We start from the raw sequence: 72,089 nt of genomic DNA, 5'->3' as shown, positions 1-72,089 counted from the left end.
CGCTCGCGGTTTCGGTCGGGGTGCATGTTACGGGGGAGCGGTCGAACACAGAATGTTTCGCGAATTTCCTTGGGTAGGGAGTTCATGTTATACGGGTGTGTGCCACAGGTGATACAAAGTCTCAACCAACACAGTAACCGCGAACACACACACATTGATACGCAAGGGAAGTGATAATATTATTAATTCTTGCGGTTTTTCGTCCCAAAACCACAAAATTATTATGAGAGATGCTGTAGCGAAGGGCTGCGGAAATTTTGACCATCTGGTATTCCTTAAAGTGCACCGAGATCGCACAGTACACGGGCATCTAGCATTCTGCCTCTAACGAAGTGCAACCGCCGCGGCCGGGATCGAACCCAAGACCTTCGGGTCAGCAGTCGAGCACCGTAACCGCTACACCACCGCAGCGGACGCAAGCAAAGTGAGGAAGCTGAAGACCTAACACATCTGGAAGACGCTCAACTACCATGCACTTGTTCAGGTGGTTTGCAACGTGGACCACGTTGATTACGCAAAAACCGGGGTCAGTGCTTCCTACAATAGATCTGCCGAGAAAACCAGGCCTCTATCATTACCAGTGATTTATCAAGACCCAACAACGCCTGGTCTTTATACTGCGTGAAAGACGGCTTCAATGTGGACAGGGCATCAAGAAACCTTGCTGCCACGTCCAGGACAGGAGGCATCATAGATCATTTCATCGTAAGAGTCACCCAGGAATTCCGCCAGCGGTGCTATACCTCGCACTTCACTACACTTAGACCCATAGTAGCCACGATCACAAACGGATCCGATTACAAGTGCGTTCCAGCTGCTGATGCTCACTGATCACGCTGATGACCTCGTTCAAGAACTGCCAACAACACCATGTACACATACACACGAGTTCGTGAAACGTGTGTGTGTGCCCGTCATAACAGACAAGTATAAGCATAACAACTGTAACTGCGACTGTAAGGTACGTGCAGTGCGCCTGCGCGTGCCACTTGGCTGTGAGTATATCTAGGGAAACTTTCCTGAATGAAGCTTAGTTGCGAGTAACGGCTGTGCTGTGCATCCCTCTTCTTTCTTTGTCCTGTTCGGATTCGCGCTATCCAGTATTGAAGAATATAAGCACTACATATCAGCTTACCGCTTCCGGTGTTGGTAACACCCATGTTGGCATCGTTATGCAACAGTAAACAACTGGTTATCTAATACATATACTTTTCAACATATGAGTGTACGTACACCACTTCCACATTTGTCTAGCCTCATTCCGTAACGTTTCGCTCAATGTGAAAAATTGCGCCATTCACCATCACGCGCATGCTTCGCATAACATCGATTCCCACGGTACGTGGGATCTGCCGATTTTTATAATAAACCATCCTTTGCAGACGCTAGTTCATGCTTTCCGGTATCACAAGGATTCACAAATCGCCAACACTTCACGAGATAGTGTCGCTAAAATTCTGCATTCACACCTCGACATTTAGCACTTTTTTGTTTCATTTAGGACGACGCCAAATGCACTATGTGATGTGCTTGAACGACAAAGTAGTGGCCACATTGAAATGGTTTTGGCGAATGGACGGTACGATGGTTAGACTTAGCGCCATACCGACACGTGCATGCACTGACTTATTGGAGTGCATACAAATTTCGTAAGTCGAAATCCTTATGTATATCGTGTGGGCACACTTACAAACATTTGACACTGTGCTACCACAAAGTCAAATGTTTGTAATTGGAGGGCGTGCATGACGTACGCACACATGCGAACACGGTGTGGCTCGCAGACGACGCAAGGAGCCATTCACACCACAGGGTTTCGTCCGCTCGCCGCGAGGAGGCGACTCTGCTTGATGTCGCGGCCAATAGCTTCACTGTTTCATCGTCACTTGGTGGCACCTTCGATTCTAATGTCTGCTGTTGCTGCTGCTGCTGCGTTGCCCCGGTGCGAGTGTCCACAGTTAGTGCTGAGCTGTTTCGCACAATGTGGCTACGATGTCGCACCCACTCGTAAACACCACGCGGAGTCACGACAGCACGTTTGTACGGCACTGGTGCCGTGCGGGCTAGCACTGTTGCTTGCAGCCACTTTAAAGTGGTTCGGCACGAAAATTACGCACACCTACTTTATCATCTTCGCTGAACGCTGCCTCGGTGCCGGGACTGCTGGCACTGCCGACGTGCGACGTTCTCCTCAATGGATGGTCTGACCAGGTCCAACCTGGTCCGGAGCCTCCTCCCCACGAGCAGCATGGCAGGCGTTTCTCCTGCTGTAGCGTGTGGCATGTGGTGATAGGCTAGCAGAAAATTCGCTAGCTCGGACGGTGATGTGCCTTGGCTTGCTTTTCGAAGCGCCCAGTTCAGTGTCTGGACGAACCGTTCGGCCGATCCGGCGCTGCTTGGATAGTACGGCGTGGTTCGCTCGTGTCTCGTGCCGATTCTCAGCAGATAAGACTGAAATTCAGCAGACGTGGATTACCGTTGTCAGACACTAGGGTCTTGGTAAACCCGAATCTTAAGAAAACATATTGCGCACATCAAATTGTAGCTTCTGTTGAAATTGACGTCATTGCGAACACTTCCGGCCACTTCAAATGTGCGTCGACAATCCCGATATACCAAAATCCCTTGTCTGGGCCCGGGCAAACTGGACTTGCACTCGCTGCCAAGGTCGTCTAGGTCAGGCCCACTGGTGAAGTGGCGCGTTGACCGGCAAGTTTCGCGCTTCCCTGCACAACTTGCATGTCGAGATGCAGTGTTCTACATTTTTATATATGGCTCACAACCAACCACACATAGCTTCGAGCTAGTTGCTTTGTTCTCACAACTCCGGGATGTCCTTGATGCATTTCTTCTAATACGAACCATTGGTACTTCTGCGGAACAACATAATCCTAGCATGATGCACCCTTATTATAGAGACAGTTGACAGTTCAAGCTTTCAAGAAAGAAATGGTTTCATCTCTTCCGATACTCGCCTCGGCCACCCGTGCAGAATGCACTTCACTACTTCACGCACAACTGGATCTCGTGTCGTTTCTGTCCTAATTACTTTGCTGCTTCCTGGCATGGTGTCGAAATGCAAAACTGAAAAATTTTCTTTCGACCCGTCGACTCCAGAATGCTGAAGTGGAAAGCGTGACAAGCAGTGATCGTCGACATTGTCAACTGACGGCCTGAACAACAAGGTGAACGTATACGCCGATAATGCAACAGCCCAACGCTTAATCCTACCTGCTGTAATAGTCGGAATGCCTGTCGTAGGATCAAATATGGTATCCAATGGTTTGTGGTCGGTGAGCAAAGAGAGCGCTCTTGTATAGACGTAATAATGAAATTTCTTCACACTAAACACAGTGCCAAGGCCTCTTTTTTCAATTGGCTGTAGCCTTGCTCAGCCTTGGTGAAGGTACGCGATGCATACGCGACCAGATGAGTCTGCCGGTCCTCGAAAACATGAGACAAGACCGCGCCCACACCATACGCAGAGGCATCACACGCAATCTGCAAGGGGCGGTGGTAGTCATATTGTGCCGAAATGGGCTGAGTTGATAACATTTGCTTAACTTGTTGAAAAGTTTTTCACAAGACGCATCCGACACCCAGACTGCATCTTTTCGAAGAAGTTTGTGTAAAGGAAACAAGAAGGAGAAAAAATTTTGAACGAACTTCCTGCAGCATAGATAGAGAGAGAGAGAGGGAGAGTGAAGGAGCGAGCAGCTGTTCTTCCTTTTGCCATGACGACGTAAGCAGCTTAAGCGCCCCATTGTGCTGACTATGGCCAGAAGGGTTGTAGCTGAATGGGGTCCTTGGCGCTCTTGGTGCTGGCGTCGGCTGAGCGTTTGAATTTAACGAACCAATGGGAGGCATACGAAGTAACACCCCCCTGACTTCACCTTCTAGCCACCATGGCCCTAGACGTTGGAGCTGGGGCGAGGGCACCGAGCTGTCGCCTGATCAACGCGGCATCGTATTTTCAATGCACCGCCACTCGCGCGTTGTTTTTACCATTTCTTCGCTATGTATCTTCTTTAATTTAATGTTGTTGGTACGAAAAACCAATAAAACGAAATAAAGCTAACACCTTCGTTATTGGCTACGAGCAGGGTACTTAGTGAAATAAACGCGTTGCCTTCCTTTACTTGAATTTCTTCTGAAACGCGGTGCAATGCCATCTGTGGGCTTGCACGAACGCTGCAGCAAAGCTGCGTTTCACACGCGACTGCCAGGCTCCCGCCCGCGGCCGTTACCGTGATCACCATTGCGGCAATTACGGTAACCTTCAGGTGAAGGAGATGGTGGCGTCGTCTGTATTTTCCTTAAAAACGCGTCATCGAGGAACCCTCTGCGGTCTCAATCCCCTTATCGAGCGCACTCTACCTAAATTATCTATGCTGCTCCTGCTTAAAGTATTTCGTTTCTTCTTTTTTCTTCTACAATACGTTGCTTTTATAACGACGGTAAGGAAGTAAGAAACAATATTTTCTTCTCAATGGCTCATGCCCACTATGCACGTGGCAATATGCCAAAAGAAGAAGTTCGCCGAAGACCGATGGGTGAGTCTTCTATCTTGCTGCTACTTTCTTTGCGCATTCAGCAAGACTCCTTGTGTCTTTGTCCCAGTTCTTCAACGATCACATATCCTTGGTGTGTTTCACAATCATGACGTGCTGTAGAATAGGCGGGCACTACTAATATAAGCGGCAGCAGCCAGCATAGCTATAAGCTTCGTTGTTCACATCGTTCCTAGCACTCTGATTGAGCTACCTATTATTTATATAATCTCTGATGTTCTTACGTGCAAGAACCGCAATATTATTATAGGACACGTTGTAGTAGGGAACTCCGTATTTCTCTAGACGACTAGGTTTCTGTACGTCCCCTGTGCAGTTAGACGTCCATCTAACTGCACAGGGGTTTGTTGTGTGAAACAACGACGGCGACCCCATAGAACGCCTCGCGTCCGGAGACGCGCTGTGCAGGCAGCGCCCAACGCCGATACGAGTGAGACGAGGGAGGAGTCCCTTCAATGCACAACGCACCGGGACTGAGCTAGGCTTCGGAAAGCATCTCGTGTGACTTGTAGAGCTAACTTTTCCGCCACGAGCGATTGGCCTGGGAACCAAAATCTGCTGCTCTTCTCCCACCAGCCATCTCTCCGGAGGGCTTTGCACGCCCACCGCCTTGCTGGCGCCGCCGGCTTTCAAATCTCTTACAAAAATTTCGTGGTCTGCCTTCCTGGATACTTGTGGATAGGTGAGCGTTGGCCGGCGTCTACTGCTTCGTGGTGCTCGCTCGCTGTGCGCACGTGCGCCGCGATGTTTTACCACTTGCGGCGTTAGTGCATCGTGCTCGAAAACCTCCGGAACAAGTCCCGCAATATTGGTCCGGCTCACAAAGAACGACGGGCCGTCTGCGTCGCAATTTTCGTTGTGCCTATTCGTGTTCACGTCTATGCATAGCTCTTTTCCTGGAAGGCAACAGTTGATGTTTTCAAAACTGGCCGATTTGAAAAGATTATTCTGTTGCACGTGTATTGCTATACGGGCAAGCAGCAGACGTAAAACGCATGTAATGTAACGAGAGTTCCACTTTTATGAATCTTATAGAACAGCGTGTATTAATGTGTGCTTTGCATTTGTCTCCATCTACTCACTCGGCATCGCTTAAAAACGCGTTTTTGACGCTATACGACGCTGTATGAAAACTTTTACTGCACTGAGAAGGAAAAACGCCTTCACTTGTGTATTAGTCGAATGCGAATCTTATCTGTTCAGCTCAATGGAGCTTACGGGCTGTCCTTTTAATCAGGATGAATGCGTTTTGCAAGCATTCCAGATGGCCAGAGCTGATGGGTTTGCTCAGGAAAACGCTCAACTATGAAATCGGCGCAATTCAAGGACACATGGAGTGAATGCTTTCATCAGTTCTGTTCATCTTCTGATCGCGGATTATCCCAAACTATATGAAAATTAACGCTCCGGAAACGAAGTACATTAAGTGCGCCGTTATTATTTGTGGTGTATGTGGAATTCATTTTGCCACGCGAGCGCACTTGTGGAGAAGACTGCACAAGCAAATAACGAAACCATACGCAGCTCCACTACTGTGAAACCCGAGGAAGCGCGGTCAAGCAGCTATTCCAGTTAGTAAAATCCCAGTGCTCCGTTTGCCAAATCGTCGATGACGTTAAAGTTTGCGGTAATCATGTTGGGTAAGATCTTCTATGGGAGGTTCGAAAACTTGATGTGCCACATGCGCACTTCTTTTTGATGCGCTTTATCGACTTCCTGCTTGTTACGGGGGCTTCGCCTGCTGCGAGTTCTGTCAGGTTGTTTCCCCCTTCAGACGTAGTGACCGAGCGCCGGAGAAGTGTAGGTGGGAGGAGCAATCGTGCGCTCTGCGAGGCGGTGGCGTCCTGCCTTGCGCGTCACTGGGGTCAACCGCCGGTGTCCGAAGCACTTTAGCGATTCTAAGTAAAATATTGCGTTTACTTCTTAGTTACTGCTGTTTATTATACTATTTTAGGCTCTGTTCGTTTATCTTAACCAGGTTTTGAGCGTTGCTAGCCGTGTTTTACGCCTGTATTGAGCGCTCCATTGTGAGCGTGACCAGTACACATGAGGTTCATGGATGGACGATAAGCAAGGCCGCTAAACTGCTACACTCTTCAACAAATAAAGCGGTCCGCGCTGCACGAGGACAGAAAAGGAGTGTGGAAAAGCGCCGCGCGGCTGCTGCCAAGACGATGTACACTATGTGCGCCGCCATCTTGAATCCCACCAATCCACACCGGCCGTAGCGGCATGGGCAATCGGCGCTGGAGTCTGATCGAATCAAGGCATCCAGTGGCAGTTGTACGAAGGCTCATTCCACTGCGTGGGCGCGTTCAGGCAGTTTGCTGGCAGGGCTGGAAAAACACGAATTGTCATGCAATTCCAGCGCCTAAGCGTAATGGGAAAAACAACATGCCGACACGCAGAGAACTTATTGCGCCATTTCCTACATATTTTCTAACGCGACAGCGTTCAAGAGCTTGTTTCGCAGAAATTCTGACGTTGGTAGTTGTGAGCCAGGGGCGTAGCCAGGGGGGGGGGTTGGGGGCTTTAAACCCCCCCCCCGAAATTTTCCAGTTTTGCTTGCGTATATATACGCGCGCACATACAAACGCACGCACGAACATACATAAAGTATGGTTGAACCCCCGCCGAAAAACATTTCTGGCTACGCCCCTGTTGTGAGCGAAAAATCGGCGATGTCTGTGAGATAAAATTCTAGGTAGATACAACTAAAGAAATAATAAAAAACTTCTGTTTCAGTGTAACCAGGGATGCGAACCCGCAACCCCTCGCTCTGCGACGCAATGCGTTTAGCCGCTCGGCCAACACGCATACATCTTCTAGCATACTAAGTGCGAGCTATACATATCCACCATTTACCGTTGGTGGCGCGCACATCTCGGTGGTGCTAAAGCCCCTGGATGTTGAAAGTAGTGACATCCTCCTCCGCGCGCGCGTTTTCCTCCTCAATTCTCCTCGGGTTTCTCCCCTCCCCTGGCCGGCGCGGTGCGCACGGCACGCTGAACCCTCCACTGGCTCGCCGCAGCCGCATTAGAATTATAAGAGTACGTTGTGTTGGGCTAGTTGGTGCATCGTTACTTGAAATACGCGGCGCAAGGTTGTAAGCGCGAAGAAACCTTGCGTTCTTTCTGTCTCTCCTCGTTTCTTCGCAGTTACAACCTTGCGCCACGTATTTCAAGTAGCATTATAATCACTAAGCGCGCTTGGTTATTCGGCCCTTTGAAGCATTCAATGAGAATCTGTCGCTTAAAAACGTCGTGACAAAAGTGGCCTTCCGATAAAACATAATGACAAATTTATTTTTTAAGGCGCTGCGATAAATATAAGCGGATGCGCGTCGAAAGAAAATGAGTATACCAACTGGCGACTGAGCGGTTTACCTGTCCGTTGCCGCCTCGGCTGTCCGTAACGCGGAGGTGTATTAAGCACATATAATGTAAGCAGCATAAAGTATAGTCCAGAATTTCGTTCCTTATTGTTGTCATGATGAGCTCAAAGAAGGTATCCAAGAAGAAATGTGGTGGTTTACTTAAATTGAATTGGTCGAAATGAGTGGGCGCGAAGCCTTTTTGTGCCAACGCCGCTCTTAGACACGTACGCACGCACATATATACACAAGCGATAGAGGCACGCACGCACGCACATACACACACATACACACTCAAACGCACATACAGACGCGATACAGACACACACGCACATATGGACACGCGCGCACACGCGAAACAAACAGGCACGTACATACCGCACGCACAAACATACACACGCGCAATGAAGAAACGAACGAACGCACACACACACGCGCGCGCATACATACACACGCTATACGGACACGCACGCACATACATACACACGCGCAATATAGACACGAACGAACGCACATACAAGCACACGTGCATACATACACATGCGATACTGACACGCACGTACACACATACACACGCGCAATACAGACACGGACGAACGCACATACAAGCACACGTGCATACATACACACGCGATACAGGCACGCACGCACACACATACACACGCGCAATACAGACATGGACGAACGCACATACACATGCGCACACATACACACGCGATACAGACACCCACACACATACATACAGACGCGCATATGCAGGCGATACAGACACGCACGCATATACATGCACACGCGATACAGACACACGCACATACATACATACGCATGCTATAGAGGCACACACGCACACCCGTACATACATACACGCGTACATACATACGCACGCTATACACGCACCCACATACATGCACACGCGGAACAGTCGCGATAGACAAGCACGCACATACATACACACGCGGGTACAGTACACAGTACACACATACGTGAGCGCACGCGCACACTGGCACGAAGACGCATACACAAACGCGTGGACACGATGGCGCACACACACAAAAACCTACGCACACGCATGCGCACACATGCACTCACACACACACGCAAATACGCGCGCACACGCACCTACACACGCAAGCGCACACATGCACACATACAAACACACAGGCACCCTTACACACACGCCTGGAGGGTTCATGGCGTACGCGAGCAACTAAAAGGGCGCGAAGTTTGCTTGCGCGCGCTTTTTGCGACGTCAGGGTCACCTGACTTGGAGGTATCGCGCGTCGCAGCCACTCAGTGTTGCGGATGCGCCGGCTCCACGAAAGAGAGGGTGAAAAAAGAGGAGGTTGACGGCGCGGCGAGGCTGCGGCGGCGTGGATAAAACAGCGCCGCTACTTTTCAACATCAAGGGGCTTTAGGTGGTGCTTCAGCGTGACAGAGGTTTAACTCTCACCCGCGAGATGGCGCAAAAAGTCCACGGGCGCCAGAGCCATATATACCCTTCGGGAGAGTTTGCCGATTCTTTCATCTCGCCGCTCTAAGCGCCCCGCCCCACGCCGCCCTCTTCTCGTGACTTAAACCCTCTCTCCTCGTCGGCGGGGGCGGGCGGCAGCGCGCATTCCTTGACCGGGACGGACGCTCCTTCTTTAGCTCTTCCACGAGGCTTTTTTTTCGGTCCATTATCCAGTATGGCATCATCTACCTTTAATTTATTTTCATCCCTTCTGTACGCACTTTCGAGTGCAGCCCCCCTCGGGGCTTCGGAGGGGGTGAACTTATTTAATCCCATCATCCCCTCACTTATTTCTTTTTTTTTTATTCCTCTCTCCTTCGACCAGCCCCGGTCTCTTCTCATCGCTTGGAGCAGCAGCGGAACCTTTAAGCCCCGAACACACGTACGCGTTGCAGCGCGTCAACGCGTGACTTTTTGACGCGGCGTCGCGCCCTCTCCCTATGGAGAGGGAGGGCGCGCAGCTTCGCGTAGCCGCGCGCCCTCTCTCCCCATAGGGAGAGGGCGCGACGCCGCGTCAAAAAGTCACGCGTTGACGCGCTGCAACGCGTACGTGTGTTCGGGCCTTTAGAAAATTCAGCCACGGCCATCTTGCGTCTGCCTGACTCACAAGGCTGCCATCTTTTTTCCGAGCAATGGACCTTTTCCGGTGTGCGCAAGCGCGCCGGCGTCTACGAGGCACCAGCCATGGTTTTTGGTGGCTAAAACGCGACGACAGGTGCGGACCAAGCGACATCTGGTGTCACTAACTTGCAAAGTTTTCTCGCAAAGAAAGGCGTGGATGCTGTCCTCCGAGATTGTCTACCGGCACTCGTTGGACAATGGCGGAGGCCAAGGGCCACCAGTTTCGATTTCAGCGATCTCAACTGCAGGTGCTGTTCGGACCCGAAAAGGCCCATTCTCTCAAAGTGATCCTGCACCTGCAGATCCAGCGCTCCTTCTGAGTACTGGCAGCATTCCTGAGACAAGCATCGAAGGGTCATCGCCCTCGTCCACCGCAACTTCGGAGGGAAACACGTCCCCCACCTCGGGCCTTGACACACCACGTTCCTCCTCTCCCGCCGTCTCCACAGCGGCGAGCAGCGCAACAGGTTCCCCGCCTGTCCCTTCCCCTGCGGCCTCTGACGTCACTGGGTTACCAGGAACAGCCGAAGCGCCCACTCCCGGCACAGCCAAGAGAGCAACCCCTCCTCCTCCCCCTCCGACCACGACTGTCGTCGATGGAGGGACAAAGGAGCAGCGCAGCAATCATGCCACTGTTGCCCTCCCCACACAGCAGGCATCTCTCCTGGCGCCTGTGAAAAAGGGTGCTTCCGCAAGCGCGCTCCCCAAGCGTCCCTCTCGGCCAAGTTGTGTATTGGGCCAGCCACCAGCCGAGGACCGCTTCCCTTCCATCCCATCTGCAGGAGCCCCAAGCGGAACACTACTATGGCCACCGCTCGTCTCAATCCCGCGGCCCAAACCCAAGCGTGTTCACAAACCCGCCCCAACCACTGCACAAGCACAGACTCCTACTGTCACACATTTGGACACAGTCCTCTTTCGCCCTACTGAGAGGAAGGCATCCTTGCGGACTGCCACGCAGGAAGCCATCTCTGCCTCTCTTGCTCCCATTGATGGAGTTCTGCGTGTGCGAGTTGACTTTCGGCGCAATGTGGTCGCGGCCGACGTTGCTCTGGGCACACCTCTCGCCACCCTCCTAGCCATTGCCGACATCTGCGGCATCCCAGTGCGAGCAAAGAAGGCGACCACCAATACCTAGAGTGGTGTTCTATACAACGTGGACCCCTCCATAGGCAATGAAGACTTCATTGCGAATGTTACGTCGCAGTTCGCGATCATAGAGTGCTCCCGTACTGGCCGGAACATTCTTGTGACGTTCAGCAGGTCGAAACCCCCCGCTGAACTCTACAAACAGCGCCGCACCGTGCGCCCCTCACGGCCGCGCCCAACTCAGTGCGCCCGCTGTGCTCAGTACGGCGACTTAGACGTCACGTGCACGTCTACCAGGCGCTGTGTGCGATGTGGAGGACCCCGCCCCCTCGCTGAGTGCGCGGCTGAGCAGTCAAAGTGTTTGTTCTGTGGCGCAAAAGACCTTGCCACGGAACCACGCAGCCCACGTTGGCAGGAGGAGCGTTGCGTCTTTGAGCTGCGCAAGGAATCTACGACGCCCATTTCGCGTAGTGAGGCCCTCGCCCTCGCGCGGGCATCAGACACCAACGCTTCCGGTAACCTCGCAAAGCAACGAAACTAACACCCAGTCACTAAGGAACTATCCTACGCAGCCGCCACCGGTGTCACTGCTCCCGCAGCCACGACCAGCGGCAAGCGGGGTTCTGCCATCTCAGTCTTGGTGGCAGTACTCACAGCGGCACTGGAGTTTCTACCCTCCGATTGCCCCATTCGCCCGCTATGCACTGCACCGCTGGCCACCCAAACGGTGCTAACCCAGGATGGCGAGTAACCGTCTCCACGAAACGAGGCCGCGCATACTGCAGTGGAACTGTAACTCACTGCGCCGCCGACAAGCCGTGCTTGCGGCGATCCTTCCCCTGCGCGACTACCACGTCCTGGCCTTCCAGGAAACGAACGTTCGCGCGGAGGAGGTATCGTTGCCCGGCTACATCGGCTACAGCAGCCCCACGCAGTGTGCGCGGTCTGATTGCACCAGTGCCCCGTGCGATGACGCCCACCACCCACCTGGAAAGCCGCACACAGCCCGCTACATCCGAACGATTCCTCGCGCTCTCATCCCCACGGAACACTACACCAGCGGAACATGTGAATGTGTGGCCGCTACAGTTCGTATAGACGGTGTGACACCTCCGTCGTGAGTGTTTATGTGCGCCCAGTCGCTGCGGCCACCTACGCGTTCGTCCCACCACTTGTCGCTGCACTCTCGCGCGACCACGTCCTGTGCGGGGACTTCACCGCGCACCATGTGAGCTGGGGTGACCCTAGCACCGATGAGCGCGGTTGGGACCTCTCCGAAGCGATACACAGGGCTGGTCTCCTCGTTCTAAACACTCGGGAGCCAACTTTCATACATCGCAACAGCGCTGCTACTGTGATCGACCTGGCCCTGGTGTCGGAACGCTGCTTCTACGAGTGGAAGCGACACTCTGACACGGCCGGGTTCGATCGCTTGGCGATCGCGCTCCTAGCGTGCCAACCCAGCCGTGGTGTCGTGTGCGAGTACAAGGACGTGTGGTGGCCGCTCTTCCGCGAGTGTTCAGTCCAGCGAGTACTTCCTTGCGTGTATCGCGGACTGCGCCGAGCGTGCAACCGCTCGCTGTGTGGTGCCCGCTGGAACGCCCTGCCCTGACATTAAACTCCTAAACCTCCGCGCAGTGCCCCAGCTTGCACAGAGGCGGGCACTGCGCTCCTCAGGCCCCGGTGCCTGGACAGAGTACAACCGACTGGACACCGTGTACCGACGCCACGCGCAACTGCGCGACCGCAGCTGGACGAGCGTCTGCTCCTCCTTCCGTGACCCGCGCGGGCGTCGCCGCGGCTGGCACATCATGAGCGTTATGCTCAACCCCAAGGTGTCTCGCTTCCCCGTTCTCGCCATCGCGGTGGCGCGTGGAATCACGGAGTAGGAGCTCGCAGAGCTCATTGCCTAATCCTTCGAGCTCCCTCCTGTTGCTGCCCAGACCCCTGAGCACGCCCTGAACCACACGGCCCCACCTCTCCCGCCACCCGAACCTGCTCTTGCGGCTGCCATCCACTCCCTTCGCGAGAGGAATTTCACCCTGTCCGAGCTGCAGCGGGTAACTGTCCGAGCTCACGCAGCGCTCCTGTTGCGGATGGCATCACACACCAGCTCCTGAGGAACTTGAACTTATCCCCGCGCCCTCTCTTGTTAGAGGCATACAACCAAGTTTTCGCTGGTGGAGGCCTGCCGGATCAGTGGCGCTCTGCTGTGGTTGTGCCAGTCCTAAAGCGAGGCAAGCCGTCCCGTGAACTCAGATCGTATCGGCCCATGTCCCTCACATCCGTGGCTGGAAAAACGATGGAGGGAATGGCCCTGCACCGGCTTTAATGGCTCGCGGCAGCTCGCGGCGTCTTTGCGCCCGAACAGTGCGGCTTCCGACCTGGTCGCGCGACAGCTGACTGGCTCGCTGCCATCGTCAGAACCCTTGAGCAGGCCCTGCACGATGGGGAGATGGCAATCCTGCTCCTACTTGACGTTCATTCGGCTTTCGACTCGCTCCTCCACGCGTCCATCATCAGTGCTGTGCGCGCACTCGGTGTCAGGGCAGACTCTTTAACTATGTGCAAGCCTTCCTCACTGACCGGACATTTTCTGTGCGCGTGGGGAGAGCGACAAGCTTACCGCACTCCGTCCACTCTAGTGTACCACAGGGCAGTGTCCTAAGTTCGTTTCTGTTCAACTTGGTGCTCGCGCCGCTCGTGAAGTGCCTCCCAGAAACGGCCGGCCTCCCTGTGCGCGCGGTGATCTATGCCGACGACGTCGCACTGTACGTGCGCGGCCCTACTCGCAAGTACAGTGCTCTGCGCGAACGCATTCAGACAGCACTCGAGCGTGTTGCTGCCTTTTTGGAGGGCATCGGCCAGGCGCTCTCTCCAACGAAGACTGAGGCGCTCGTGGTTCACACCAGGGCTGCTCCGCGCCGTCATCTCCCGTCCCTACAGCTTCACGTTGCGCCGATCGGCTGGCAAAGCTGCGTGCGATACCTCGGGCTCACGATCGACAACCGGCTTGGCTGCCCACTGCCAGCGCATTCGCCAGGCCGCCCGTCGTGTCGAGACCGGTGTGCGCCGACTCCTCGCCCGTGGTGACCGCTGCCGCCCTGCCTTTGCATGCAACGTCTACGAGGCAATCGCACTTTCGGCAGTGCATTACGCCCTTCCGCTGTGCAGTGTGCGGGAGGGGCAGCGGCGCGCGTTGGAGCGGGATCACCTGCGTGTGATCCGCATGTGCCACGGTCTTCCCCGCAGCTCTCGTGTGCCAGAAACACTTGCGGAAGCTCGCGCGTGACCTGTGTCATTAACATCTGACATGCGCGCCCTCTGCCACATGGAGCGCCTTCACCGAGCCCCGGACGCCGGCCCTCTACTCACCAGACTGCGTGCAGTGCCCAACTCGCGCGTCGGTCGAATCCTCGATTTCTACGACAGTGTGGTGGTTGAGGAACCGACGCCCCCTGCTCACTGGCCCGCCCCACACTGCCGCGAGCCCCTGCGAGTCTCCCTCGAGCTCCCCGCTGTCCGCTCCAAGCACGTCACCCCTCGCTGTGCCATCACTCAAGAAGCCGCAGCGCGGATGCACGAGGACCTCGCCGGCGGGACTCACGTCTTCACTGACGGCTCTGTACTGCAGGACCACTCCGCTGCAGCAGCCTGTGTCGCCCCCGAGCTCGCCACTGACGTCCAGAAACGCCTGTGCTACTCCGCCTCCTCTACCACTGCCGAGCTGGTGGGTCTACAGCACTGTGTAAGAATATACTCAGGTGATGACACTCTTCCCCCAACGCATGGGAAACCGCAATCCACGCGCGTCCAGATAATGTTCGGGTTCTTATCAGATGACTTGCAGAGGGCGCTACGAAAAGCGGGGCAGTCGTCTCCATAGCAACGCGCATGCTGCTGATAACGTGCATTTTTCTGTGCCATTTTGCTGGATAATGTGCATCCGTCAAGCGGCGTCGAGGGGCGAAATCGAGAGAGCAACAGGAGAGGGCACGGCGAGAGCGTCGGCGATGACGCAGCACCACCGTGATTCGGCTACTCGCGGGCGCTCTCCGCCTCAAGCCATTAGATGGCGCACCGCTCAACGGACCGACGACCGAACATTTTCTGGCCGCTTAGGCGCGCGCAGTGTCAACACCTGAATATTCTTACACCGTGGTCTTCAGCTAGCTGCCGATCGCCTTCGCGAGTCGCCGGCGGTCACTAGCGCGGTCACTGCGGTCACTAGGCGGTCACTGCGATTCCACGGCAGCCATGCGCCAACTCTCGAGGGAGGACCGCGGCCCTCCGCTCGCCCAGCGCGTCGGCCAGAGCCTCCTGGCACTTCGTCGGAGTGGTTGCGACGTGGTCCTGCTGTGGCTCCCATCCCACGTCGGCATCGCGGGCAACGAGGCGGCGGACGAACCCGCGAAGCCAGCACACTCCACGCTCACGGACTACGCAACATCGTTCGACTCGGCGCGCATCAACTTTCGCTGTGAGTCGATGCGAGAGCATCCCGACGCGCGGATCGCCGCTGGACACGCCCCACCTCCCCTTCCTGCAACTGGCTTCTCCCGCCGCGATCGCGCGCTCCTCCTCACCCTGAGGACCGGTTCGGCGTGGCCCGCGGAACGTAAACATCGTCTCCGCGGCGCGCCTGCACCGAACTGCGTCGATTGCGGCGCGGTAGAAACAGTTGCACATCTCCTCTGCGTCACACGATAGCGCGCACTTACAACGGGGACAAAGGGAGAAGAACACGACAACACAAGCGCTAACATTAAAATAAAGTTTATTGAAGGAAAAACGGAAGAGAAGAAAATAACACAAAATACCGCGCATGCGTCACTGCGCAGAAAACATAACTAAATTATAAGCCACACATAATATCAAAGCCTAACAACATGGCAGTTGATAACCAAACTGTTGAGCGTTGCAAGGCGCTAATCAGTGTAGCCAAGAAAAGACAGTTATTTATTTGTTAGTGCCAATGACGTCTGGCTTACACATCTATGTCCTTTTTTTATATGGAAGGCCTCACAGACCTCCCTTGTAGTCTTGCCCTTGTGACGGAATAAAACTGTGGTGCCTGTGAAATCCGTTTGGTTATCAACTGCCATGTTGTTAGGCTTTGATATTATGTGTGGCTTATAATTTAGTTATGTTTTCTGCGCAGTGACGCATGCGCGGTATTTTGTGTTATTTTCTTCTCTTCCGTTTTTCCTTCAATAAACTTTAGTTTAACGTTAGCGCTTGTGTTGTCGTGTTCTTCTCCCTTTTTCCCCGTTGTAAGTGCGCGCCATCCTGTGACGATGAATACCTACCAACTCGCCCAGTTTTCTGCTTTGCTATCTCCTCTGCGAGTGCCCCGCCCTTTTCGACGCTCGGAAGCGGCTCAAAACTGAGTACCACCGCCACGGCCTGCCCTGAGTAACCCTACAGGACTTCCTGCTCCCCACCGGCTACAAGGATCGCCGCCGTGGCGCTCTTGTGGCCCTGATCTCCTTCCTTCAACGGGCGAACCTGATCGAGCGGCTTTTCTAAGCCGCTCGATCAGGTTCGCGTGTTTCAGTTTGATCGTGTTCCGGAGGCGCTGGGGAGGCATCTGGTTTGCCGTGTCGAGCGGCTTTTCTAAGCCGCTCGACACGGTAGACCGGGCGCCTCTCTCCTGCCTCCGCTCCAATCACTACCTCACCCTCTTGTCTCTTTCTACCGCCTTCATCCTCCCCCCATGACTGTTTTGGTTGAGGTGTCCTACACAGAGACAGTTATCGAGCACTCTTACCCCATTTTCCCTCCTTTTCCTCTCTCATACCCCTATACCAAGAATCACATCAGTGGAACCTGGCGGAGCCGCGACGGCGCATTTACACGATTGCTGAGGAGCGCGCGTAGGTTGCGAAGCGCTTGTGCGAAGCCGCGTATGGTCTCGCGCGCGTATTCATGGCGACTGCTCCTCGCATTCATGAGTGAATTTGTTGCGTGCGATGGGCTGTTGTTGCGCGGTTGGCTGCTCAAACAGCAGCGCGCAGGGTTTGCGCCTTTTTAGGCTTCCCAAGGAAAAGAAGCGACGACGCCTTTGGATTAGAAACATCAGACGCAGCAAATGGACGCCAACCGACTGCTCCGTGTTATGCGAGAACGTACTTGAGTATTTGGCTTGAATATTGCTGGCATTGAGAACAGCGCACCAATCACACAAACTTATTATTCGTTGTGCAATGGGGCCCTATCAGGCACACAAACTTCAAAAATAATTTTTTTTCACGGTAAAGAAAGGACTTTTATGGTTTGCGTTTCGAACGCTTGGGCAGATTGACATTTTGCAGCGATCACGCTATAAGTGTCAAGCCTGATGTATTGCGTTTACGTGATTTATCGCGAGTTCTGAGCATGAGCTTGGGATTTTACCGTGATGTGATGAGGGGAAGGTTTATTTCGATATCGCAGGCTAGTGCCGCCGCGCGTCAGCTGCGGCGGTTATCTGGCATGTGTTGTACGTTATGTGGTCTGCGTTTCTGTGACTGTCAGCCTATGGTGTCATTTACCAATCTGTGGCCGCTTGTGCACATGCTACCAGTTTCAGGCTTAAATTTCGCATGTAAATTAATCCGCGCCTCTGTGCTAAGCGAATGTACCTTGCGCTTTTTAGTCCTGCACATATAGTGCACGATGTCTGTGCTCGTGCAGGAAGCTCTTCTATTATAGCAAGGGGCCCTGATGTGCTCAATGAAATTTCGTGATTAGGAAGTATAGAGCGTGAACAAGTTGAGCAGAAAAATGATTTTCTAAAGTAAACCAACAGGATGTCCGCTATCACAGACTAGCAGAACGAAGTATCGTTTTCATTCTTCTAGGGGCCCTGCATCTGCTCTGGCGAAAACCTTAGATGCCTCAGTAAACAAGAAAATTAACCTCTGGCATCCGCGGCGTCGGCGGCGTCAACACGAGGGATCTGAAAAGTCATTACGTAATGACGTCACCATACGACCAGCGCTTGTGACGTCATGATGCCGGCGAATAACGTGACTTCACACGATGACGTCATCACATGACTTGGCCGATTTGCACTGCCTTCGTGATCGACCCAACGACCACGGAAGCAGTGCAAAACTAGATGAGGTGTAGAAAGCTTGCAGTGCCTCCGATCTTGGAGGCAGTGCAAAACCATGTTAGGTCCACAAAGCTTTCGGAGGGGTGGGGAACATTACATCGGCCGAAGGAAAGGAAGACGGCTATCGCGTTCGAGTGGCCTTAGGCGAGTGCACAAGGGAGCCTGTGAGTATTTTCTTTTTTCTCTCTTATTAGAGAGTTTTAGTGCCGGGGACTCCAAGCCGCTTCCTTATTCACCCTCTTACGTTCCAAGATCGGATAATTGCAAGCTTTCTGCACGTCCTCGGGTCTCGCATTGCTTGCGCCATTGGTGGGCCGATCACAGAGACTGTGCAAAGCGCCGTTGTCATGTGATGAAGTTATCAGATGACGTGACGTAATCTGACGTCAACATGACGTCATTGTCACGTCACAAATTTTAGCTATCTATGACGTCCTGGAGGCGTCATAGCATAATTTTTACAGCGAATGCTGTTATGAGATCAAAACAAGGGCCGTTTTGGCGCCGTAGTTGTCCGCCGCCGCCGGTGTCCGTAACCACTATAGCTCGAAATAAGGAAAAACTAAATAAGAAAAAATTCCAGGATAGAACGACGTTCGAACCGGGGTCTCTGCGTGGGAGCCCAGTATCCTACCTCAAAGCCATGCCGGTGCTTGAAACTGCTAAGCAAAAAGACCCTGTACAGGCTTCATGTCGGGAAGGAACCACATTAGCATATGTAATGTAGTGTGGTAGAAGAGTAAAATAGCAACCAGGCGTCACACAAAGCGAATTCTGTAACCTGGCACTACACAATGCGATTTGCGTAACGAGGGGGTTGTTGAATGCTTCAAACCCATTACAAAGGCCCCTGCCATATTTATTATTCATCAGCCACAGCATCAAGAAAGTGCACATAATGCCTTACAGGTGTTTAGCGGGTACCACGGTTCCCTGCAGAATGACGAAAAACTGCATAGTGGCTGCTTCCCTACTTCACAAAAATTATGATGATTTAGAGCGTAGGGGGTTACTCGCCAATGCACTTCTATTGGTTGCCAAGGAAGCCCATGAGGTCTCCATAATCAATTTCCTCAGGGTCTCAATAAAGTTAATTCCCTCTCTCTCTCTCTCTTTCTCACGTTAACATATGTTATGAAGCGTGGTGGGAGAGTTAAATAACGACCGGGCGTCACACAATGCGAATTAAGTAACTAGTGGGTCGTTTAAAGCTTCCAACCCATTACAAAGGGCTCAGCCATAATTCTTCATCGTCGTCATCCGTCGCATCAACAAAGTGCACATAATACCTTACAGATAGTACCTCGCTTCTCCACAGAATGACGAATAATGTCGTGGTGGGTGCTTCCCAACTTGGCACTGTTAACAGAATTACGCAGGCGTTCAGAGATTAGGGGTGAAATGTTGATGCAGCAAAAAATAGTGGCCGCCAGGCTACCGAAGAGAACGATGCGGCCTTGGTTGGCGTTGCCCGTGCGAATATTTTGACAACTTGTCAGGTCCGAGATACCGTGAGCCTCAACATCAGCAGAGAATTGGTTCGACGACAGCGTCCTGAAGCAGGTTTCACGAACCGAAGTGCTACCAACAAGCCGCTCCTTTCCAATGAGGCGAATCGGAAAAGGATCGTTTTCGCTGAATCCCATTCTAAATGGACTGGAAATGCCTGGAAAAGCATTGTGTTCACTGACAAATCTACGTTGTGCACCCAGTCGCGCCAGAAGCAAAAGTCCTACTGACCAGGCCTCATGATTTTAGATCCACGTTTTTATCACACATAATTCCCCACGCTTTTTCATACTTCTTCTGTGTGTTTACAAGGTGTGAAACAAAAAGCGAGAGTGGTCCAATAAATCATTGTACTTACACAATGAATTCTCCTTGACATTATTCAAAAATATTCCCCTCCAGCATTCACGCATGTCAGCATTTGGTGCTGCCAGTGCTTGAAGTAACCGTTCTGAAATAAGGCTTTTGGAAGGCCCGTCAGGATATTCTTCGTTATTGCCTGAACCTCTTCAAATGAGGTAGAATGGGTTCCCTTTAAGCAAGTTCTAACTCTAAGAAATAAAAAAAAGTCGCATGGAGCGAAATCAGGTGAATAAGGAAGATGCCCCATCGCAGTAATGTTTTTGTTGGTCAGGAGCTACATGACACATTTGGCCGTAGGAGCGGCCGCATTGTCTTGGTGCAGCAGCCATTCATCACTCCACAACTGCGGCCTTTTTCTCATGCGTAATTTCTTTTTCCTCATGTGTAATTCCTCAGTTAAAATGCGTCGAACAGCTTCCCTATCCAAGTGAAGCAACTCCGCCACTGCGCAAACACTCAATCTTCGGTCGCCACGGATCACATTGCGAACTTTGGCAATGTTTTGGTCTGTACACTGTAAGCCTAAAATGACTAAAATAGAATACGGCATTGGTCCTTCAGGGGACTAAATCGGCTGCCATACATTTTAAACCAACTGCGGGAGTAACTACTGGGGTGTAACTTTTACCCCCTTGCACTTACTCCAAGCGGTTTAAATGTTGGTCCTCGTAGAGTGCTCCAGAGGAACTAACAGTTGAACCATCTGGACTAATTGAAAAAAAGAAAGGATAGGGACCATTCGCTATGCCAGCATAGCTCCAAGTGAACCAGCATTGAAGTCGAGTAAAGTTGCAAGGCGCGCTTGTCGGTACGGCATTATTGAATAACTGTGCTGGCACAGGGTAACGGGACACAAGAAGAACACGGAGACACACACACATCGCTACATTTTTTTAACACGAAAGTGTTTATGCCGGGGTCCACCAAGACTTCAGTGACGTATTTCCGTCACGGAAATGACGTTGAAAATATGTACACGCTGAGATGGCAAAGAAAAAAAGTTCCATCAACGGGCATCGAACCCACGACATCTCGGTCCGCAAGAACAAATGCCGGGCACGCTATCCACTGCGCCACAGTCACAGACTCTACACGCTTTACAAACGCGCCTTTTATATCTCTCACTCTCCTCTCACAGTGCTCTCGGTCAGCGGGGTGGTGTTGCCCTCTAGGAGCAGTAAGGTAAAGTAATTCATCATTACTGTGGCCTCCGCGATTAGCATCTGTAACGCTTGTTGCTACACGGCCGTCCCATTCGGCGCGTTTTCAATAGAATTGCAATTTTGTCAATGCCTTAACACACCGCGAGGTGGCGATCTTTGCCCAAGCGTCGTAAAAGCGTCGGTCTCGCTCATAGCATCACGCTATTCCAAACCAAAAATACCTCTGCGACGCGTGCCTGCCTCACCTGGCTGTGGCACCGCGTTGCCCGCTTACGCTCGCCCCGAGAAAAATCGCGGCCGGGCTTGAGGGGCGGCGCGACGCGCTTTGCGTTTGCCTCTAGTCCGGCCCACGGTCCGGCCGTGGTGTTCAATCCCATTTTAACATGCCGCAGGATGGCAACAAAGTTGTGCGTCCAATATGGGGCGCTCTTCTGGCTATCACACCTCGTCCTCTGATTACGCTTTCACCGTTAACTGCTACAGCTACCACAAGGATTTTGTTATTGATTGAACGTGCACGTTAGTCGTCGGGATGGAGATGAAACACTAAGCATCAAAGTGGGTGCATCGACGTTAAACGGTGGTACAGCTGCTAGACATCTATATACATCGTGCAAACTCTCGTATATAAAATGTATAACAAACATTCTGCCACTTCTGTAAGGACAGGTTTTACTTTCGTGTTACACCGATTACTATGACGGAGGGATCAACCATGTTTTTTATTACTCCTCCTTCCTTATTGGCAGTTGGTTCTTTTTACCGTCCCGAAAGCACGATAAGTTTATGAGAGACGCTGTAGTGGAGGGCTCCGGAAATTTTGACCACTTGGCGTTCTTTAACGTGCACTAAATCTAAGTACGCGGGCCTCTAGCATTTCCGCCTCCATCGAAAATGCGGCCGCCGCGGCCGGGATTCGATCCCGCGACCTGCGGGTCAGCAGTCGTGCACCTTAAGCACTAAACCAACGTGGCGGTTTTTTCTTATCGGCAGGTACAACACACAAGGACTGTTCTTCTAAATAAGACTCTAGATATTTCAAAGGTAATTTGTGACGCATCCGCTTACGTCGTGTTAAGGCTCCACACCTTCGCAGTTCAATCGCGTGGCCTCGTCTTCGGGAGCTCTCCGACTTACTTGGCGCACGATGAAAAGAAGCTCTGGCTTGGTCCTCGTGGTTGGCGTGGCGAATTTCGGTCCCAGCTCCAGGAGTCACGCACACCGTCCGCAAGATCGATTTCTTCAGGAAAGCGGAGCGCTCCAGTCCCTGTTTGGCGATGCTGACTTGCATGAGCTCGTACCCGACGCAGCTGAGGCTGCCACAGGTGCTCAGTGGTTTGACCGCAAGACGCAAAAACTTCCGGCCCTGAGCCATGGCCACCGATGGCTCGAAGGTCCTTTGCAACAGCGCATCCAGGTGTGTTCTGTAGAAACGAGCCTGTCTCAGCCATTCCGAACGCGGAATTTTGAGAACCATTCGTCCATGTCCACTTGAAGGAAGGCAAGCCACAGACGGCATCCTGACGCCTTAGGGTAAAATTTTGTGGCGCACAGAAAAGCCAATACGACGTGCCTTGCAACCAGCAGTGGCAATAAGGGCAACAGTCCCGGAGTACGTGCACGAAAGGGCCCGTTGAACAAGAAATAAACTCGAGTAAAGCTGCCAGGCGCGCTTGTTGGTGCGGCATTTTTGAATGACTATGCCAGCGAAAGCGCTGTGTGCGTCTCCGTGCTCTTCTTGTGTGCCGTTACCCTTTGCTACCATACTTATTCAGCATTGAAGGACGCAGTATTTGCGGGACATGCACACGCGTACCAACCTACATACAACTGCTAAGCAGTACACCGCGTACACCGACCGACCGTGCTCCACAGCCGTAAACCAGCCACCGGACCTATACAGGCACAGCACCTCGACCTCCCATGTAGTGCAGATTGGAGGCTTCTGTTCGGCGTAACAAAACAAACATTCACAGCGCACGTGTAAACTTACGTGGGCCCATTCGTAGCGCCGAAGCACACCGATCTTTTAATGTGAATGCGCCTGATCTTTAACGCCCTTTCAGTGAGCGAATTCGCATTATCAGCTGACACTCCATCGTATCGGCGGAACCAGCATTAGCGGTGCTGGTGCAAAAGTCCGTGAAATGCACTTATGCACACACAAACATAGAAGCGGCAGTTATGCCGGAACGCCGGCGAAGCATTGCGGCGCCTTGCCCATGCAGGCTTCTTGCCAACAAAGTTGCTAGGCCTTTACGAGGTGTACGACTGTACGTTAAACGACCGCTGGCGATCGCAACATCCGTCCTCTGTGCATTTCTGGACGTCGTTATTTTACATACAAATGAAAAATAGTGTCCCCTATCCGCGGTGCCTGACGAAAGGATGTATATATATGCCTACTTACAACGACGAGACGGCTGGCAGGCACGGTTCTGTTACCGTGCTCCTAAGTCGGTCGCTGTGCGCTGTCGGCCGCACGTTGATTTATATCGGCGCTCGCCTTCACGCTAGATGTTTGACAACGGTTGTCGCAAGAACAGAAAGACACAGTTTGAACTGTACTTTATTCCAGAATACATTCATTTTCGGTGAAGCAAATTCTACGCAACGCTTCTTTCATCTGCGCCGGCAACGCGCTCACACCGGCCGCCGGCAGGCTGGTGCCGACGACGTAGCGATGGCTACTTCGTATCGCTTTGAAGTTGTAGCCGGTGACTCTGCGGGAATACGACCGAGGCGAACGCTGACCAACAGCTTACTTTTGTTAGCCTTGGCAGTGTTCTTCGTAGTTCCTAATTCGGCACATCGACGCGAGGTATCCGTGGTGTCCGCGCTAGGAGGCTTGCACTTGTTTGGGCCCGGCAGCTCGATCCGGAAGAAAAGCGGGTGAGCTCGTGAGCTCGCTGTGTGGGCCGGTGTGAGTTGAACTTGCCTCTCATAACAGTCTCTATTCGTTGTAATAGTGTTTCGCTCTCGCTCTGGTGTACATCCGATATAACTCGTTTTCGTGCGAGCCGTTCTATGAAGCTAAAAGAACGGTTAAAAAACAGATAAGCGATCCTAGAACCAGAGGCCACCAGAAATGGTTAGTACCACGATGGCGCACAACTTATGGCAAACAGTCACTGGATTTCAATGTACCGCATATTTAACAAATATCAGAAGCAGGGCGTTATTTTAACAATGTTTGTAAAAAAACATTTGCGTGAATCAGTCTGAACTGCACTAAACAGTGGTACACTGCAAAAAATCTGGCCCCTAAACACGGACAAAGCTGAAGGTATAGCGCTGCCGAGCACTTTTCCGTGTTCCTAATTAAACGATTTCTCTAAAAAGGAGCCTTCTAACGAAGTGCCTTCGTTAGCACAGCTAGCACAAAGCACTCCGTCACGTCGTTTGAATGAGAACACTGTTCCGTGACCCGGAATACAACAATTTCCTTCAAAGAAGGTCTTCTTACGTACCTCCTACGTTAAGATACTAAAGAATGGTCTGCCCGTACTGTCCAATATAATACGGCACATTTGCCTTAATGCAAAATAATGGTTTTGTACCACAACTGCACCATAAAATCCCATAGAAGCTTTGCCACCTATGCAGGTGGCAGTCTCGGTATACGCTGGCAACAAGTGAGCGGAGGTCGACCAGTCCACTAGCCACATACGTCCACGTACACGTTCGGTATGAGTCTGTGGTTGTTGTTTCAAGCAGATGCTTCCTGACGCATGAACCATAATTGCAATAGTTTTCCTCCACCTTCGTTCCTGAGCCAGCATCGTCGCATTGTTAAGGTCGCTTTCTTAAAATGCGCTCCATGGGTGGCTTTAGCAACATTCCCACTTTGTGTTCTTTGAACGTCTTTGGCATTTTCCTGCCCGATTCGCCGATGTAAGTGGTGTCGTGAACCCCACAACGTACTCTGTAGAGTACCCTGCTCTAATCATCCGCAAGTGTGCGGTCTTTGGGCTTTGTGAACACATGTCCTAAGGACAAGGTATACACAAACACCGCCGAAGATTAGAGTGGGATCATCTACGAAGTACAATGTGGGGATTGCGACACAACTTCCATAGGCGAAATGGGTTGAAGAAGGTGATCGAAGGGTAAAGAACACAAAGAGGATGTTGCGAAAACCACCCATGCAACGTGTTCTAAGACGGAGCTTGTTGAACGCTGCTGAATGACAAGGCATAACTTTGACCTAATCAATTCGACGATGCTACCTCGTGCACAAAAGTCGGAGGAAAAGAAAAATCTTGGAATCATGGTTCATTCATCACGGCGCATTGGCTTGCAACAACAACAGCGGCCCTCTACGAGATGTTTACAAGGAAATGTGCAACTAATGGACTGGTCAAACTCCGCTTATATTTGCCAGTGTATACTGAGAATGTCGCCTGCATAGGTGGCAAAACTTTCATGTCATTTTGTTAATTGTTGTGTTAAGTCAAAGTAAACATTTTACAATCACGCTACACATCCCGAGCTGGTAGATGTGGGGGTAGCATGCCATGTGTAGATGCACTGTACTGTGTGAACTTGCTGATGACGGAAGCATACCTGCTGCTTCATGCCAAATAAACAGTGAAGTACACTACTACATGCTTCTTTAAATGCCACTTTGGCAGATGTATTCAGGAACATATTTGTCAAAAGTGTTGCAAGCCTGCTTATGAAACTGTGTGCACGGCCCATGGACAGCTCCACTTCGCTCCTTTCTGTACGTCTGAAAAGGAAGTGAAAGAAAACACCTAGAGCAACAGCAATGTTCAGAATTTATACCCATTTAAACATTGCCATGGTGCATGTGCACATGGCCTCCCTTAGCATCACTGTTTCAGAAATCAAAAAAGCAGAAACGATATTTTGCAGATATTTCTGGACTCGTTCTGATCATATGAAGGACAAGCAGCATGATTTTACGAAGACTTATTGCTATAGTACACAAGAATTCAGGGTTAAACACACTACGTTTTAACTGCAAGAGTATTTATGTACGTGCATTACCAATTCTATTCAATTATTGTCATGATGTTGAAGCAAAAGTCTTAACAGTTACAATTTTTGTACTTAATGCTGCCGAGAAGGCCGAGAGTTATGTGGGTGAAGAAATGAAGAATTGCGCATGTATAAAATGGAATCGGCTCGCACAAGACGAGGCGAATTGTAGACCACTGCGAAGGGCTACTGCTGCAGTGCACATATAATAAGGCTGAAGATGACAAAGATTAAGGCGTAAACGTAAAGGATGAGAATTAAATTGAGAAGCAAGGCTTGCTGTCAATAGCTCTTGAATTCTATCAGAACACAACATAACAGTTGTATATCCTGTACATCTTGACGCGACAAAAGTTGAGCTGAAGATGGCGGCTTGAATGAATGTCAAACCATTGAACAAAGAGTGTTCGAGCCAATGTTTCAACAAATTGATGTGTCTAAGTTGTTGCAGCAACTTTGATGCAATTCGTTGCCCCTCTAAAGACGAGTCCTCATGTTGAGTCACTAGCTCCAACAACATTCGTTGTTCAACAATTATTTCATGAGCTGTACATCTCGTTACATTCATTACAAACCTCTACTGTACCAAATGCTACTATGGCAATGATAGTGGGTGGAATACTTTAAGCTGCAGTGTCATAAGCAGGTGACCGGCTATTCAACTCTTTAAATATACCAGATCCATAAAGACTGAAAACCATGAGGCAAGCACAACACAAAGGACAAGCGTAAGGAAATTGAAAGAGGTTAACTTTAATAAACGAGGTATGGAATTCCCCATTTTAAGTATACAAGGTGGTTTTTTAATGAACTCCTTTGCTGTTGAAAAAGATCATACCTGTAGTCAAGTGATAATTTCCAGGACGAAATTTCGTGATGCTGAGAGCATGCATTAAACTTTATGCACGATAAGCGTTAGGTGCAATGTCAGAGAGGTGGAGATGATTTAATAGATAGCAAATACTAAAAATGAAAAGCTCTGAGTAACTATCGCAAGAATAAGGACGAAGTAAGGAGGGAAGCATATGATAAGCTAGTGCAATGTCTGAAGCGAGGTAATCTTGCCTTAGAATATGCAGTCATAAAGTGAGGTCCAGTAAGTAGGCGTCACATGCACTGGTTGTGAGAGAGATATGGAAATGACGGACCACCTTTTAAATAAATGTAAAAATGTCCACCCATGTGCGTGTTGGGAACTAGCTCTCATGAAGCCCTAGGCTTAGAGAAAGCTTGATAAAGATGAACACATCCACAAGAGAAATCAGTAAAAGACAGATGGAGGATTGGTAGTGGAAAAGCAGCGAGAACAGCCAAAAACAAACTTGCAGGGTCTTTATGTACAATGCCGAAAAATAAGCTACTTATTATGAGTTTTTTTTAAGGAAAGAAATTTAATTCAGGTAGGAAAGGCATTAAGCCAATTCAAAAATTGAGCTTGGCCACTTGCATGTCAATGCTTCGCTTTAAAGGGAACACACATAGCATCCAACCATCTACAGATGTGAAACTGCGTCATGCAAGATAACTTATACAAAGTTATTGCTTTGAGCAATTAGCGCAAAATATTTCAGGAGAGCACCTAACTGTGCTGGTTAGTACATGATTACGATGGGAACAAACAACGCTGGGCACGGGACGGAAAAAAAAAGGTAGACGAGGGCGACAGCACCCTCGTCTATTGTTCTTTCTTCGTCCCATGTCCAGCGCTGTTTGTTCCCGTTTTGATGCAGAATATTTCTTTCTTTAATCTGAAGGTGGCAGTGTTTCATGGCTAAAATAGTTTACTAATTTGCATTTCAAGTTACATTTTTTCAGCCATAAGGAAACACTGCAAAATGCTGAAGTTCTAATGTTAACATTTATCAGGAGAAAGACCAATTCTTTCGTATGGAATACCGAAGGTTGATTTCTAAAGTTCATTGCCTTTGTATTTTGTGCTGTTCCCTTATCATTTTCCTTAAAGGGGCCCTGCAACACTTTTCGAGCATGCTCAAAAAGCGCTGCCGATCGGTAGTCGAGGCTCCCGAGAACACGCGAGCCAAATATTATAGCGATGCGCACGGCCTGGAATTTACAATAAATTCTCAAAGTCAGCTGAAAATCGCTCCCTCTTCTCTCGACAAATGATGTATTAGTCCGCAAAATATGACGCGATTGTCGGCAGTTCCACCATTGGCTGATGTTATAATCACGATAACACCCTCATTATTACTTTCGTTGTTAATTTTGAGTTCAATAAGTAGATAATATGTATGTTTATATTATGCTATCGCGTTAAAAACACCGAACAAACATTAATATTAGCACTTCCGGTCTCACCGACAGCTCGTCTGCTCGTAGTTGCGTGGTTCCGTTTTCTTCGCCATGCGCAGTGCCGAAAACGTGAATATTTCTGTGCTTTTGACCATCGCCGGTTGCCGTTGAGAGTGGCAGCCGTTCGAGTGTTGCCTCGTCAGCTGAGAACTGCATCGTCGGCGCGTTCTCACGACCGACCGAGGCACGGGCGCAGCATGTCTCCGATAACAATGCTGGCGTCCGGTAATGGCGGCGCTTTGGGGTCGTCTGCCAGTGCCGTCTTACGAGGCGGTGTATCGGAGTATGGGCCGAAACCGATCTCAGCTGTCATTCGTTCCAAACGAGCGCGCACGTTTGCTTCCATGGTTGGCAGAGCGATGAAAACACTACGGCGTTCGAGGTGCACACCCAACATTACCAAACCGACGCGCAGTTTTCAAGCACGCGCGATACACAGCGCGATCGACTCCGCTCGACGAGAACGACGCAAGCCGACCGGAAGTGGCGGCACAGACCACGTGGTTGCGCCGAGACGCCAGAGAGGAAAAAATGAAAAAAATGCCGCCGGCGCTGACGTCGCCTCCTCGCACCTCCGCCCTCCTTCCCTCCCCTCACGCCGCGCGCAGCTTTCCGCGCGCTCGCTGCGTTGAGTTGAGAGAGAAAGCTGCGGAACGTGATCTCTATAATTTGGTAACACCACTTAGACTTGACGGATTCGAAAAATTTTTGTGGCATATGGCTCGTGAAGAGTCATACGTCAATAATGGGACTATTCCAATATAACAAAGAAAGGTGTTGCAGGGCCCCGTTAAGACGGTTGTATAGATGTTCTTTGGTTTATCTTGTGTTTTGTATATGTTATGCTCCTGTTTTTGCTTAGCAAGATCATTTTATGTGTAACTTATCACTGTAGCCCACTTTGCAATACTGCTTACTGGTGTCAGCCGTATTGTCAAGTAATAAATAAATAAGTAAATAGATATCCACTTTGTTATAAAACTACTATGAAAACAAAATAAACAGAAACGTTGCACCCAACCTGTAACAGAGTTGGAAAAAATAGCTTTTGACCCATATTGCAGCTTAGCTTTTGCTATGTAGCATTCCAAACAGAAATGCCGCCAAGACATTATTGTGTGGTATACTTTGCTGGCAATTTATATTCCATTTTAAAAGAAATATCTACTGGTTGGTTGTAAGCAAGGAAAAATTTACTGAAGTGCATAATCCCTAGCCTGCACAGGGTCTCGTTCCTTGACCTTCGCTGCACAGCACATTGGCACAGGATTCACGCGGGTGCCCCTGTGCTCATATAGTGCAAGTCTAAATGTTGCAGATTTAAGCAATACTTCTGTCTGAAGTACCATGCAAGAACAATGACGTGCTGTGCAGTGAAGGCAAAGCTCCAAGAAACTTCCCACAGCCTTGTTATTTTTCATTTGAAAAAATTATTTTTCGCTTGAAGATAATATTACACCTTAAAAACTTTGTCTAAATTATCGCACGAGGAAAGCACACTATGATGTGCAGGCAACATTTTTGCTGGGATTGCTACGCAGTGAAAGAGAGCCCGCAATATCGGTTCAAACACTACTTCTTCCAAGTGTCAATTTTGAAGACATTTTTGCTTCTTTTTGCCAGCAGCATTTTCAACCCTTGGTATATGCACTGAACTCATACTGTGAATATACTTCACATGAAACATTCAGTCTTTTTTACAATATACTTAAAAATGCTGCATTTTGCAATGTTTCCTCACGACTGCAAATAGCATAAATCGAAATGAAAATAAATTCGACTATCATAGTCATGAAAGATTGGTGACTATGTTAAAGAAACGAATGCTTTGTAGTAATAGCTCGACGCAATAATCATGTGTCAATTAATTTGCCTGACACAGCTTCATTTCTGCGTGCGAAGTTTGAAAGGTCTTTGCTGCATCATGCATTTCCCCGAAAATAACGCTTGAATGACTACTTCCCACACTGAAACATAACAGCACCAGTTTTACAAAATATTGGAAATGGTCAAAAAAACGACTTGGCACACTGGCGTGAAATGACCCAAATAAGTACTAAAATAAAACAGTGTGCACTGTCAGACACTAAAATGAAGCACTAATCTGCTTGTATTGCTAAATTACTTCAAAACCCTGCTATGATAACTGCCCACAAGAAGTTGATTGCAAAAAATTTACTTTAACCTCTGACCTATTTTTATCTATCTCTAGTATAATGACTGGTAACCTTCGGCACACAAAGGCACAAAGCATTTCATATGGTTCAATGCCTTCGAACAGTACGGAAGGTCATATGTTAAGAAATAGCGTAAAATCTGGACTAATTTTAATCAGCTATGTTTTATAACATGCAAACATTGAGAAATACACAATAATTTAGTAACTCGCCCCCTCTAAAAGTGTTGCTGTCACAGCTCCAAATTCTATTCACGAGCTATAATGGCTAAAATATTAAAACACAGCTGCATTTCAATCTCAATGGTGGATGCACACAAGTATACAATAATTTAGTAACTCGCCCCCTATAAAAGTGTTGCTGCCACAGCTCCAAATTCCATTCACGACCTATACTGGCTAAAATATTAAAACACAGCTGCATTTCCATATCAATGGTGGATGCACACAAGTCTACACGAACAGGCATGCACTTTAGATTGACTTCACAAGCCATATATCCGGTAATCCTGCCGTTGGAGAACGTTACCAAGTGTATGAGCTGGACTACTACATCAGCTAAAATGGATGCTTGTGTGTTGGTATGACAGAGCGTAAACAAAGCAGTGCAGAAGACTGAGCACACGAGCACAGCACTGTTTGTGTCTTCCTTTTTCTTGTGCTCCGTCTATTGCGTTTTTTTACACTAATGCATTAATTGTGAAAACAACTGGCTGCCGCAATTTGGTCATCTAGGTCGAACTTTTTGGGCCTTGTACCAGACTAAAGAGCTCTGTTGTGAAAGCAACAGGGTGTAACAATATTGCACTACCAATCAGGGAATACAAAGCATCGATAAGAATGTTCAGCCAAAATAAAAGGCTTCAGCAAATTGTTTAAGACACATACTCACAGGTTAATGCTCATTCACAGCTTCTACGGCAGCCCCATGATTTCTGTGCGTCCATCTGTGCGTGCCTTCCTTCCGCCTTTGGGCAAGTTTGAGTAGAATGTCTGCCAGGAAAACAAAAACATCAGAAACAAGTCGACTTTTTTTAGCATGCCTCACATAACCCAAATTAACTTTTCTCTCCCCATGAGGTAGCTGTTTAGAAAGCGTCCAAACAGCCGCTGCTTTGTCTGTGTATAGCTCATAACCAATTAGTAGCATCCAACACGACACCTGGTCATTGTCAAAGCATACAAGACAAGAAACTGAGACAAGTATAAGCAAAGAGCAAGCGGCTATATTTCGCCATTATATCGTTTCCTAATCCAGCCCGATGCATTCATCGCTTAAATTTAATTTACACTGCTATTTTGGTGTTCGCCCTAAACTTACTTTCCAAATAACTCACTAACCTATTTCTCTTACGCACTATATGAATACATGTTAAAAAGTTGGGGCATGCAAACATGGACACAAAAGAGTCAAGACGCCTAAAACGCTGAGATCACTAACTGGAGGCTCATCACCTAATATACCTTTACATTGTCGAGAGCCTAAATGCATGCCAAAATTCGATGAATGCAGTTTTGTACAAGCACATGAATGAAGAAATGCGTCCAATAGTCGAGGCCTGGCATATCGATAATGGCAGTGCACAAGAGAGCCAATCGTCGATTAACTAGCAGTTATCTCTCACGTAGACTATCGCGCGTGCCAGATTGATAGATATCGCCTCTTGCCTGGGCATGCACAGGTAAGTTTCTGTGTCTACTTTATTTTGTGCCACTGTCCACCTTTCCAGTTGGCGTTAGTGGTGTCTTGGTTTCTCTCTTGTGTCCATGTTTGCATGCCCTGCCTTTTTAACATGAATACCTACCAACCAGCTCAGCTGTCTGTTATACTAAATTATGTATACAATCTAGAATTACCGCTCTGTCCACTTGCTGATGTAATAATAACAATGGGGTTCTGCAATGTAAACGTCAAATTAAAAGCACGGGAACCTCTAGGATTTGCACCTCCACCGAAAGTGCAACCACTCCATCAAGGATCGAACCCGCACAGTTCAGATCAGCAGCTGACCGTTATAACCACTGTATTGCAGCGGGGGATGTTCACTTGGTAATGTAGGTTAATGTTAAGGATTATGGAAAGAGCTGTAAGTTGAAGAAAGACGTGCAATTAAGCAAGGAGCTGCAGACATTATGCAGTTTAGATATTTCTGTAATCCAAAGGGCTGGTGCTCAGGGCATGCACCTAAGGAACTCCTGTTCAGCGTCTCTTTTCGAACCAAAGCTTAGCAGAATTGATGTTCCTGTCTAGATATGCCCCTGAAAACCACAGTTAAATAGCTGCAAAGTAAACACTAGAAGACAGAATAAAATCCATCATTTGTATGATATTAAACACATCAAGATGCAAATACACCAAACACCCTGGACTGTGAAACGCATTGATTGAAAAGATATCAGTTAAACAAAGCAGCATAGCAATGAACTTCCATGTAGCTGCCACAGGGCAAAAAGCAGGTGGCTCTGGCGCCATGAAAAATCTATAACAACACTTGTTGAATATAGCAGGATGTTTTGTATGATAAATGTATAAGTTACCACTCACAGAAGCTGATATGCTATTTTAAAAATGAGCATTGCAAAAAATAAAGCAAGAAAACCACGTGACGTGTGAATTTACCATTCATAATTTAAGGCTAAAGGGCCCCTAAACAACTCCGGAGTCTAAAACTTGTGACAACTGCACGCTTGTACAACGTGAACATGTTGTCACATGAATTTTTTGATTAAGTGGTGTAATAATGAAGCCACAGGAGATAGAACAAACATTCCAGCTGGTTTCAGTCTCTAGCTCAGCCTGACCATCCTGAAGAGGGGCTTCCTCGGTGTGCCACTGTGCCAGAGTGGTGCGGTGAGGAAGCACAGTCAAAGCACTGGCGAGATAAACCAATTCGCAACACTTGTGACAACCACAGATACTGCATCATCACAAAGCCAAAATGCCCTTTCGTATTGCAGAGGACTATTCAACAGTCAGCGTTACTTAATGTTGCTCATAGGCAACATTACACCACTTCGCTAGCAAAGAGGACTGGTCAAGCGCTGAAGAGGAGGCGCGGTTATTGTTTTTAGAAGTGGAGTGTCTGACATTCGCACAATGTGATTCCTGCGGCCCTCTGTACGAATTAGCGAGCTTGTTTGGGAGGTGTAAAAGAAAGAAGTAGGAGCCTGCTGACTGGCCCTTTAAGAGAATATAAACATACACTGGAAGGAAGTACACTTGTAGACATATTACTATAAGCTATAAAAAACAGGCAATTAACATGCGCAATCCATGCAGCATAGGGATGTCTCACACCTTTGCAAGAACTTTACTATGGTGGCTGCATATTTGTGTAGGCCAGAAGCAGCAGGCACGTGGCTTCCATGAATTTGACCCGTTCGTTGAAGGGAAACTGCTGCTCACATCCTTGTAGCACTGCTTTTTGAAGATGCTTCCTGCGATAACAAAATGACCACAACACAATTATGGTCTTCAAATATCAACAGGTGACCTACATTGCTGCCCTTTCTCATTAAATTCAGCTCTAGACTAAAGACTGCAATAGCAGCATCCTCCTACATTACAGGGCATCATACTGCTTTCCTTGGCCTGGTTTTTAGTTCAATAATTGTTTTCACCCATAACAGAATGTAGCACTAGTAAAGATTCGGTTGGGGAGGGTGCAGTCGTAAAGTGTGTATGCAAAGTAAGAATATGAAAAAAAACAATGGCATAATTTCACATGAGATATAACAATTATCATAATTCCTGTAATGTCAGACACCAAGAACTGTTTAATTGAGCAAGTTTTGACTTTAAGCTATCACAAAACAATGTCCTTTATAGAAAGTGGGATTTGCAGAGTGAACTCTGATGATGAAATTGGCTGTCTTTACTGGCTCTGTAGCTGATAGTGCATAGCTAAAGCCGCTTGAATGCACTTAACAAGCCTGTGTAATGGTATTGACAAATGGACAGAGAAGACAAACTCATTCGTTCTCACTTAGCTGCCATCACAGCAATACGTTGCTTCGTGTCAGGTTTCCTGGTATGCAGAATGCACGAACTTGGTGGCCGTGCCATACCGCAGTAAACATGATCGACATCTGCTCCAACTGCGTAAGTAGCTGGAAAGTGCTAAATTACACAATCAGCTGAACCATGCACACATAATGTAAATTCTAGCAGTGGCAACATTTCGCACCTCATACTAGCCTATGGGCATTGTACTCGTTGATGCTGCCAGCTGCATTCACTGTTTTCATTCCTAGCATGCATAGCACATGCACACAAAGCACCCAATAACTGTGGGATAATATAAGAATAATATCTGGGGTTTAACGTCCCACCCAATAACTGTGGGAAGCAGAATAGATTGTCCGAGGTAATCAATAAAATTGATTGACAAGAATTCCACACATCACTCAAGCCTGTTGTTTGGCATAAGTGATGAGAATGTGCAGCCAAATGTACACAGCAAATTCAGTATTGGCCTTGAAGAATTGCAAGATAGGTTGAAGCTTTCCAGAAACAAACCGTATACAGTAAAGTCTGTCCCAGATACTGAAATCATGAAGTTATAAATTTTAAAGTGGGCCGCTATATTCTTCAGGCACCATGCATTGCATTTATGAAAATGCTAACATCCCTGTACAACAATGCGTGCTGCAAGAAGTCATAAACATTGATATTTTTGGCACAATGCCATTTCCCAGTACCAAGTTTTACAGAAAGGCAACATTTTCCTTTGCAAAACTAAGCCATGTTCCCAGGCAAAATGCACTGTCCATGGTGAAAAACACATGGAGTACGCTCTTCTATACAGCTTAGCTGGTTTACTGGAACTAAAAGCTACGGTAACGCTGCCTTAATTGAAATGGCTAGCAAAAGCCTTCTCGCTGCTGTTTATGTGAAGTAATTTCACCTTGGTGGAACGTCACAAGAGTAAGTGGCACATAATAATGAGTGCGAGAACACAGTAACAGGATGTGCAACGGCTACCAGGTATGCCCATTCGTGGAAACTGTGGGCTCTTGCCCCAAATGAACCAGTTGGAAATAACCCTTTTGCATGAATAAACTTAAGTTGGTTGCTGGCATACATAACATTGTTACTCTGCATTTCCATCTCATTTATCTAGCGCTCATTGTTTCCCTTCGACAATAGCTCAAAACAAGATTCTTCTTCATTAAATGGAACTTTGTACATTACCTTTACGTTGGCTGCAGATGCTTATTTCTTCTGCCTGAATAAGCACCTCCTATAGCATAGTTGACTCAGCCACCTTCTGGACTGCATGGTCAGCACTCCACTGTTTGTCGTGGCACTGCTGTTTGCTACCTGCAGTACGTTGCAAAAAACTTCAGCATTAAAAAAAAAAGATAAAGAAAAGCCGAAGCAGGTGTGCCAGCAACACCTTGCCCTATGAGGGGGGAGGAAGAGCTCTGACAAACGGCTAATTAAAGACAAGCGTTGTTCTTCACAAGCTATTATTATGCGATGAGAGGTGGGACTTCAATACACGGACGCACATATAGTGCCATAAGCAATTGAAAATTCAGCTGAAAGTACGGCTTGTCAAATTAGGTCAACGTGCATAAAGGATAAAATGGGGCAAACCAACTGAACAAAATACAGTGTCATGCTGCAGAAATTGCATTTTTAACAAATCTATGTTATCTATTGCTTGAAAGATGATAAGCAATGTCCAAGAATGCTAACCTAAACGCTTTTGAGGGTCACGTTACTTAATGACGAATAAAATGCACGCCTAAGGAAAACATCCCTAAATACACTTTATTTCTCCCACTGTACCGATTCACGATTCACACGGTGGCTGATGATTATTCCTTCAGAGCTCATGCGAACGAAATGAATGTTGAAGCTTCGGTTTCATGGCGTTACTCCAAGTAATTTGTCAAGAGACATGCATAAATTTGACATGCATAAAACGCATGACAATGGTGAGCCTGACAAAAATGGTGTCTCCTTTCAGCAAATATTAGCGTACAGCAGTGCGTGCACGCGAGCTAATTACCAAAACTTTATAACACTACCGACTACGTTCTTGACAAATGTCATGCACGAGCACAATCCGCACACCTACAACCGCATACACTACCAACACGTTATGCGATTTTATTCGGCGACAACGCGTACTACAATAAGAACAACTCACAATGTACGAAGCGTAACGTTCACTTACCTCTGGCAATGAAAATACGCTGGCAGCGTACACTGCTGGATGACCGCCGGTTTTCAATGGTGCGCCAAGCGAGGAATCGCCGAGCTACCGGCCGTCCCCGATCGTCAAGGCATTTTCCAGGGCCACAGAACGCGTCGTCGAGAAAGGATTGCAGCGCTGCTACTCACTGCCGTGTAGTGTGCCTCGATGTGAGCGGACAAAACGCGCATCAAGGCACCCTACTGACGGGCGGAAACATTTGAAGAACGTGTTCTTCAAAACTATGAATCGCCTCCGTCGGTCACACTGAACAAAGCAGTCGCAGATTGGAGTCGCACGGCCGGCATCTGGTGACTATTTACCTGCTACCGCGTATAACACTGCGTGACGAACTTGCGCTTACGTCAGTAACCACAACATACAACACACAATGCGAGGCAGCGCGGTAAAAGTCGACCGTATGAACAAAACTCGCACGACGACACACACACGCCACGAACGCAGAACTATCGTGGCTAGAAAGGCTTGCCTAGTGTCGTGAGCGAGGCAGCGAGCCTGCCAGGCGGGAATAGCTTACGATGAAGCGTGCAGAGGGCGCGGCGCTCGCTGGCGCGCCCAGCACTTGTGCGCCCTGAGGAGTTTCTCGTTTAAACCAAGCTTTGTAGTTGCGGTAAAAGCTCGTTGTGTAGGCCACACATGGCGCTGATAAATTGTAAAACGAAGAAAAGACAACTCTGGAGACCATGCGGGCCGGTTAGCTTCTTCTGAACGGCACATGCTGGCGTAGAGAACAAACATGTAGGAGATTCGGGGTTTCCGTTCTAGTTTATTAACATTCTTTTTCAAGCAGTTATGGTTGAGTACAATGATTGAAATATTCATTGACAATTATAGCGGTTACATCAAGAACAAAAATACAATGAACAGTGAATGAGACGCAAAGACAGATATTTTCGCGCAGAATGTGAGTAAACAGTGAAAGGAAAAGATAGGTGCATACAAAAAAGAAAAAATAAATAATTAAAAGTAAGAATCAGCGAACAGTCAAATGAAATTTATGTACACCTGAGGGACCTCCCTTGATGTTTCACGCCCACTCTTGCAGGCGTACTGGATCCGTAGAAGCTCTGAATGAGAATAGATGCCTTTTCATTGCACGAGTTCTTTTGCATAACGTCATGGAACAGGTTGTCTTTTCTTTTTAGGCATGGTGTGTTGGAGAGGCTAGAAAGATTTGCAGTCGCACGCGAGCATGTACGAACCTCTCAAGACGCAGCTCGGAATGAAATTGCAACAACCACGAAAATTCCAGGGTCGGATCTAAGAGGAACATGGTACCGGTGCCCTTACCCCCTCCCCCCTTTAATTTTCGACGACCGTAGCGGCGGCCGCTACGAGTGCCTGCACCCTAACTAAAGCTTTACTGCACCCTAGAGTTACTGCAAATGTTATTTTTAGGTGGCGGAGTTGCGCATCTGTTTTCGAAACGCCGCTAGCAATCGTGCACTGCGGAGAAGCTGATGCGCAGGCCGCCGCCGCTGCAGCGAACCGGTTTGTACTCCCGTGCCACAGTCCCGATTTTGTAAAGGGACGCTTTTCACCAATACGAAGCAGCGCCGTATGTTCCTTGTGTCCTTGTCTATTAGGCACCGTGGAACGCCGCACAGAAGCCTTCGCGGTAGGGATGTCCGAATAGCAAATTTTAGGTTCGAAGCGAACAGTGATTACGTCGAATAATTTTGAATCGAATAGTTCGAATAGTATGTATCACACATTATATAAAAAAATTAGCATAAATATTGTCGAGGCCCAACTAACCTCCACAGCGTTTTTTTTTTTAATTGGAACGAGGCATGTGCGACTGTCATTCTTTTTGCTGCAAGTAAACGCTACTAAACTAAGCGCTACGCTACTAAACGCTACGTTTAGTAGCGTTTAGTAGCATCAAATAGTAGCAGAATTTCAATTTCAGTAAGATATGCAAGCGATAACCGATAAAATACGTCACACTTTAAAAATTACTATACATATACCATATTATAACATATAAGCACGTATAACAAGCTTTTAAACTTAAAAAATGATCAGAGGCGTAGCCAAGGGGAGGGTTGGGGGTTTCAACCCCCCCCCCCCCCCCGAAATTTTTCAATTTTACTTGCGCATATATACACGCACACATACAAACACACGCACGGACATACATAACGTATAATTGAACCCCCCCCCCCCCCCCGAAAAAGATTTCTGGCTACGCCCCTGAAAATGATTAATCTATGTCGGAGTAATATGTTAATTTAACCTTGATGTGGGGCTTCGCGGCATTGCGCAATTTTGTTGGTTAGGTGTTTTCACGGCATAGCACTTGCAGGCTGCAGTGAAACCACCTTCACAGGTGGGTTACATGCCGTCCAATTACGCCTATTCGTTCATAATGAATACTTTGAAATTTCGGAACCTTAAATTCGTGTCGAAGCGAATTCGAATACTGTAATATTCCTTCGAACATTCCTAGTGCTTGAATATTCACACATGCCTACTTCGCGGCAAACAGACGCAGACAGTCTGCCAGTATGTGAGGACGGCAGCAAAATATTGTTTACCCTCGTTGCTCGCGACGGTAACATGCACAAAACAACAAATTTAACCACTCTCGGTTGACCTCAAAAAAAAAAAGTTAAAGATAAACCGCTCACATAGAGAACAGTGGTAGTTGCACGCTCCCCAGGCCTTCTGTAAACGCATCGTGTCTGAAGAAAAAAGATCACAGTTTCACCGCAAGCACGAAGCAATGAATGCGAAGGCAACAAATTGTAATGTTATACGAAGGAAGGCTGGCAGCTAACTCTTTTGGATCCGACCTCGCGTAACTATACAAAACGTTGGTGTAAGATAATACGGCCGCTCCAGGGAGAGGTGCGCTTTTCGCAGTCTCTTGGCGTTGAGAGCGCGCGTAAAAGAGTATACGAGCCGTTTGCTGATGCCTGCGAGATAGCGAGCGCGCAAGCGATCGTGAAAGCGCTTTTAGGATCAAAGATCGCAGTTGCTGCTCAAGCACCCTCCCCTCCCCCGCATCCCTCCATGCTCGTTCAAGACGGGCGGGGCGTTTCGTTTCTGCTTGGGCAGCATTTGACGGCTGGTCTAACACGCGGGGGGATGTTATCGCATGCGCCCTCCGAGCGACGCAGATAGGCCGGCTCGTTTGATCTCTGCTTCAGTCGCGATCGTCGCCCCTGCTCGCGAGCTTTTACCCGCGGGTAGAACCTACGATGCGCGGCGGGATGTTATCAATTTGGACTTTATACGGAACATGACGGCGACGGTGACACCGACGGCAAAAACCCGTCGAGAGTGCCCATATAATTGCTATCGCAATACAAGTAGCCCTGTGACGGTCTTTGGTTGGAAAATACCTTAACAGCGCAGGCAACTTTAGGACTTTTCAACTTTAGGACCTTTAGAACTTTCTTTTTTGTTTGGACTTTAGAACACTCTCTCCCTAACTAAAAAGAAAGCAATATGTCCGTTGAAGTTACGAACATGTACTCCCTATTTCCATATAATGAGAGCCATCTGTAAGTTCTACGTAGGTCTTGTTCGTGGATCTGAAGGCATCTGAAGGGCAGTTTTTGCAGTGTATCTGTTTTTACTACTGCACGCTTGTTTCATTGTACAATATAATACATTTTTTAAATAGTTGTGCGGAAAAAATGTTTCGATATAAATCTGTTTACAGCAAGCATGTTTTAATTGTACGTATCATGATCCGACATCATTTTTTAGTATGCTGACCTTTCCGTTGATATATGCACTTGCATACAAAGTAGATATGTATGTCTTAGTTTTACCAGTATTCTATGTCATTGCTTAGTTTGTTTTACTACTCTAAATATCCTTTGCTCATTAAATAGCCTATGTTGCCTTGAAATGTACGTGTACAGTGCCTTGTGTATGCGCCGCCCCCCGCCCCCCCCACCCCCCAGGCACCTTCAAGCTGCATTTCGCCGCTTTTCGCCTGGGGTGTCCCCCAACGTTATGTTGGAAATATATTTTCTTGATTCTTCATTCTTGAAGCTGACAGAACTTATCATGACACTGGATTGGCCACCATTAGGAGCAGATACGAGTATTATTTGGAACATTTGGGGCATCATAAACATCAACCTGTCAAAGAAGGAGCCCCACAGCACAAATTATGACGAATTGAGGACTGCCATTGAAGAACAATCGAATAACCTAAAAAAAGACACAGTTTCGCCGCAGCGGCGAAGCAGTGAATGCCATAGCAACAAATTGCAATGTAACGCGAAGGAATGGAAAGCAACTTGAAATTTGCAGCGCGCTGCTCAAGCTCAAATGACGCACGAAAAGAACACACACTGGACGAGGGCGGACTATGAAGTGTCACAGTTGTTACTCATTTCTGTTTGAACAGCGTGCTCGTTTCGCAAACGCGGCCGCTGCAGCGAGCGAAGTGACCTTCGTATGCTCTGTAACTTCAGCATGGACATCGCGGTAAAAGCACAAGACATACAACCCCCCTACGCCCTCCGGAAGGTAAGCGCGCACGCAGGCGACCACGCCCTGTAGGGCGAAGTGCATGGAGTTGCCCACGCAACGCTTGGAGCGGGGCGATGAAATTTAAAGCGTGCCCCACGCGCACTTCGCGCCATCTCGCTGGTGAGCAAGAGACCACGCTGAAGTAAATGGGGTATTAAATAGCTCGCCGTTAGCATGCTGAAAGACGGTACTCTTCGTGCCCTAGCCGTCTAACGCCGCGTGCTGCGGAGCGAGAGGTCGCCCCTTATATACTTATATATATAACTTCACAACCAATCCTTCGGGACTTCGGCACTTCGACCCTTCGTCTCCGACAGAGATTCACACAGACGCAAGTGGCGTCGGCATCGGCGCCGTTCTCATGCAGCGCTCTGGCAACAAAGAACATGTCGTAGCGTATGCAAGTCGTTCTTTAAGCAAGACTGAACGCAACTACACTGTAACCGAGCAGGAATGCCTTGCAGTAGTATTTGCCGTGCAGCGGTTTCGCTCGTACATTTACGGTCGCCCGTTTACCACCGTAACAGATCACCATTCTCCATGCTGGCTGGTCAACCTTCGCGACCCATCCGTACGCCTCACTCGATGGGCCATTCGTCTACAAGAACATGAATCCACTATTTCGTACAAAAGTGGCCGTGGACACGCTGATGCGGATTGCCTTTCTGGGATGCCACTACCGATGACAGATTGTGAAGCCGTCAACTTTGACCATCTTATCGCTTCTCTGTCAGCTGCTGACTTTCCCGATGTTTCGACTTTTGCCGCTGAGCAGCGCAAAGACATCAGCTTGAAAGCTCTTTTTCCTCCAACGCAAGGCTCCATAAGCGATGGCCGATTTTGCACCCGAGATGGTCCTCTTTACAAGAGGAACATATCAGAGGAATATTATATTTGTGCACCACCTGTCCTGTGTCCCTGTATCGACCTACCGTCCTCGTCTCGTCATCTGCACCACAACAAGGAAACCATGAACGACCACCAACTAGCCCAATTCATCGCTCTTCTAAACATATCAACGACGGGCGCTCGCTTTCTACTGGTGGTTCCCGAGTCTCTTCAGACACCTGTTCTGCGTATTACGCACGATGACCCGACGTCTGGTCACTTGGGGACGACGCGAACACTAAGCCGCACCAAAGACCGATTCTACTGGCCTCAAATGCGCAAAACAGTTGACACCTATGTGGCTAGTTGTACACAATGTCAGAGCCACAAGCGACCTACCTCAGCTCCAGTCGGTTACCTCCAGCCAGCAAATCGGCCCAGCACTCCGTTCGAAAAGGTCGGCATAGACTTGATCGGACCGTTTCCACATTCTTCGAGAGGCAACAGGTGGATAATAGTGGGGCCCTTCGATTTTCCACTTCTGGCTACCCGCGGGCTGCCAGAGCCAGCCAGAGCGCGCTCGTTTTTCTCGGGTTGCTCCGAGCCCCCCGCGGTGCACTCCCGGTTGGCGTTCGTTTTTCTCGGGTTGGACGGTTCTGGCGACCCGCGGGGAGCCCGAGGGTCGCCAGAACCTTCCAGGACAATTTAGTCGTGGAAGCTCTCTGGAAGGTTTCGGGCTAGCAGACGCCGAAAAGAGACGATACACGCTCGCCGCCATCTTTGTGAGGACTCGACGGACTGCAATGCGGGCGCTTGCGGACTACACCTTTGCTTGTCCTTACGCTCGGGCCGCTCGGCGCCGTTCCGCCGTGCGAGATGGCGCGATTACGAGTGGCGGCGAGCATTTGGAGCTAATGTTTATTGCTTTTCTTATGTGTCCCGTAAAGTTTCCTTCCGTGAACAACGCGGCGAACTGTCGCGTTCTGACCATTCTAACTGCGTCGTGCACATGTCCCAAAAGTTATGTACACGTTCGTACGAACGCATGGAGACCCCTTTCGAGTTTATTTTTTCGTAGTAGTATTCGATTGTGGTGTCGTGTGTGCTTTATGTGCATTTAGCTGAGACGATTGTGATCGAACTACCTATTTCGCTCCGTCGTATGTTTGCGTGCGTGAACCCCGTCAGAACTTAACTATTTCAACTAGGTCTTCGATGTTGATTAAATGCACTGATCGAATAAAAGCGATCGCGACATTGTTTTTTGTGTGGTCCTCGTTGGTCGCGAACGGCGTGCGAGCGTACTTCGATCTAGGGGCCAGTATATGAGGTATAGTATTATGTTATGCTACGACGCGTCGATGTGAAAAAACGAAGATGAATTCAGAAATGCATACATCCTTTTGTTGCTTATTTCATCGTCGGCTTTGTCTTTTTCACCTCTTAGTATGTACGCGGTTATCACCTAGTAGCTCAAATATAAGCTGAGCTAGTACATGAGATTTTCGGAGTGTCACTTAGGACTGGAAAAGAGGCTCAGGCAACATCTGCCAAAACGAGTCGAAGACGCGTCACACAGAAGTTTATTTTAGATATAACGAGCACTCGTGGTACCCATACCGCCGCATGTCTCAAGTTATGACAAAACGCAAGCTGGTCAACGCGTGTGTGCGACGTAGTACGCGATAGATCCTCGAGCTCTTTTGGGGACACGATCACTTTCGCGAGATTTTCGCGTCGTGTTGTGCAGCGACTGTTACACGTACTAAGCAGACGTGAGCTGGTTAAGCCGTTAGCGGCGCGGTAGTTCACCTTGCATCGCTTTCGTGGCGCCGTGCGCCAGCTGGCTGTTTTGTTCGCGGACGGGGCGAGTTGCGCAAGATTTTGCGAACGTTCGTGATCGTATCCCAAATCCGTATGCTCGAGAATATCACTTCAGCTCTTCAGCCAACCTAGCCACATATTTTCAAGCGGGCAATGCAGAAAAACCAACGCGCACGCGGCGCAATGTTTCGTTTGCTGCCATGGCGGTAGCGTTTGTTTACGTTTACGCTGGCTGTCCCAGCTTTCGATTTTGTAATCTTGGGGCAGCTTCGGGTTGTCTCGGGCTTCCCACACATGTGACCAAGACGCTGCTTCCTGTCCCAACCGGAACTTGCTGGCTGACCCTCTGGCTATCTCTGGCTGCCAGAGAACTGCCAGAAGTCAGAAAATCGAAGAGCCCCAGTGTGTGCTGACTACATCACGCGGTACTGCGAGACGGCAGCCTTATCCTCCGCCACGGCAGCCCAGATTTCTGAGTTTATACTCCACTCCATCATACTTCGACACGGGCCTCCTCGAGTGATAATACGTGACCGTAGTCGCCAGTTTACTGCCGATGTTGTGGAAGAATTACTCCGTTCGTGTGCCTCCAAGTTCCGTCACTCAACAGCTTATCATCCGCAAACTAATGGCCTCACCGAACGCACAAACCGAACATTGATCAACATGTTGTCAATGTACGTCGCTTCGGACCACAAAAACTGGGATGAAGTATTACCGTTCGTGACATACGCTTTCAACACTGCGAAGCACGAAACCACGGGCTACAACCCTTTCTTCCTCCTGTACGCACGTTCACCGCGTCAATTGCTGGACACTGTCTTTCCTTTTGTTATCCATGACGATTTGTCTATCGCCGAGACATTGTGTTGTGCAGAAGAGGCTCGTCGACTTGCACGCCTACGTACATTGGCCGCGCAAGACTGCTTTAAAACACGCTATGACAGCCAGCACCGACATGTCACCTATGTTCCCGGTGATCGTGTTTGGCTGTGGACTCCCATACTCCGACGCGGCTTGAGCCAAAAACTTCTCGCAGACTACACCGACCCGTTCGTTATTCTCGATCGTCTAAGCGAGGTCAATTACAAGATAGCGCGTCTTACTGCAAGTGGCCGCTGTTCACGCAAGACTGAGGTGACGCATGTTGCCCGCCTGAAGCCTCTCACGGAAAGAGAGCAGGAATGACTCGCCCGGAGGGCTTCGTCTGAGAGAGGAGGAACGTTACGAAGTGTCACTGCCAGGGGGAAAGGAGAGAAGCAGGGGAAGAGGAAGAGGACGACGACGCCGCTCCTGCAATGACAACGGTCTTTTGTGCCTCGGTGCTCATTAAATACCCCTAAAACATCTCCTGTGAAGAGCAAGAGCGGCACTGGGGCTCGGCGGCTTCCGCGAGAGTTCGGGGGGCAGAGGAAGAGAAAGAGGAGGACAGAATAGAACAGCTTGGCCCAGGAACGGGTGTTGTCTCTATCTCGTCCTTTACAGTGGCGCAGCCTACGACCGACGAACCTCTGCTCGGCGACCTGCAACCGCACACCGTGCTACGGAGCGGACGCACCTTTTCCCTACCCGCTCCTTCTCCTACGGTGGCTTCGGGCTTCGAGCTCAACCCCGTTCCTGTACCAACCGGATCATCGGAAGGCTTCCCCGTACCTCAAGTCGCCTACTCCACTGCCTTGCAGATGGACGCTACCTCGGTCCCAAGGGACGCTGTCCACGCTCCCTCGGACTTCACTGCCCCAACAACAACACAAGCGCCCTCTGCATCTATGCCAGAGGTACTTAGTCCTACCTCAAATACGGCTTCCTGCGACTTTGCCGGGTTCACGCAGGCAATTACTACCTTAAGGAAGTCCTTCGAGGACACCACTGCCGGCATTACAAGAGCGTTGGCACGTCCAGCGCTGCCTTCGTCATAACTTACTGAAGTTCCTGAATTTCGAGGGTTTCAGGACGACCCAACCCGCTGGCTGCAAACCATCGATACGTTAGCCCGTCACCAATCATGGCCTGAGGACGTCAAATTGTCCTTCGCCGAAAGCCGACTGCGCGACTCGGCCAAAGCATGGCAGCGGTACGACGGCTGTCATCACCACACTTGGACGGAATGGAGTGCAGCTTTGGTGAGCGCCTTCATCCCGCTCTCATCATCACATGATGACCAGTTCATGCGGATGCGATCGCGCCAACAAGCCCCCACTGAAGACGTCACCAACTACAATTCTGACAAGCTCCAGCTCCTAAGCGCTTGTAGGATCACGTGGTAGTCTCCAGCAGCGCGTCAGTACATCGTCGACGGAATGTGGGATGCTACTCATGCGACCATCCTGTCTTCTCAGTCTCCGGAGACTTCACCCATCATCTTCGCTCACAAGGCCGCGGAACTCCAGCAGAGTACTCGACGTCGTCTCAGTTTCGGCAGGCCTCACCAGCCCGATCCACCATCACCCACCTCGCGACGGGGTTGCTTTTCGTGCGGCCGTATTGGACACAACGCCAAGGAATGCCGCCAACCACCACACTCCCGGATTCAATATCAGGCGTTTCAAACACCACTGTTACCAGTACATGTCGAAGGAATCGGCGAATTGTCCGCGCTCGTGGATACCGACGCTGAACGAACGGCACTACACCGGCGTCACGCCCCCGACACCATTTACCCGTGGACGCAGTCACCACTTCACGGACTAGGAGGCAGCGTGACTCCAGTGGGCATGCTTAACGTCTACATCCGAACGACAGCGGGGACAAAGTTTCTCCCAGCCATTCCTGTTTTCGAGGACCTGCCTGCCGACATGATTCTAGGAACAGATTTTCTCCTGTCAGGTGACATCCAGATCACCCAGACCATCGATCGCGGCCACATTGAGCTCCGGTCTTCGTCTACCGAGACTACTGCGACGGCCCTGCCAACGCCGCGAGGTGAGCTGCCTAGTCCACTTGCATTAGGTGATATACTGTCTTGTCATAAAGCGGTATTCGCGGACTCAAGGGCCGATCTCCCGGGCACTGAAATGTTGTTGCATCGAACACCGACGGGCAACCACTCTCCGATATGCGTACCGTTGCGAAGACACGCTGAGAGGGAGCGCGCCGTTATCGCAGATCAAGTGCGCGAGATGCTCTCGGCAGGCATAATTAGGCCTTCGTCAAGTCCTTGGGCAGCCCCTGTCGTGCTCGTGCGAAAGAAAGACGGATCCATGCGCTTCTGCGTAGATTACAGGCAGCTCAATAAGTGTACGACGCCCGACTCCTATCCATTACCCCGCACTGACGACGCCATTGATAAAGTTCGCCACTGCAAATTCTTCTCGTCACTTGACTTACGTGCAGGGTACTGGCAGATTAACGTCGCAGAAGAAGATAAAAGCAAGACAGCTTTTCGCACTCCATCAGGCTTATATGAATTCAATCGCATGCCGTTTGGGCTCAGAACGGCCCCCAGCACATTTCAGCGTGCGATGAATTCAGTCCTAGGCTCCCTCAAGAACCGAGCCTGCGTGGTCTACCTGGATGACATCCTGGTCGTTGGCACCACCGAGGACGAACACCTGCGAAATTTAGACGAAGTGCTCCACAGACTCTACGAGGCGGGGTTCCGCTTGAACCGCGACAAGTGTCAGTTCGGTCTGTCTAAGATAGCCTACCTTGGACATAATATTTCTCCTGACGGTATACAGCCACTCCCGGAGCGCATCGCGGCAGTGTCAGACACCCCCACCAACCACACACACCAACCCACACCAACCAGCTTGAAGCAGGTTCAATCATTTATGGGCATGGCACCGTACTTGCGGAGGTTTATTCCCTACTTCGCTTCGATTGCAGCTCCCCTGAGCGATCTCCTCAAGTAGGGCGTCCAATTGGAATGGGGCGATGCGCAAGACACCGCTTTTCGGACGATAAAGCAGAAGCTCACTGTCTGTCCAGTATTGAGTCACTTTAATGATGAATGGACCACTGAAGTCCACACCGATGCTAGCCATGTCGGTCTAGGGGCAGTGCTCGTTCAACGCGATTTAGACGGCGTCGAGCAGATCGTCGCTTATGCCAGGCGGAAGCTATCCGATACCGAGCGCCACTATCACTCCAATGAGCTGGAATGTCTGGCGGTGGTTGGAGCGTGGACGACAAATTTCGGCACTATCTGTTGGGACGCAGGTTCACCGTGGTAACAGATAATGCTGCTTTAACATGGATGTTTTCCAATCAGCAGCTCAAGCACAAATTTGCCCGGTGGATTATTACGCTCCAAGAGTACGATTTTGACGTGCGTCATCGCGCTGGGTTCTTGAACAATATCGCCGATGCCTTGTCACGCAACCCTCTCACCCGTGTGGACGGAAGTAGGCAGAATCACATATACTTCGCTCAAGCAAACATGCCCAAAGCCCAACAAGAGGACAAAGAATTGGCCTCAATCATTGCGTCTGTAACGGTTACAAAAACAAACTCGATGTTTGTAATACGCAATGATGTGCTCTGCCTTCGTCAGTGGCACAAGGTCCTCTCGGAAGAACGCTACCTTCTGGCCGTTCCGAAATGTTTGCGTACCGAAATACTACGGGCCATTCATGACGACCCCGAAGGAGGGCACATAAGACAACGAGCCACGCTCCGCAAACTACAAGAACGCTTCTGGTGGCCGAAAATGCAAAGCAATGTGCGCTCTTACATCGCCAGTTGCGAAGCGTGTCAACAGTTTAAGCGACTGCGAGGGTGCCAGCCAGGACTGTTGACAGCTGTTGAAGTACCCGATCAGATATTTCACACGGTAGGCATCGACTACATAAGGCCGCTCCCCATCACATCTGCTAGAAACCGCTATATTCTTGCGGCTTTGGATTATCTTTCAAAATACGTGGAAGTGGCAGCCGTACCATCCCTTGCCGCGGACCATCTAGTCGGTTTCCTGAAACGAAGATTTGAATGGAGGCATGGCTTGCCAAAGAAATTGATATCTGATCGCGCAAGAACATTCCGTAGCCGGCAACTACAAATGTACCTCTCTAAGGCGGGGGTGCAGCACCATTATGCATCTGCGTTCCATCCCCAGGCAAACGGCCTTATCGAGCGAACCCATCAAACTATTCAGGCAAGACTCGCTCCGTAAACTAAAGTAGAGAAGAGAGGAGAGGCCGATTGGGATGTCCACCTTCGGGCTGCTGGCTATGCGGTTAACACGGCGGTGCAGACATCGACTGGCTCGACGCCGTACCAAATCGTATATGGGAAGCTGCCACAACTGAAAGCTGTCCTCAAGCTAGACGCTCCTGTTAGCATCACACGCCATGACAGCCGTACGGACGCCTGCCAGAAGATCAGAGCTGCGGCGAGGAAAAGAGCCATATAAGCCCAAGAGAAACAAAAGTGCAATTATGACCGCGGCCGGCGACCTGCCCCGACGTACAACATCGAAGACGAGGTGTGGGTTCAAAGGGGCGCCAGCTGTGTGGGCAAGAAGCTACTCGCGAAGTTCGAGGGGCCCTTCACAATCACCGAACGCCTGGGAGAGCACGTGGCGCGTTAGCACCGCGGATCCAAACTTTGCACTCGACCTGCGGAAGAGAAATAACTGCACGTGTCGCGTTTCAAGAAAAGATTGCGCCGTTTGGACGGAACTGTTGTTTCTTTTTTGTTTGCCAGGTCCACAGCGTGGCCGAGTGTGAAGAGCAAGAGCGGCACTGGGGCTCGGCGGCTTCCGCGAAAGTTCGGGGGGCAGAGGAAGAGAAAGACGAGGACAGAATAGAACAGCTTGGCCCAGGAACGAGTGTTGTCTCTATCTCGTCCTTTACAATATATATATATATATATATATATATATATATATATATATATATATATTGTGGGCACTTGTTATGTGCTTCTTTCTCATCTGTGCATTATCATAACCATCATCATCCGTTTGTCTCTCTGTCCTCATCATCACCGCGTGTCATTGCCATCATCATCGGGTGTGTGCGCGCTCGGCCCATTCTCTTCCGAGGCCTTGAGTCTAATAAACGTCGCGTCAACCAAGACGTCATACGTGGTGGAGGTGGATTTTCGGTCCTCGGTCCTCTCCCAGCCCGCTCTACCTCCTGGAGCTTCGTTCAGGCCGCCGCTTGCCCCCACTGTCCGGCAGCATGTCGCAGAACTAGCCTGCCGGCGCTGATGCCGTCTCTACCGCTCCGCCGCAAGCATTGCCTCCTGTTATTATACAAGGCCACCACCGTGACCCCCCGCTCTTCGCTGGTCTTCGTGGAGAAGACGTCGAAGACTGGCTCGATGACTACGACCGCGTGAGTGCCGCTAATCGGTGGGACGAGGCCGCCAAACTGCGTTACGTCCCTTTCTATCTAACCGGCGTCGCGAAGACGTGGTACTTCAACCACGTCGTTGACTTACCCGACTGGGCGACCTTCCAGCGGCAGCTCCGCCATGTTTTTGGCACACCGGCCATTCGGTCCGCCGTCGCGAAGAGGACCCTCGATACTCGCCAACAACATCCCGGCGAGTCGTACACCTCGTACGTCGAGGATGTTCTTGCGCTATGCCGGCGTGTCAATTCGTCCATGCCCGAATCGGACAAAGTACGCCACATTTTGAAGGGCATAGGGGCTGTTGCCTTTCATGCGCTCACTGCACAGAACCCAACTACCATCGCTGACGTCGTCACGACTTGTCAGCGCCTCGATGCCCTGGACTCGGTTCGCCTACAACCAGACATTGGTGAACACCACTCTACGTCTCATAAACATCTCCGTGACCTCATAAGGGACATAATACGGGAAGAACTACAGTCGATGGGCTTCTCGCCTCCGTCACCGTGTTCTATACAGTCTTCTGGACCGGCCTTGCGCGACATCATCCGGGAGGAACTCACATCCATGACCTCCCCTGCGCATGTACAGCCACCTGCTCCTCGGCCCATACCAACCTACGCCCAAGTTGCCGCCGCGCCTACCGGCGACGTAAAAACGACTTTGCCGCTACCACCATACGCGTCAATTGCTGCTGCGCCCCCGGTCCCCTTCCGTTCGGCACTGCCTGACCCTTCACCTGCCCACCTGACCGCAATATCTCCAAGTGCTCCGAACGCCTTCTACTCACCACCGTGGCGCACGTCCCGCCCAGTATGCTACTACTGCGGGTATCGCGGCCACATCTCTCGTTTCTGCCGAAAGCGCCAGCAGGACGAGCGTCGAGGTTACGACATGCGTGAACGGGATTTTTCGTCTGGGGACTTTTATCATGGTCAGCGTTACTCGTCGCCACCGCACCGGTCTCCATCTCCGCCCGCGTCGAATCCACCAGGGAACAGCCGATCCGCACGACGCCGCTCACCCTCGCCATTTCGCTGCTCCTCTTCTCCACTTCGGCCTGCCTCATTTGCCACCGATAATCAGTCGGAAAACTAGGTGATGCAGTTTTTTTGGGGAAAACTGCATTCCAAGTCAGGACTGATATTCCTCCATCAGGCGCGTGCAACATGGTCTTTGTCGTAGTGGAAGGAGTGCATGTCGATGCTTTGGTGGACACGGGTGTGACATTTTCTGTTATACGTGCTGATTTGTGTCAACGTTTGAACAAAGTGATGACGCCTTACGATGGACCCACGTTAGTCGCTGCCCAGGGGAACATCATTCGCCCTTCCGCTTTTTGTACCGCTCGTGTTTTTATCGACGGTATCCGTGATCACATCCAGTTTGCTGTCCTGTCCCGTTGCTCTCACAAAGTAATCTTAGGGTGGGATTTTCTCTCATCTGCTTCCGCGGCTATTTGTTGTGGCCAACGCGTCGTCCACCTCACTGACACCGACTTCATGCTCGACGACGACACCCAGAAGCCACTTCGTCTGATCGCTGCGGAAGACACCGAACTGCCGCCACTCCACGAACAAATTGTCACCATTACGTCCAACGACATCGACCACGGCGACGTGTTGGTCTCCCCTTCATCACTTTGCACTCGTCAAGGCATACTTCTTCCGTCCGGTGTCGTTCGTTTTCGCAACGGGTCTGCTCGGATCACCGCCGTAAATTCAACATCGGAGAAGATTCTATTGGCACAGAACACTACGGTGGCCCGTGTTGCCGACCACGAGCCTGTATTAGTCATGCCCCTGCAAGCCGTCTCATCTAAAGACCATTCCATCGGGGAGCGTGCTTCTTCCTCCGCTTTTACCGCGGCCATCAGCAACGACTTGACAGCTTCACAGACGCAGCAGCTGCTCGCATTGTTACAGAAACACGCAAGTTCTTTCGATGTCTACTCGTCTGCGTTGGGCCGCACTACCACTACAGAGCATCGAATTCAGACAGACGGAACATCTATTGTACAACGCCGGCCCTACCGCGTGTCTCTAGCTGAGAGAAAAATTATAGAAGAAAACGTTGCCGACATGCTCAAACGTGAGCAGGGGCGTAGCCAGAAATTTTTTTCGGGGGGGGGGGGTTCAACCATACTTTATGTACGTTCGTGCGTGCGTTTGTATGTGTGCGTGCCTATATACGCAAGCAAAACTGAAAAATTTCGGGGGGGGGTTTGAACCCCCCCAAACCCCCTTGGCTACGCCCCTGAACGTGAGGTAATACGCCCCTCATCTAGCCCTTGGTCCTCTCCAGTCGTTTTGGTCCGTAAAAAGGATGGCTCTGTGCGCTTTTGCGTGGATTACCGGCACTCAATAAGATCACCCGCAAGGACGTGTACCCAATGCCACGCATTGACGACGCCCTCGATTCCCTACAAGGCGCGGAATACTTTTCAAGCCTCGACTTGCGTTCAGGATACTGGCAAATTCCCATGCATGAAGGCGACAAAGAGAAAACGGCGTTTGCAACCCCCGACGGGCTATACGAATTCAACGTGATGCCTTTCGGGCTGTGCAACGCGCCCGCGACTTTTGAGCGCATGATTGACACCGTGCTGCGCGGCCTCAAATGGAAAACTTGCCTTTGCTACCTGGACGACATTGTTATCTTTTCGTCAACGTTTCCTCAGCACCTGCAACGCTTAGATGAAGTGTTGACGTGCCTTGCCGGCGCTGGTCTCCAACTCAACACTAAGAAATGCTGTTTCGCCAGCAAATCTATCAAGGTCTTGGGACACGTCGTTAGCAAAGATGGAATTCGTCCAGACCCTGACATTGCTGCGGTTCTTCGCTTTCCGCGCCCGGAAAGACCGAAGGAGTTGCGGAGTTTCCTTGGCCTCGCCTCCTATTTTCGTCGGTTTATCCAGAACTTCGCCTCAATAGCTGCTCCACTACACCAGCTACTTGCTTCCGACGTCCCCTTTCGGTGGTCTGAAGAATGCCAAACAGCTTTCGACCTGTTAAAGGACGCCCTCACGTCCGAACCAGTTCTCTGCCATTTTGACGAAGCCGCACCGACTATCCTTCATACAGACGCTAGCGGCCGCGGTATAGGTGCCGTTCTTCTGCAACGCGACACCTCTTCAGAAGAGAAAGTGGTTGCATATGCCAGTCGCGTACTCACCGCTGCCGAAAAGAACTACACGATAACTGAGCAGGAGTGCTTGGCTGCGGTTTGGTCGGTACAGAAGTTCCGTCCCTATCTCCGCGGCCGTCACTTCACAATTGTTACGGACCACCACGCCTTATGCTGGCTTTCCACTCTGAAGAACATGTCCGGACGCTTGGGTCGGTGGATACTACGACTGCAGGAGTATGACTTTGACATAATTTACAAGACTGGAAGAAGACATCAAGACGCCGACGCTCTTTCTCGCTGCCCGCTTCCTACTACCCAGATCAGCGTTGGCGAGACCTCGGCCGTCACTTCTACCGCAGTTCCTACGCTCGCCTCAATAGGCCATCTCTTCTCGGACGACAAGCCAACATTTCGCTCCCGCCAGCTGTCCGATCCATACTGCAGGCGTATTATGGACCACCTTTCGGGAGCCTCCCATCCACCTAACGCGCGACTTCGTCGTCAACCGGTGCAATTTAAGCTGGAAAATGGCGTTCTTTACCTCCACATTTACCATCCTGACGGTCAACGCTGGGTTCCTGTGCTACCACGCGCTCTTCGACTTCATGTGCTTCAAGCCTTCCACGATGATTTGACTGCTGGTCATCTTGGTTTTCAAAAAAACTCTTGACCGCATTCGGTGTCGTTTCTACTGGCCCGGCCTTTATACTAGCGTAGCGCGGTACGTCGGTTCCTGCTTCCCATGCCAGCGCCGTAAACTCCTGACATCTGCACCTGCTGGAACTCTACAGCCAATTCCGTGCCCCACACTGCCATTCGAGGTTGTAGGTGTCGACCTTTACGGGCCTCTTCCCGTCACATCTACTGGCAAACGATGGATAGTGACCGCTGTAGACCACTTGACGCGCTACGCCGAGACCACCTCTGTGATAACTGGCTCAGCTGCGGAAGTTGCCGATTTCGTTCTTCACGGCATAATATTGCGTCATGGGGCTCCTCGTATACTGCTTAGCGACGGTGGAAGAGTGTTCCTGTCACAAATGTTAAATGCAGTACTGCGCGCTTTTGGAACTACTCACAAGAGAGCTTCAAGCTACCACCCTCAGACCAATGGTCTCACCGAGAGGTTTCATCGTACTCTTGCTGACATGATAGTCGTCTACATCCAACCAGACCACAAGAACTGGGACACCCTGCTACCATTCCTCACTTTCGCCTACAACACAGCCGTTCAGCGCACAACTGGCTACTCGCCGTTCTACCTCGTTTACGGACGTCCCCCTGCTACCTTTCTCGACGTTTCCCTCTTCAATAGCCATGGTAACTCAACTCAGTCTCCCAGCGAAGACTACATTTCCCGACTGGCCCAGTCCCGCCATCATGCTCGCATCAACACAGACGCGAGACAACAAGAGCGGAAGATCATTTACGACGCGTCCCATCGTGTTGTATCTTTTCGACCTGGTGACGAGGTGCTGCTTTTGACACCTATTCGCACTCCTGGCCTCTGTGACAAGTTTCAACCACGCTTCATCGGGCCGTACATTGTTCTAGAACAGACTTCGCCTGTTAAGTATCGTGTGACACCACTTGTACTCCCAACAGACCGCTGTTACCGCAGCACCGAGATTGTGCACGTTTCTCGCATGAAACCCTTCACGCGACGTTCCTCGTCACCTTGACTTGCAGCGGCCAGGATGTCCGCTTACACGTGGGGGAAATTAGTGTGGGCACTAGTTATGTGCTTCTTTCTCATCTGTGCATTATCATAACCATCATCATCCGTTTGTCTCTCTGTCCTCATCATCACCGCGTGTCATTGCCATCATCATCGGGTGTGTGCGCGCTCGGCCCATTCTCTTGCGAGGCCTTGAGTCTAATAAACGTCGCGTCAACCAAGACGTCATAATATATATATATATATATGTATATATATATATATATATATATATATATATATATATATATATAACGGGCACTCAGCGATGGCGCACGGCAGCGACAGTCAAAGCGGGGCCGACACTCCGCACGAGGGGCGTGCTCCCAGAGAAGAGAACGACCCACTGGAAGGCGCTCGAGAGGACGACCCATTACTGAGTAGGAACGCTTCGCTACAATTACCCCGGCTACGAAAAGGGAGCCGCCTAGCGACCTAGCAGCTTGTCACTATGAGCGGGTCATGGTAGGGCTTCAGGCGCGCCACGTTGACAATGTCGCGCCCTCGACGGCGCATGTCCGAAGATGGGTCGATGGGTTCGATCAGGTAGTTGACCGGGGATGTGCGTTCGACGACACGGTAGGGGCCTTCGTATTTGGGCAGTAGTTTGGAAGAGAGGCCAGGTGCAGTGGTTAAGACCGAGAGCCATACGAGCGCTCCAGGAAGGAACGTGGGCACAGAACTGGTGGTGTCACCGCGAATGCTTTTCTGCCGCTCTTGGTTATGCGTAGTAAAGGTCTTGGAGAGCTCGCGACACTCCTCAGCAAGTCTGGCTGTGGCAGAAATAGGCGCACATTCAGATCGATCCGGCTTGTAGGGAAGGATTGTGTCGATGGTGTGCGACGGGTGCGTGCCATACAATAAGAAAAATGGTGAGAAACCAGTAGTGCTCTGAGGAGCGGTATTGTAGGCGTACGTGACCAAGGGCAGAAAGACATCCCAATTCGTGTGGTCGGCGGCGACGTACATCGAGAGCATGTCGCCTAGCGTGCGGTTGAAGCGTTCGGTGAGGCCATTCGTCTGCGGGTGGTAAGCAGTAGGTTTGCGGTGAACAACGTTGCGCTCTTTGAGAATGGCTTCGACGACTTCCGACAAGAAGACACGGCCTCGATCACTGAGCAGCTCCTGGGGGGTGGACCGTGACGCAGCATGAATCGGTGGAGCAGGAAGGAGGCCACATCGCTCGCTGTAGCCGCAGGGAGGGCAGCAGTTTCAGCGTATCGCGTGAGGTGGTCTACAGCGACGATGGCCCAGCGGTTACCAGCGGACGTCAGGGGAAGTGGCCCATATAAATCGATGCCAACGCGCCCAAACGGTCGGTCAGGGCAAGGTAGAGGTTGCAGACCTGCCGGCGACAGGTGCGTTGAAGTTTTGCGGCGCTGACAATTGATGCAGGAGCGAACGAACTTCTCCACGTAGCGGTACATTCCTCGCGAAAAGTAACGTTGGCGAATGCGGTGGTAGGTTTTCGATACCCCAGAGTGTGCACACTGCGTATCAGAGTGGAACGACTCGAATATATCATAACGCCGACTGCGGGGTATTACTAGAAGCCACTGGTGGCCGTCGCCGTTGTAATTACGTGGGTGGAGCAGGTCGTCGCGAACGGCGAAATCGAGGGCTTGACGACGCAACAAGCGAGTGGATGGTGTGGCCGATGGATCAGTCAGCAAGTCTATCAGTGAGGCAATCCATTGATCCTTGCGCTGCTCGGTAGCGATGGTGTGAATATCTAAGGAAGAAACGACAAAGTGAGACGCTGAGTTGTGGGCATTGTCGTCAGGCAAGGGAGAGCGCGACAGGGCGTCGGCGTCAGCATGCTGACGTCCGTTGCGGTACAGCACGCGGATGTCGTAGTCTTGCAGGCGCAGTGCCCAACGGGCAAGACGGCCTGAGGGATCCTTCAATGACGACAACCAGCACAGTGCATGATGGTCGGTGACGACATCAAATGGGCGACCATACAAATAAGGTCGGAACTTTGTAAGGACCCAAATGATTGCCAGGCATTCTTTCTCCGGGACGGTGTAGTTGGTCTCGGCTTTAGTAAGCGTACGACTTGCATATGCGACGACATATTCCGGGAACCCAGGTTTGCGCTGCGCAAGGACAGCGCCGAGGCCAGCACCGCTGGCGTCCGTGTGTACCTCTGTAGGGGCCGTAGGGTCGTAGTGGCGTAGAATGGGAGGAGACGTCAACAAATGGTGGAGCTTTGCGAATGCGTCGTCGCACTCTGACGACCACGAATTGAGGGGCCCGTTACTTCCAAGGAGCTTCGTCAGCGGTGATATGATAGTCGCGAAGATTAGGATGAAGCGCCGAAAGTAGGAGCATAGTCCTACGAAACTGCGCAGTTCTTTGACGGACGTAGGTTTGGGGAACTCTGTCACGGCCCGAAGCTTGGCTGAATCTGGGAGGATGTCGTCCTTGGACACCACGTATCCTAGTATCGTCAGCTGCCGTGCTGCAAATCGGCACTTCTTGAGATTCAGTTGTAGCCCGGCGTCGCTCAAGCGCGTCAAAACCTGCCGCAGGCGTTGAAGGTGTGTTGAGAAGTCCGGAGCGAAAACGACGACGTCGTCGAGGTAGCATAGGCACGTGTGCCATTTCAAGTTGCGCAGAACGGTATCCATCATGCGCTCAAAGGTCGCGGGCGCATTGCACAGCCCGAACGGCATGACGTTGAATTCGTACAAGCCGTCGGGTGTGACAAACGCCGTCTTCGGTCGAGCTCAGGGTACTGGCAAGCCATGGATGGGGACTTGCCAGTACCCTGAGCGCAAATTGAGCGATGAAAAGAAAGAACTCTGCTCCTTGCATGCTGTCAGTGGCATCGTCTATTCGAGGTAGGGGACAAAAGTCCTTACGGGTGATCTTATTGAGTCGTCGGTAGTCCACACAGAACCGCACAGAGCCGTCCTTCTTCGCAACGAGAACGACAGGAGACGCCCACGGGCTGTTTGAGGGTCGAATAACATCGCCGCGAAGCATGTCTTCGACTTGCTCGGTAATTACACGACGCCATGTTGGCGACACGCGATACGGACGTTGCCGCAGTGGTGGTTGGGCGCCAGTGTCGATGCGATGCGTGACAGCAGACGTGCGGCCGAGAGAAGTTTGCGCTACATCGAACGAAGAACGGAATTCTTCCAACAGGCATAGAAGCTGGGAACGCTCGACCGACGTAAGGTGTTCAGCAATCGAGGAACCAAATACATCAGCGGGTGACGAATCAGATGTGGAAACAGCACTGAGCGAAGGGGAGCTGGCGCAATGCGTGTCACCCGGTGCGTCCATAACTTGTGCGTCTTCGAGGGCTTCCGCTCTGCCGAGACATTCCCCTCGCACCAACCTAACAATGTACGGGGATGGGTTCGTAACAAAAATATTGGTGTCGCCCTGAATGACTTGCATGGTCGCAAATGGCACCAACAAGCCTTTTCTAGTGAAGACGCGGGCAGATGGAGAGAGGAGTGCAACGGCGTCGGCGAGACCGGTGCAGCAGACTGACACAGCCGTTGACGAGTTTGCAGGAAGTGTGGTGTCGTCGTTGACGAGTACCTTGGTCGCAGCCGGTGGACTGTCCGCCGGCGTCAAATCTGAGAATGGTGACAGCTCTATTTCTGCTGGTGCGCAACGAATTACGGCGGCGTGACGGGCGAGAAAATCCCATCCCAGGATGACGTCGTGAGAGCATGAGGAAATTATGATGAATTCGACGGCGTACAGAGCGTCCTGAATCATGACACGGGCTGTGCACACCGCTGTCGGGTGAATACTGTGAGCGCTGGCTGTACGGAGGGAGAGCCCGGAATGTGGCGTCGTCACTTTTTGTAGCAGTCGGCTAAATTTAGCGTCCATAACGGAAACGGCAGCTCCAGTGTCTACAAGGGCCGATGTGCGCACACCATCTACAAACTCGTCAACTACGTTTGATGGGCTTTGCTGAGGGCTTTGGCTGTTCGATAGCGTCGCAGCCCTTGCCTCTTGGACTGCGACGACTAGTTTTCCTGGTCTCGTGCGACCGGACGAGGCCGCATCGGTGACAGTGAGCGGCGTCGTGGGGACGATGATCGACGGGTAGATGGACCTGGCCGTGACGTCGGTGACATAGGCGGCAGCGGGTCATAATACGGGTGGCTGGACTGGTTGGTGACGGCTGATCCGACTCGAGGCGTCTGCACGCGGTTGCAATAGCGGGCGACGTGACCGACGCAACCGCACGCAAAGCAGATCGGGCGGTTGTCGGAAGTGCGCCATCGGTTTGCCGGGCTAGGTCCCATCCACGTGGCAGGACGCGAGGGACGGGGCGGCTGCTGATATGACGACTGCATGGTGGGCTGCAGTCGGGGCGTATGGATGATGTCGGCGTACGCAGCCGGCACACTCGCTTCGAAGGCCTGAGGCCTGGCGACGGCTCCAGCGTATGTTAGCGGGGGCACCACAGGGAGCGCTGGGGGCGGCCTGGCTGCAACTTGTGCGTAACTGAGCGGCGCAGACGCCGGAGGGGGCTGGTGGTATTCCGGCATGACCTCCGCGATTTCCTGCTCAATAGCCCGGCGTAGGGGAGGCAGCAGTGTGGTCGACGACTGTACACCATCCTGCGGGTGAGAGAAGGCCAGTAGGGAGAACTGGCGGGCAATTTCCTCCCGCACGAATGATTTGATTTCGGCGAGTAAGACGGAGTGGTCCGACACGGCCGACAAGCCAGCGAGATCGGCGTCGCGTGATGGAGGTCGACGCGTCATCAGCCGCTGCCGGCGTAGCTCCTCGTAGCTTTGGCACAGCGTGATGACCTCTGCCACAGTGCGAGGGTTTTTGGCGAGTAGCATGGTGAAGGCATCGTCGTCGATGCCTTTCATGACGTTCCGGATCTTGTCGGCTTCAGACATGGTTGCGTTGGCTTTCTTGCACAAGTCGAGCACGTGTTCAATGTAGCCGTGAAAGACTCGCCGGACTGCTGGGCTCGTTCACGTAAACGCTGTTCGGCTTGCAGCTTGGAACGGCAGGGCGGCCAAACACGTCGATGATGGCGGTCTTGAAAGCGGACCACGTAGCGAAATCGGATGCGTGGTTGTTGTACCATAGACTTGCCACACCCGCGAGATAGAAAACGAGGTTGCTCAGTTTGCCTGCCTCGTCCCATTTCTTGGGGACGCTCACACGCTCGTACATCGCGAGCCAGTCCTCGACGTCGGTGCCATCCGCGCCGGTGAAGATAAGAGGGTCGCGGATGCGGGGGACACCCGGACATGACGTCGGTGCAAGAGGAAGTGTTTGCTGGGCGGCGTCTTGAGTCATGGTAGCAGGCACGGTACGGGATCGAAGCTCCAAGGGCATCGAATGCGCACCGTAGTTGTTTAAAGGGCACAGCACTCTCCACCAAATTGTCAAGACGTTTATTAACGGGCACTCAGCGACGGCGCACGGCAGCGACAGTCAAAGCGGGGCCGACTCTCCGCACGAGGGGCGTGCTCCCAGAGAAGAGAACGACCCACTGGAAGGCACTCGAGAGGACGACCCATTACTGAGTAGGAACGCTTATATTGCCGCGAGTCTTATATTTCGTGAGTTGAAGCTTCACCCACAAGGACTGTGGGCAACGCGCTGCGCAGGCCTCGCCGTGATGTGTAGGAAGCTTCGCGATTGTTTTGGAACAATCTGTTAAGATTGCGCGCCACACGAGAATGTTCCAGCTTCGTCGAGAGATAACGCCGCCAACAGCGGTATCGCTGGAAAGTTCGATAGCGCCTGTATAAAAGCCGACGCGCTTGACTGCTTGTCAGTTGATCGACGGTCGACGCTCTGTCCGCCGCTATCAGCGTATTGCTGTAGTTTGACTTTCAGTTTCCCGGACACAAGTTCGGCCAAATAAACTGTTTCATCTTTGGCGTGCTGACTGCTGTCTTCGTCGACGTCACGACCTCGTGACATCTGGTGGAGGTGCTTCCCCGTCCATGTACCGAACACCCACCTCCAACCGTGAGCCAAGCCCACGCCGTCAAGGGGACTCCGGTGCCACCGCTGACCAGCGATCCAGCCCCAGACAGCAAGGTCTCCCACCAGAATACGGACTCCTATCGGACAAGCCAAAAGTCACGGCAACGAAGACAACAGGCACGATGACTGACGCAGTGCGCCCTACGGCGATCGTGATGCAGCCACCAAGGGAGCCGCCGACGTTCCGTGGTTCGCCATGTGAAGACCCCGAGACTTGGCTCGAGACCTTCGAAAGGGTCTCAACATTTAATAATTGGAACTGCGACGACAAGCTGCGCCACGTATACTTCTACCTAGAAGACGCCGCGAGGACGTGGTTCGAGAACCGAGAATCCCCCTACAAACACGGGATCTCTTTCGGACGACGTTCCTAAGCACGTTCACGAGCGTGGTCCGCAAAGAACGGGCCGTGGCTATGCTGGAGACCCGTGTGCAGCTGCCCAACGTAAAATATTGCCATCTACACGGAAGATATGAATCGCCTGTTTCGACACGCCGACCCAAGTATGCCCGAAGAGAAGAAAGTGAGGCTCCTCATGCGGGGTGTCAAACAGGAACTCTTCGCTGGATTGATAAGGAACCCGCCGAAGACGGTCGCTGAATTTGCATCGGAGGCTTGCACGATCGAGATGTCACGTATCTCGGGAACGCCCAGTCCCGTCGTCGCAGTTCCTGCCGACGTCTTGGGGTCGTCGTCGTCGATCTACTTATTATGTCACGTTTCTCGGGAGCGCTTGCCAAGCGGAATGGAATTGGGAGAATGACCGAAGAGAGACTCGGGAGACACCGTGGTGGCACTGCAAACAAAACTTTATCTAACACACCACGGCACACAAAAATGAACACGCACTCAAAATTTACAATAAAAAGTAATGCGCACTCACTACCCTTACACCACATTCGAGCTATGTCTAGCTCCTCTCTACTAGAGCGCCTGGCCACTATGGCCTCTCAGTTAGTCGCGCTACACATGGAACGTTCTTACTCCGTTCGTGGAGTCCGCTGACTCAATCCAGTTCCAAAGTCGACGCCCAGTCCCGTCGTCACAGCTCCTGTCGACGTCTCCGGGCCGTCGCCGTCGATCAGACGCCTCGCTGATCGTCTTCCTCGCCGATTCTTCCTTCCTCTCGGAGAACAACGGTCCCTCCCAGCTAGGCCTAACTGTCACCCTCTCCTCAGTGCCCTTCGCTCGAACTGCCGACGTGGCTCTCCAGTGATTGTCGGTGGGTCGCCGTCATCTTGCCGAGCTGTTGTAGTGCCGCAGGTGCCACGAGAACTGCGTGATGACGCTGCCGCAAGCCCGGGACGCCTCGCTCGGTAGACACCGCGGTCGACAGCCACCCTCCCGGGGCATGCACAACGCTGCCTACAGAACTCAGCCCTGCTGTTCCCGTCGCGGACGCGACGCTGGCCTGCACCACCTTGCTCCTCGACAACTCCACCGAACAATCACTTTCTCTTCTCCTGTGGTCTTTCTCGACGGCTCGGGTCGCGTGGCACGCGCCTTTCTCCGGCCAATGGCTTGCGTCGACGTGACGGGGGTGCACACCATCGGGTACTTTTCCATTCCCCGCACACCATCGACGCCTTGCGCTGTCCGGCGCGCCCCGTGCCCCTTTACTCATGACACGAGAAAACGCTTGAGATGCGAACGCGGCAATACAACCGCAGCTTCTCGGCTACAAGCTGCGCCGACGTTCAAGCCCTAGGGCCCGCCGACCCACGTGAGATGATTCGAGCAATCGTGCAAGAGGAGTGCGAAAAATTCTACCTTCGTCGCAACCTCAAGTAGAGTCCATCTCCGACGTCGTGCGCCAGAAGATCCAGCATTCACTCGGCGCGCCTCAGCTAGCAGAGCCGCAGCCGCAAGCTATGAGCTATGCTGCTGCAGCCCACCGTCATGCTCGTCCTCCACGCCCCCGCCAAGACGCCACACCGCTGCAGTACCGTCGCCAGACGCCGCCGCCGCCACCGACGCCCTACCGACCACCTGTCGGCCAGCTCTACACCCCGAGGAAAACCGATGCCTGGCGTGCCCCCGACAACCGTCCGCCCTCTTACCACTGCGGAGAGGCCGGCCACACGTACCGCCGCTGCCAGTACCGACAGATGGGACTACGCGGATTCGCCATCAACGCGCCGCCCCCGCGGCCAGGCGAACGGCCGCGCGACATCCACGACTACCTCACCGGAACACAGTGGCAAGAACGACGACCTTCCCGCTCGCCGTCGCCCGGCCGCTACATGTCACCGCACCGCCGGCCGTACACTAGCCCAAACCGGGGCCGGTCGCCTAGCCCGTATCCGGAAAACTAACGGCAGCAACCGATGGAGGTGCGGTTGCTGTACCTCTGCCGCCGACGATGACGCCGCGACGAAACCTTCAGAACACGACGCGAACCAGACAGACCCCTGACGAAGAAATCTCGCGGACTGAAGAAGACCGGACGACGCAAAATGGAAGCAGCGGAACACACCGACGCAGCCATGACCCCACGCCACGACCTAACTGCAACGCGAGACGACGAACCAGCGACCTCGACGTTCTTATCGACGGCCACAGCGTCACAGCTCTCGTCGACACCGGAGCCGACTATTCTGTCTTCAGTGGACCGTTCGCCCCCAAGCTGAAGAAATAAAGACCGCTTGGAGTGGACCCGAAATCCGGACAGCTGGAGGCCACCTGATAACTGTGATTGGTGTCTGCACGGCGAGAGTCACCATCAATAACAGGACTTATCCTGCGAGCTTTGTAATCCTACAAAATAGTTTTAGGGATGTGATACTTGGAATTGACTTCCTAAGTTACCACGGCGCCGTCATCGACCTGAGGTCTGAGTCGATAACGCTAACCTCAGACAAAGCGCTCCCGCCCCACACGACGCCAGGGAACCATGCATTGAACGTGATAGAAGAGCAGGTGACCGTTCCGCCGCGCTCCAGCGTCATTATTTCCGTCGGCACCGAAAAACCGGCGAACCTTGAAGGCGTCATCGAGGGCGATCAGCAACTACTCCTGAACCGTCAAATTTGCGTTGCAAGAGGTATAGCCGAACTGCGTGACGGTAAAGCAAAGGTAGTGCTGACAAACTTCAGCCACGAATATAGGCACCTCAACATTGGTACGACGGTCGCCTACATCGACGAATGTGTGGCCGCCAGCAATGCTTTCACCCTCTTCGATGCTGCCGAACCTGCTTCCACGAATCGAGGTCCGGAACCAGATTTCGACGTCAACCGGAGCCTTCCTAAGGTCAAGCAAGACCAGCTGAAGACCCTGCTCCTGCAATACAAGGACTGCTTCTCGTCGTCATCACGAATTCGACAAAGTCCGGTGGCGAAACACCGAATTATAACGGAGGAAAGTGCGAGGCCCCTCCCTCAGAGCCCCTACAGAGTTTCAACTCGAGAGCGCGACGCGATACTGAAACAAGTCGACGAGATGCTACGCGACAACATCATCCATCCGTCCAAGAGTCCGTGGGCGTCACCCGTGGTGTTAGTGAAGAAGAAGGACGGGACACTGCGCTTCTGCGTTAATTATCGGCGCCTGAACAAAATCACGAAGAAGGACGTGTACCCCCTCCCACGGATAGACGACACCCTGGATCGACTACACAACGCGACGTACTTTTCGTCGATGGACCTCAAGACCGACTATTGGCAGATCGAAGTAGACGAAAGAGACCGAGAAAAGACCGCTTTTATAACACGCGACGGCCTCTCTGAGTTCAAGGTCATGCCTTTCGCTCTTTGCTCGGCACCTGCGACGTTCCAGCGCGTCATGGACACCGTGCTGGCCGGATTGAAGGGGTAGACGTGCCTTGTGTATTTGGACGACGTCGTCGTGTTTTCCTCGACCTTTGACGATCATCTCCGGTGGCTTTAGGCAGTACTTCAAGCAATCAAGGCCTCTGGACTGACCCTGAAGCTAGAAAAGTGCCGATTCGCGTACAACGAGCTCTTGTTTCTGGGTCATGTCAGTGTGCCCAGACCCGCGGAAAACAGCTGCCATCGCCGACTTCGCGCCTCCCACCGACAAGAAGGCCGTGCACCGATTTCTCGGCTTATGCGCCTATTACAGACGCTTCGTCAAAAACTTTTCACGCATCGCTGAACCACTGACGCTTCTTACGAAGACTAACGTGGAATTCAGGTGGGAAACGGAGCAAGTGCAAGAATTTGAGGAACTTAAACGACGCCTGCAGACGCCACCCATACTTGCGCATTTCGACGATTGCGCCGATACGGAAATACACACCGACGCAAGCAGCGTAGGACTCGGTGCCGTCCTTGTGCAAAAGACTGACGGGCTGGAAAGGGTATTCAGTTATGCTAGCCGGTCACTATCCAAGGCAGAAGCCAACTATTCCACAACAGAAAGGGAATGCCTTGCCATCATCTGGGCTACGTCAAAGTTTCGCCCATACCCCTATGGCAGGCCCTTCAAAGTTGTCAGTGACCATCACGCCTTATGTTGGCTAGCTAACTTGAAGGACCCTTCAGGTCGTCTCGCACGATGGAGTCTGAGGCTTCAAGAATTCGACATTACCGTCGTGTACAACAGAGGCGTAGACAGAAATTTTTTTCGTGGGGGGTTCAACCATACTTTATGTATGTTCGTGCGTGCGTTTGTATGTGTGCGTGCCTATATACGCAAGCAAAACTGAAAAATTTCGGGGGGGGTTTCAACCCCCCCCAACCCCCCCCTTGGCTACGCCCCTGTACAAGTCCGGACGAAAACACTCTGACGCCGACTGCCTCTCTCGTGCCCCCGTCGACGAGACGCCGCATGACGACGACGATGACTGCTTCCTCGGAACTATAAGTGCCGACGACTTCGCCGAAAGGCAACGAGCCGACGCGGAACTTGGGGGCCTCATGGAGTACCTGGAGTGCAAGATCGCCGTTTTTCCGAAGGTATTCAAGCGAGGACTGCCGTCGTTTTTTTTACGGAACGGCGTTCTCCTGAAAAAGAACTTCTCGCCACTTCGAACGGACTACCTTCTTGTCGTGCCCTCATCATTGCGACCAGAAGTCCTCCAGGCCCTACACGACGACCCGACGGCTGGACACCTCGGTGTTTCCCGCACGCTCGCACGAGTACAGGAAAAGTAGTACTGGCCGCGCCTTGCCGCCGACGTCGCCCACTACGTCAAGACTTGCCGAGATTGCCAGCGACGGAAGACACCGCCGACTAAGCAAGCGGGACTTCTGCAGCCAATCGAACCACCTCACCAGCCGTTCCAGCAAATCGGGATGAACCTACTGGGGCCGTTGCCGACGTCGACTTCCGGCAACAAGTGGATCGTCGTAGCGACTGAATACATCACCCGCTACGCCGAGACAAAGCCTTGGCCAAAGGCAGTGCCGCCGAGGTAGCCAAGTTCTTCGTGGAGAACATCGTCTTGCGTCAAGGCGTCCCAGAGGTCATTATCACAGACAGAGATACCGCCTTTACTGCGGACCTAACTCAGGCGATCGAGACGAGTACAGCGAGACGAGCCACCGCCGCACCACCGCCTACCAACCACAGTCCAATGGCCTCACCGAGCGTCTAAATAAGACCATCGCCGACATGCTCGCCATGTACGTCGACGTTGAGCACAACACGTGGGACGCCGTCCTTCCGTACGTGACCTTCGCTTGCAACACGGCCGTCCAAGAAACGACGCAGATGACGCCGTACAAGTTGGTCTACGGAAGGAGCCCGGCGACGACGCTCGACGCCATGCTACCCAACGTCATTGACGAAGAAAATGTCGACGCCGCCGCTTACTTAAAACGTGCCAAAGAAGCTCGACAGCTGGCCCGCCTGCACATCAAGACCCAGCAGCACACCGACAGCGATCGCTACAATCTTCGACGACGCTTCGTCGAGTACCAGCCCGGCGACCGTGTCTGGGTCTTAAACACTTCGCAGCGCAGGAAAAACAGACACAAAGAAGACGACACCAGACAACATACGAGCGCTAACAGGCCCACTTCGCCACACCAACAGGCCCAATTCGCCACAATTCCTTGTCTGGGTCTGGACGCCAATACGACGACGCGGACTGAGCCAGAAGCTTCTTCGACGATACTTCGGATCGTACAGGGTACTTCGACGTCTCGGCGCACTCGACTACGAGGTTGTCCCCGACGGCATCACCAACTCCCAGAGGCGCCGAGCTCGACCCGAAGTCGTGCATGCGGTGCGCCTTAAACCGTACTATGCTCGTTAGCGCACCTGAGGACTCTAATGTTTGCTTTCTTTATTGTTTTTCTTTAGTATTGCATGTATTTATGTTCTGTTTTTAAGCATCGGGACGATGCTTTTTCAGAGGGGGGCATTGCCGCGAGTCTTATATTTCATGAGTTGAAGCTTCACCCACAAAGACTGTGGGCAACGCGCTGCGCAGGCCTCGCCGTGATGTGTAGGAAGCTTCGCGATTGTTTTGGAACAATCTGTTAAGATTGCGCGCCGCAAGAGAATGTTCCAGCTTTGTCGAGAGATAACGCCGCCAACAGCGATATCGCTGGAAAGTTCGATGGCGCCTGTATAAAAGCCGACGCGCTTGACTGCTTGTCAGTTGATCGACGGTCGACGCTCTGTCCGCCGCTATCAGCGCATTGCTGTAGTTTGACTTTCAGTTTCCCGGCCACAAGTTCGGCCAAATAAACGGTTTCATCTTTGACGTGCTGACTGCTGTCTTCGTCGACGTCATGGCCACGTGACAATATATACTTATACATACATGGCACATGACGGCGACGCCGACGGCAAAAACAAGCCGAGTATCCATATAATTGCTGTCGAAATAAAACTGGCCCCAGAATTGTTCCAGCACTCTACGGCTCGCTGGCGCGATGTCTTTCTGAGGTCGTCGAATCTGCTGGAGGAGTTTCGTCGTGTTAAGTGATCATACGAGTTCACAGAAAGAAGCATCCTCTACATTTCTTTAAATTCAATAACCAGATGAATATAGTGGTATTTGTCAGGAAGGCAACGTGTCTTCATCAATACCGCAAAGTGATTAGAATACAATAGAAAAATGGAAGTGCTGTATTTTCAATCTCAAAGTTCGCTCATACGCACACATTGCTTCCTTCGGAAAAAGAAGATAGAGGATGCCCTTATTTTTTGGTGTGCTGGGCCCATGCCGCCAATTTCCCATAGGGTGGGTGTCCACCCACGCAACTATGCACTACGTTCTGCCGAGCACCATGCCGGAGTGTGCTTGTACTTATTTCACTGGTAGGTACCCACGGCAGCGATTCTCTGCCTCCCACAGCAGCGGCCGATGCTCGAAGTCAAGAGTTCGACGAAAGTTCGTCTGGTCAGGCTTGGATGAGATGATTCACGGTCACTGACCAAGTCGGATGAGATGATCTGACGTTTCGGAACCGCATACGGCATCCAACGCTTCTTGGACTGCCTGAACGCCCAGAACGTGAACATACAGTTCACGGTTGCACACGAGGATGACAATGTGCTGCCTTTTTTGGACGTTCAGGTGCGCCGGGATGGGAGCGCCCTCGCCTTCTCAGTATACAGGAAGCCCACACACACAGGTCGTTATCTCAGTTTTAATTCGAATCACCCCATCGGCCATAAGACGTCCGTAGTGTCATCCTTGGTGACACGTGCCGTACGGGTCTGCTCAGACGATGATGCGTTGAAGAAAGAGCTACGGACGATTCATCGGGAGCTAAACCGCAACGGTTATCCTGATCGATTCATCTCGAAAACTGAGAAGCGGATACTTCAATCCAGCTCACAGAGCAACGTGACTACCTGTGCACGTGCGGCCATACCTTACGTCGAAGGTATCAGCGAGGCACTTTCGCGCGTATTTTCAAAATACGATTTGCGCATTGCTCACGTCCCGACCAGCAAGCTCCGGAACCAGCTCGTCAATGTGAAAGACAGGCTGCCAAGTGAATCGTTTCCAGGTGTTGTGTATAAGATACCGTGCGCTGATTGCCGTGAAGTGTATATTGGCGAAACAGGAAAGTTTTCTCGACGCATCCAAGAGCACCAACGTGACGTGACTAAAAACAATCACTTGACAAACGCCATCGCTGAGCATGCGCATGCACATGATCATACCATTGACTGGGATAACGCCGCCATCATCGCCAAGGAAAAGAACGTGTCGTCACGCCGGCTTCTGGAATCACTAATCATTCAGTCGACGCCAGCTACAATGAACAGGACACCAGGAACTATGCCTGTCGTGTACGCATGCTCGTTGCGTCACGTTCTGCCTACATAATCGACAACGACTTCGAGTCCTGCTCAGTGAACAAGGAACCCGTATGCGGTTCCGAAACGTCAGATCATCTCATCCGACTTGGTCAGTGACCGTGAATCATCTCGGCCGATGCTCGACTATTGCACCACGGCTGTGGTAGGTTAAGGTGCGCCCAGGGGCCTTTGCAGAACCTTATGGGGCCAGATGAGTACCCAGGAACAACCGAGCGCCAAGTCGGTACGTGTACTCCTCTACCAATTAGAAAGAAGCCGGTGGGTTTCCGGTCGGCACTGGGAATCGAATTCGGTAACTGCCGCAGTAGAAGCGGACGCTTAACCTTGTAGCCACCGCTGCGGTGGTAAGTAAATTACACGAAATAGACAAACGACAAAAAATTTTGGAGCCCTTGCCCTATCGGGAAAATGGGGGCAAGCGAAGCTTTGCCTCTGCGAGCCTGGCCTACTGCTTGTCTTTCTTTCCTTGCTGCTTGTCTTCTTTCTAATACATTACGCAATGCTTCCTAGCTTCCTCCATGCCGGGCTTCGTACCTCCATCTACGTGCTTAGCAGTGCAGCACTTGTGCTGCTACAGTCAATAACGGCGACCATGCGTTCATGTCCAGGCAACAATGAAATGTGCCAAAGTGAAGATGAGCTTGCCACATTATACACGGCTGATCGCCCACAGGCCCGCGATTGAGAGAGCATCGGAGAACAGCGCATCTATACTGAGGGCTGCATTTCATCGCGCTCGCGGCGTTTGTTGCTCACTATTTCGGGGAGATTTTCGCGCCGCAACCAAGTTCTGTGAGTTCTAAAAACTTCGCTCAAAAGGTTTTCATTTCAAGGCGAATGCCTATACAGCTGCGGCGTTTGGCGACATCTCGATGCTTTTGAGGGCATTAACCAATCATCCTTGAAAATTGTTCATAAGAAATGAAAGTAAAAAAAAAATTCGGGAAGTTTGCACTAAGTCGCGCAAAGCTTGGCACAGCGAAGCACGGGCGCGTCGCCGCTCGCATGGCAACCGGTTTCTTCATTTCTTTGTAGGGCAGGGCGGACTTCGTTGTTTCTCGTTCCTTCTCTCTGTTCTCTCTGTTTTGTGTCGTTTGTCTCTGTTTATCTTTCTGCTTCTGTCTTTCTATATTTCTTTAACTTTTTTTCCTACCTCTGTCTCTCTCTCTTTCTCTCGCTTGTGTCCTCTTTCTTTCTGTCTTTTTTTCCTCTCTGTCTCTCTTGATTTGTTTTTATTTCTGCATTTATTTCTCTCTATTTCTCTCTTTCTCATTGTTCATGTGCTATGTTTTACTCTTCTCCTTTCCTTCCTGCTCCCCCTCAAATCTCTCCTCCTCACCATTTCCCAGCTTTTATACCCCCGTGCTCTACGATTCTATAAAAGGAATGAGCGCTGGGCGACTTGGCACTCCATTACTACGAAAAAAAACGAAAAACAAACAGGGACCGGCGAAGACACACGCACAAGCGCAGACTAGCAACTGGAAGTTTATCTTGTTTTATTTTGATGATCTTGGGTTAGACCATCAAGGATGGTTATCAACGCTCGAGGTTATCCACGAAGCGTGTCCGAGAAGCTTCGCTATTATAGAAGATTGTTTTGTTAAGATTGCGCGCAAGACGCGCACACTCGAGCTTATTCCAGAACTTGCGCGACAGCCAGCGATAACGCTGGAATTCCACGGTACATGTATAAATGGCGACGCGCTTCACCGTTTGTCAGTTGATCGACGGTCGAAGCTCTCAGTGTATTGCTGTAGCTTTCACTTTCTCGGCCACAAGTTCGGCCTAATAAAGAGTTCATCTCGACGTGCTGACTGCTGCCTTCGTCGACGTCACGACCACGTGACATCTGGTGGAGGTGCTGTTCGTTCATGTTCCGGACGCCCCCATCAAGCCGTGAACCCAGCCCACAGCGCGGAGAAGACATCGACGCCAAGGCCGAGCAGCGAGCAAGCCGCAGGCAACAAGGCCTACCGCCAGAGCACGGGCCTCTACCTGAAACGACCCGGTAAACAAAGACCTTGACCTCGACCACAGCGACGATGACAGACGCTGTGCCGCCCGCACCGATCCTTCTCCGGACGCCTAAGGAGCCGCCAACCTTCCGCGGATCGTCATTCGAATACCCGGAAAGTTGGCTCGAAGCCTACGACCGAGTTGCCGTTTTCAATGCCTGGACCAGCGAAGAAAAGCTATGGCATGTCTATTTCGCTTTGGAAGACGCCGCTCGGACCTGGTTCGAGAACCAAGAGCGAACCGTTACGACATGGGACGTTTTTCGCATCGGGTTCCTGGCAACATTCACCAGCGTCGTCAGCAAGGAGAGGGCCGAGGCTCTGCTCGACACCCGCGTGCAGCTGCCAAACGAAAACGTGGCACTCTTCACAGAAGAAATGACGAGACTGTTCCGCCACGCAGACCCTGACATGCCCGAGGAGAAGAAAGTTCGGTTCCTCATGCGAGGAATCAAGCAGGAGCTGTTCGCGGGACTGATAAGAAACCCACCAAAGACCATCCAAG

At 51.2% G+C, this 72,089-nt stretch overlaps 1 protein-coding gene and 1 long non-coding RNA gene across 2 annotated transcripts; one reads left to right on the top strand and one right to left on the bottom strand.

Moving 5' to 3' along the window:
• The first annotated feature begins 10,232 nt into the window (after positions 1-10,232).
• On the top strand, positions 10,233-11,213 carry LOC119403654 (mucin-7-like). Its single transcript, XM_037670570.1, has one exon. It carries the CDS (start codon positions 10,233-10,235, stop codon positions 11,211-11,213), a length of 981 nt encoding a protein of 326 aa, XP_037526498.1.
• A 14,706-nt stretch (positions 11,214-25,919) lies between these two features.
• On the bottom strand, positions 25,920-37,440 carry LOC125759624 (uncharacterized). The gene is made up of 5 exons (XR_007417255.1): positions 36,980-37,440; positions 35,986-36,114; positions 34,090-34,229; positions 31,684-31,784; positions 25,920-26,030 (listed from the first exon to the last, which is right to left on the bottom strand). It is a non-coding gene; the product is annotated as an uncharacterized LOC125759624 (long non-coding RNA).
• Between the last annotated feature and the right edge of the window lie 34,649 nt (positions 37,441-72,089).

Source organism: Rhipicephalus sanguineus, chromosome 8 (assembly GCF_013339695.2).
Source record: "Rhipicephalus sanguineus isolate Rsan-2018 chromosome 8, BIME_Rsan_1.4, whole genome shotgun sequence".
Taxonomy (NCBI): Eukaryota; Metazoa; Arthropoda; class Arachnida; order Ixodida; family Ixodidae; genus Rhipicephalus; species Rhipicephalus sanguineus.
This window is presented reverse-complemented; position numbering and strand designations above follow the sequence as displayed.

Bases quoted from the DNA above. Each gene is read 5' to 3' on its own strand.
- LOC119403654 (XM_037670570.1), top strand. From the start codon at position 10,233: ATGCTGTCCTCCGAGATTGTCTACCGGCACTCGTTGGACAATGGCGGA.